Source organism: Labrus bergylta, chromosome 5 (genome assembly GCF_963930695.1).
Source record: "Labrus bergylta chromosome 5, fLabBer1.1, whole genome shotgun sequence".
Lineage (NCBI taxonomy): Eukaryota > Metazoa > Chordata > Actinopteri > Labriformes > Labridae > Labrus > Labrus bergylta.
Genome location: NC_089199.1, coordinates 6,913,289 through 6,984,744, shown reverse-complemented (window position 1 = coordinate 6,984,744; position 71,456 = coordinate 6,913,289). Strand labels below are relative to the sequence as shown.

The following is a 71,456-nucleotide window of genomic DNA, read 5'->3' as shown; positions in this document are numbered from 1 at the left end:
TGTTAAAGTATCATGTTGATAAACTGATCAGAATCAGCTTAATTAGCCAGGTATGCTAACACATACAGGGAATCTGACTTCAAAAACTAAACTGTGCTCTCTCTGTAATATTAGATATTACCAAAAAACAAACAAAGAAAGAAAGACTAATATATACAAGCAGGCAAAGGCAGAATCCTGATTTGGATAAAGCGTAGAGCCAACCTGGGGAAGGAAAAACACACAACAGAGTTGAGTGGTGGACTGCAGTGGTTGTAGCACCGGGATGCTGGTTCTACCATTGAGCCCCCCGGAGATGTCATGGGCTTAAATCGAAGAAACATCAAGGAAGGGGGGTGCCCATTTGAAAACCTGCATAAGCCACTCAACTATTTTTTTACTTTGTGGAAAGGGACAAACTAACAGATTCGCCCTCCAGGTGGACTTGAAACGTGTCTGTGTTTTCTGCTTCAGAAAATCAAAACTTTTAACGGTGGCAACTTTCTAATAATCCTTAAGTGCTGCCATTTCCACTTCATACGATTAGCAGCCTCTTCAGCTATCACTTTACAATTCATTGATTTGCAGCAATAAATTCTATGGATTTCTGTTAGCTTTTGGTGGGAGGGACAAAAGGTCAAGGCTAGGTCACCCTTGAACATTTCATTTGCACTCAATCAATATTAACACAGACAGCGATAGCAATTTGTCCAGTTTGGTTTCACCATGAATAATCCATTAAAAGACACCGTTTCTCATTGGATTACTCAAAGATAAATATGAATCAAAAGCCTATGTCTATGTCAAATACATAAGTGATGGGGGGGATAAAATTCTTAACTTGATTTATGCTGGATTTCTGCTTTCTGTGTGTATCCGACATGTAAACTGACAGCAACCTTTCTGACCCAGACATGGCGGGGTCTCTTTTATTGGCCTCATAAAAGTTGTCGTTTTTCATATTTTCTGAGACAGACACTCTGTAAAAGTACGGTTTATTAAGCACGACTCCAGCTGAATAAAAGTTCTAAATATATAAACCTTTTTAATTGTTTAAAAACTACATGTAGACATTATAAAGCAAACCGCAATCTAGAAAAGAGTTTATAACGACAGAGCATGAATCAAAAATAATTAACCTCAACACGGTGGGTAGGAAGCGCCGTATGCCAGTAACAGCAAGTGCGTAAAGTAAATGACATGTCAGGGTGTGGCTCATGACTGCAGACTGTATTTAAGCCTGTAGACTGAAATTATTTTTGACTTAGATGATTTAGGGTTTTTTTTTCCTGTTTCTTTTACCTTCTTACAGCAGCAGGGAGAAGGAGCACTCGCCCCATGCAATCTAGCTTTCAGTCTGAAACCTGTTTTGAATTGTGAGGCAGCAGGGTTCTGTAATTTGGGACGCCATGGGAAAATATTTGAGATTGTGCCCTTTGGTACAAAAAAAACAAAGTACCTCTTGATACTTGGTATTTTTTACTTTGACTTACTCCAACTCATAGGTACCCAAACTTTTCAGCTCGCGACCCCTAAAACAAGAGCGCCTGAGACAATGGACCCCCACTGTCCCTGGAGGTGGTTAAGGCATATAACTTTGCGCACAGCCAATCATATCACGAAGCATAACGTAAAAGAACAACAGCCTTACACCATACAATTATTTTAGATAGTTATTTATTTTAAGAAAGGCTAGAAGCAGAATACAAGTAATATCCCTGAATAGACTCAGAATCTGGGTGGACGTGTTTCAATTAACGATTTCAACCTTTTTAAACGCTAAATTCTTGAGAAAAGATTTTGCTCAAGTTTGGCTCCAGTGAGAAAACATGTTGTCAGTCGTGCCAACAGCAGGTGAAAACAAGAAGAGACATTATTTTATGCCCTCAGTGTCCTGTTACTTTTGCATTTTAACTTTATCAGAGTTTTATTTTATCCTTTCCTTGTCTGGTATTTCGTCTTGTCTTGTCTTCTCTGCCGATCTTATTACTCTTCATTCCCTTCAACTCACTTCCTTTTGCTGACAGTGATTAAAACCTTTGCTTGAAATCACACAGACATGCACATACAGGTCATGAAAATGAACTCTTGCTTCCTCGAGCCTTGCAGCCATGGGAATCAGGCTCAGCGCAGGCAGAAATGACATCATGCTGTACCCTCACAGGTCAAGTGTTATCCCTTATCTTTATGATAACAGAAGAAGAAAACGACAAAGAACAAAACGCTGATTTGAAGTAGGGGTAATTAATCATGAACTGTTGCAAAGGATTATAATGTAAACGACAATTTATATATAGTATAATAATACAGATCATTTCATAAAATAATCCATAACTTTAACATCACTTTGTTTGTGTTCTTAAAGGAACAGCTGCTGTTCTCTATATGTGCTGTGAGTTATTAAAGGTTCATTGTTCCAAGCTCATTAATCTTATTGTGATTATTGTGATTGTTTATTCAGTTGTGTTGTTATAACAACAAAGCCAGTTGGTACTGTTTTAATGAGGGTTGTGTTCCTCTTTTTTTTAAGTGGATATGTGATTGCATTTGGCAGTACGTTGCTCTGCATGATGATATGATGAGTAAGATGAGATCAAATGAAGAAATAGTCCCTTTTTCATGCTCCATACAAGTGCCACAGGGCAGACGATTTAAGAGCAATTCTAAATACAATGCACGATGAAATTGAATATTTGTGAGATACGTGTTTATAGGGATCACGTCGATGAGAACCGAGTAGAAGTTACAGACATCCTCCCTTCATTTTATACTTACTGACGTAAGAGCTAAATGAACTTCCTCACAGACATGCTCAAAGGTTCTTTTAACGATCTACCGTACGAGTTCTTATGAAACAGAGAGGACTCTGTGAAGTTGTAGAGCTGTGCTTATGATGCCAAAATGTTCAAAATGATTTGTGTCAGTTTGTGTCATCAGTAAAAACAACATGTGCTTTGATTTATCCTGCTGTTTATAATTTAGCTTTCTTTTTCTTTTTTGTATAAAGTTTTGTACTGATGACTTTCCAGAACCCTTTGGTAACAATTTATACAACTTTTTTTTTTTTTTTAAATCAATGCTTGTAGGACACAGACTGTAAATAAACATGGACAAAGCCTGAGTGACCTCACCCAAGGTTACTGAAGGCGGCTTTTGAAGCTTGTCGACAGGGGACGCCGTGCCGGAAATGCTGACTCAACCTATCATCAGGCAAAGAGCTGAGTTATAGATGAGTTATAAAAATAATTCACCCCGTACAGTATGTGCTGATAAAGACTTGAATCAGGTTGTAAACATGTTCATTTCTGCTGCATTGTTTAATGGTTTTGTTTTGTGACTTCCTGGGCTTCTGAAGCGAGCCCTCAAGTGGATCAAGTGGGTCCTGACTGTGGCTCTTTTCCTGCGTGTTGTTCCCCACTCTCCCCACAATAACATTCTTGTATCGTGAAATACTGGAATAGTTACTCCAAAAACTGAGAGCAGATGAGAGAAGAGGGTGAAGACCTCAAAGTGACGAGTTGTCAGAGAAAACCTGCAGCACTAATGAATAAGTGTTATACTCAATACTCAATACTTGTCATCAATGTTAGGGTAAATGACTGACACACAGGGTAGTGAAAACAAGTGTAATTTGTTCAAAATATTTTGATGAACAACTGGGTTATAATTTATTAAAGGCTCTTCCCTCTTCCTTGTTCGTCATGAAAAACCATTACCTGAGGAAAGCCCCTTCACAGAGTATCCTCATCAGTAATGTCGTGTCTCCGTCAACACCAACAACCTCAAGAAATGTTTAAAATACTGAAAAACAAAAGGCGGTGTTGTTGGTGAAACTATTTCACAGCAGCCCATTGAGTCACATGGACAGGACGGAAACACAATACTCTCAACCCGCCCTGTAGTTGTCTTTGTCAGGAAGAGGGACTTTGAAAAAATCCCTTTACTTTCAGGCATTGATCCCAAAGTCTGATGGTTTCTGCTCCGTCGTGGGAACTCGTAAAGCTATGTGTGAACGTATCTGTGTCACCTCTGGGCCTGTGCGCAGGATCTGGAAAAACTGCAGTTGTGTTTTTTTGTGTGTGTGAAGGTTTGGAGGGTTTAAAAAAAAAAAAAAGCAATAAGAACTGTGGAAGTCTCTCAGGAGATCATCCATCATATGAAAGAAGCAGACTGGCTGATGTTTTAGCTTTTATTTTCAATCAGGAGGGAATTATAAATCAGCAGAAGTGAGAACAAGTGTCAATCGTCTGCGCTCAAACACCAGCTGCGTTTCTCAAAGTTTAGTTTTCTTAAGATTGACAGGAGCTTATTTTAGAATAATTACACTTTTGATAACAATTGCCGCTGATGAAAGTGACATCTTTCTAGCACCAGTGTTGACTCACACGCTGTGTAAAACAAGGAGCAGAAATGTAAGCTATTTTCACACAGGTTGACACAGCGGCTGATGTTTCTTTTTACGCATGGGAAAACATAGAGAAGAGTCAGGTGAATACCTGCCCTGAGGACGTTCAATTCCACATATCCGCTGAGAAATTCCTGTAAAAGTTTTGATTCTGTGTGTTACAGTTGGGTGAGAAAGGTGTCAGTGGACTGAAACACTTTCTCACGGTTCACCTGTGAACCCAGAGGCTGGCATGGAGTCTGACAGGCTAACTGTACCTGCTGCTTAAATAAACACCAAATATTCATGGCACTGAACGACAGGTACGGGTGACGGCATTTATCCAGTGTACAAAGTTAATGACTTTCACATTTCTACAGGGAAAGATGATATTGGAAAAAGGACAAAAAGGAAAGTATTAATTCGAATGAAATTAAAGGTGACATTTTTAATATAAGGAGAGCAAAAAGGGAGTAAACAGTGTGGGGAACAAACAACATACACAAAATAATACTATACATAAATGGATGGATATTGATATAAACTTAAGCAAAACAATATTCCCCCACCTCTCCTTGTTGGGGGGGCAAAACAAACAACCAAAGAAGAAAACAAAGGAAGGAGGAGCTGCAAACTACAACACAAGTACATCATTGAGTATCAAAGTTCTCTCAAATATTAAACAGACAAATGCCAGGTAATTTTGTGTAATTATAAAAGTAAAAAAAAAAAAAGAAATCTTCATTTCTGAGAAGCCAGATTTCTTGTAGGAAAGTTTATAAAACCATGAATGAGTCAACAATATCAAACTAGCTGCACAAAAGACCTCTGACTATTGATAAAGGCTCTTACTTCCCTACCCTTTGAACTTCCATAAGAGTTGAAATCACTTTGTAAAAACTGACCCATTGACCGACACATACAGAGGATGGACATATTATGAACAGCTCTACAATTCAATACAATCTTCCTGCATTGTTTCCTGAGTTAGTAACACACAGTCATTATAGAAACCATTATCACAGGTGAGAATGAAACACTTTGTACAACTAACAACTAACAACACAGCAAAAACACAATTACAGACATTCTACCAAGGATGAGTCATCACTTCATTGAGACAAAGGTAGCATTTATAGAAAGATTGTTTTTCACATATTGCATTGCATTGTGCGTGTATTTAAGTTTTCTGGCCCTGTGGGTAACATACAATTATTTGAATTAATTTTTATCAGTAGAGTCTTTTTTTTAAAGACGTATGCTCGGTTACCTGCAGTACAGACTACAGTCCTTTCAGATCATCTCACATGTCTGCACACTTTGTCTGATAGTTTATTCCTACTAATCTGTGCATTTTATGTGGTTTATTGTTTATCTTTTACCTTGTACTTTTTATATCTCATATCAAGAAGTTGTAACTTGACTTGTAGATTGTTAGACTTACATGCATTGATATAATAAACATACTAAGCTGGAAGGTTCTGCACTGTAATATAACGTTCACATGCTTCATGCACCTTCACATGCTGCACAAACATAAGTCACTTCATACAGTATATCAGAGCAGCGAGGCAGCTCCTGCAGGCTGGGGTTTCATCCCGCTGTGGAACCGAGTCTGTCTGAGGCTCTCCGCCTCAAACATCTGTTGTAATTTCTGTCAAATTGAACTTTTATTACCTGGTCATTAAAGCCGCAGCAATGGCAAAACCAGATGGGTTCTTGCTGACCTTACAACTGCTTCTTTTTTATGGTGTTGGTGAAAATTGAACCAAAGGAAGCTGTGTGCTTTATAAAATTAAGGCAATCATTCCCACATTCCTGAGACATGGGGGGCACAGAGGAGGGCGAAGAGGGGGTGCAGAGCAGCTATGAAGGGGAGGCGGTATACATGTGTGCAGATGTATGTGTGGGCATGAATACAGTACATGCACTTCTTCATGGGGAATTGTGGGAAAGGATTGCATCAAATAGGTCGGGTTCTTAAGGCAAAATCTGTGATTATCTATACAATACATCAGTGGGAAAGTAGATGCTTCTAAAATATTCATTCTTAAGGTCTAATTTGATCAGTTTGATGAACAGAAATTAGTGCGATTGTCAGAAAATATACTTATTATTAAGAGATTGGTGTTGATACTCGTTGTGCTTCCCTACAGCGTAAGATGTGATAGTAGTCTTTATAATACCTCAATAATAACCTGGATTAAAGTGTTTATATTAAGTTTACTTTGTCAAATAGAAATCTGTAATATATTAAATGTGAAAAATAAACCCTGCACATGTGTGTGTTCCTGAAGGGCCTCCTCTCCGTACAGCTAGAGGCCAGGGTCAGTTAAATAACACACACAGCATATAAGCTGCTCGGGTGAGAGCTGTCTCACTGGGAGGGAGGGCTGCTCCATCACTGGTCCCAGTGGGGAAGGATGGAGGGATGCTGGGTGTGTTTATTAGAGACAGAGGTACAGATAAATGCCTTTGGAGCAGGGGAATAAGGATTTATCTCCTGGTTTGTCAATGTTTAGGCCTTACTTGTAACGGGAAACATCAACCCTACACATTCCTCAAAGTATTATTTTAACAAAGAATTTATGTTTTTTTACCAAGGGCACAGCTGATCATTGAGTGTTTTCAATGGTATGCCGACCATTGACATTCCCAAATGTTCAAATAGTAAAGCTATGTCACGGCCGGTGAGCAGCACAGGGCTCCCTTTACTGTTAGCGCATGAGACAAAACAATCTCAAAAGTAAACACAGAAATATTTCGACTCAGATTAAGTGTTCTGAGCGATGAAGTAGAGACTCTATTCGATTCAGTTTAAAGTGCTGGATGTAACAAATAATGCCAGACTTTAAACCGGGAGACCAGAATTCAAATCCAGAAGTCACTGTTGAAGAACTATTTCATCCCATACTGTAATTTTTTGTTACCTTGATTTTTCATTGTAAAGAGGTGCATTTTAACCACGTGTTACCAAAGAAGAAAACAGAAGCTACATCATGTGTCTGTTAGAGAGGCTGTGCAGAAGTGCTGGTATTTACTGTGATATCAGATATCGACCCAATACTGACCCAAATATCTGGATCAAGTATCATTGCCCAAAGGCCAGGTGTTGTATTGGTAAAGATATCATGACTGAAAGAAAGAAAAAACAGATCAATGCCTCGCCCCCAATTCACACATCAGCGCTCACCCATTCCCACTGGATCCGTTTCGGGAACGTCAGCGCAGTGGGGTGCACCCATGATCAGCTAAGAGTTATTCTTACATTTGCATAATTAGGGCCGTGGCAGAACTTACCGACACATAAACGTGAGCTATTCAATTCAGTTTATTTAAGAAGGGGACAGTGCAAATTCATAAAACACATGATTATACATGGGTAAAAATGCCAGAAGCTAGCTGTCAGCCAGATGACTTAAACCTTGCCACAACTCCACCTATAAAACTTTACCTGTTTTTAGATTGATTGACAGTTAGGTGGAGACGGTGACTGCCAATGTGTCATGTATGGGCTTTGTCTCTTCAGAAACCAATCAGTTATGTCACTGATCACTGAGAATACTGAAATGTTTTAGACAGTCTATGTTCCTACGTAGAGGACATGTAGCTATTTCCCAAAGTAATAACATGAACAAAAGAAATCAGAATGATAGCAATGATGTGATTTCTTTACTGATGATGCTTACTGTATTTATCATTCATTTAGTGAGTTCTCCTGTTACAGTATTTTTGTGAATGAAAAATGTGAGTGGTATCTAGGAGTTTAGGAGATAAAAGAAGATATGAAGTGGACAGATGTTGAGGATGTCAAGAGAACTTGACAGGTGAAGGTTCATGGTCTTGAAGGTGCAGATGACGCTATTGGGTGGATGGGATGTATAGGCCAAGAGGGGGGCTAAGGTTTATCCTTCAGGGGATGAATGGGAGGGGGTATCTAAACCCAGATGTGGTTATTATTGGGTCCTTGCTTTCTTTCACTTGGCGTCAAGCCCCGCAAAGTATAATATTCCATTTATTTTCTCCTTGTGTTTATATTGTCTCTCCCTCTCTTTTCAAAGTTTTCTCAGCTTCAGCACAGACATTCTTCTCTTTAAGCCATAGCTAAAAAATTACAGCTGACATCTTCCTTCCTTCTCGGCAGATTCAAAGTTTGAAGCAGTATTTTCCTGCACCCTGACTGCAGCAGCCCTGATGACACACCATGTGACAGTGTGTGTTAGCAGAAGCAGCCAGCTGGCAGAGAGGACAAACAGACAGAGAGTGAGCTGAGGACTTCGGAGGAAGAGAGAGACAATGGCAGCTTTTATTTCTCCACTGCACATTCCAGTGTTGAGAGGAGCTGTCCTGCCCGCCTGCTGTTTGAACCTGAGGCGGACTGGTTCACAATGTCTGGGTCACAGCTAATGTCATTGTGTTCCTCTGAACTGTGATGTCACCATGATGGGTTTTTCCATTGTGTCTGTGTATTTTATTTTTCAATTAATACACACATTAAGATCAAATTTCCCCTCAATTGTGTCATCATTATCAGTTGTTTTGGGCAAAGTTAATCACAGGCAAAGTGTAACATGTTCGGTTTGGCAAGAGTCATCGTGACACTCCTGTTTCTCATCAATCATCACGTCAATGCAACTGAGTTCACAAGGTCAAACGTGTTATATCAAAACCACTAATAAAGTTGCTTTTTGTTTATTGCTTTAATTAGTATTTTATTGGATTTTACATGAACATCCAGGCTTTACCCCACCAACCCAAAAAGATTTTGAATTCCCACATTGACCTCATCTATTCTTCTTTACAAGCGATATTAAAAAAGTACATTTGTATGTTTTACAATGGCTGCCATTGCTAACAGCTGCATATTCCAGTGTAGATAGGAAATGAAAAGATCACTACGTCCAGTACACCTCAAATCTCTGGGTGCTTCTTTGTTTGTTTGTGCAGCACTTTATCACTATTCATTTTTCATGTTCATGTCTTTTTTTTTACGTTTCTTGTCAGTGTGTTAAATATTTGCAGTGTATATTGTAGTAAATTCTCCTTTTTCTCTCAGCTTTTCAATGTTTTACTCTCAACATGTTTTTTTTCTTCTGTATAGTATTAACTAAACACAAGAAATTGGACATTGGGATAAAGCAACTTTGTTTGTCGAGACATTTTTGTATATTTTATTAAATATCCATATTGAAATGTTATTATAAAATATACACTGCTTTGATCATTTAGTTTTGTCCATTTCATTCTACATTCAACTTTTTCTAGGGTTCAAAGGCAAAACAAATATTAGAGAACCTTGATCGCTGAATGATTAGAGTTGTTATTTGTGTTTTAACCAGGGACGTGGCCTCTCAACCAGAAGGTCGAGGGTTCGATCCCCAGCTGAGCCACAAGTCCGATGTGTCCTTGGGCGAGACACTTAACCCCACATTGCTCCCGCTGCTTCGGTGGCGGTGTATGAATGGATTAGTGTTGTACTTACTCTCTGATGTACGTCGCTTTGGATAAAATCGTCTGCTAAGTGAATTGTAACCAGTGTCTTTTGTTGCCATACCCTCTTCTCTCATCTTTAATAGGAGAAGAAAATGCCTTAAAATTAACAAATAAAAAGTGAAAAGTATTTATACAAAATATTTCATACAGAAAATATGGCTCATACTATCTTGCCTTGTTTTATCTCCAGCACCATGTACATATCTCTGTATAGACCTTAAAGTAAAAGTAAAAATGTAGTTTTGCATACCACTCCATTGTTTACTTTCCCCTCTAAAATATTCAGAGTTTTCATGAGTCAAGAAAAAGTATTTTTGAGGTGTAACCCTGCTAATAGATGACAAAGTCAGCCTCAACCTTTCACCACTTCTCCAACCTCTGCAACCTTACCTTGTGCATTAACAGCTTGCTGAACCAGCTCTGAACACTGTCACTGAAGCTGTAGCAAAAGATGATCATCATTAACGTTTCGTATTCATTCAGAATGTAGAATCTTCGCAGACTCATTATTGTCATCCCAAACGTTAGATATACAGTAAGTATCTCCCACGGCAGTAGCCTCTACAGACCAGAATGCATTGCTGTTGATACAAGGCACGCTGTGTGATAAGTTTGGGCCATAAATCATTTTCACGACCAGAAATGATCCCTCTTCCTTATTGCTGTCACCATCACTCTTACAGCAGGCGTGTGCCAAATGCAACAGGTTGAGGCACATTGTTCTGGGAATTTTCAAACTATCAGGAAGGTCAGAAATAATAAAGAGACGGGAAAACATTGTTATTTGTTAGGCTGATGACAAAAAGCAAGAAATGACAACATTTCAGGACTAAATATCAACTTGAATTCAACAAAGGGCATTTATAAGAGTATAGGGGAAAAGACCATCTTTACAGAATAATAACAATATTTTATTTGGTTTATCCTCCTTAACAATATACACAAGGTGACTGATTAAAATATGAATGAATAAGGTTGTCACCAGGAATTTAGTTACTTGATCTATCATGCTCCTGTTTCTGTTCTTAACTTGTTTTTATTACCGAGAACTTGGGTTGTAATTCAACTTTTTTGAAAGTCATTTCACTCTTAATGACGTCCCTTTCTTTTTCTTATAAAAGGTCACTGATGCAGACACTTGCCCATGTGGTTAAGTAGCATGACTCTCCCCCAGGTGCCCTCCCGTATCCATGTCTGTGGGTGTCATGACAGTGTCAGCGAGGGCATCCTGTTGTCCCCCCGCTCAGGAGAACCTGTTTCCTCCTCCATCTCTGCTCCCTGCTCGGACACACTCTTCCTCATGTTACTGAATACACAGGGAGACAATGGCACACATCTTTGGCACACATAAAGCACGCACAAACACACATATTCTGATTATATTAAACAAACAGACAGGCAGAGGATGAGACACCTGCATTTCAGAGGAACTTACGATGGTTGCACTCTGTCAGATATTGTTTTTGTTCAGCTCGGCAGGTGTTGTAAAGACGACACAGACACATGACCTGTTTTTGTAACCTTGAAAGATCTTTGACTTGTCCCACATACACAACCAGAAGCAGGTGATACCCTCGAGGCCTCGAGGGTTTAAAACTAGAATATATGACTGAATGTAAAACTAGGAGTGCTGCTTCATAACTTATATTGGACATTTCAAAAGATATATGTTATATTTATAGGTCATGATGGAAAAGGACAACAAAATATCCAGATCTCACTAAAATGATAACATGTCCTCAGCCTCTAATGATTAAAAGAAAATGTTTTTCGAGCTGTATCTTCCACAGTGGTTTGGGGGCTATATAAAGCTCTGATACAAAGGAGATTGGTAAAGTGGTAAAGTAAAATATCCAGTGTTTCGTGGCTGATGATGATGCTGGTTTGTGTACGTACGAGCATGTACCAGGTTACTGGTGGCCATGCGGTATCGCTACTAACGCAGTATTTCTGAAAGTTACATATAGCCCCTTTAAAAGTCATCATTATAGGCATGCTACATAATGATTACCAACTCTGCTTTTAATTCATTATATCTTTTTACTTTATTTTAATACCTGCAAACTTTAAAAATGAATTTGATTGAAATTTTACTTTTGAGTAAGTTATAACATGAAGGGCCCTTGTAAAGCCTTGTTTGCATAACTCATGAATACAGCAAAGTAAAAACAGGCTATGTGCTGTGTACTGTACTGATTCAAACATTTCACCTGCTAAATGAACAAGTTGTATTAAGCCAGAAAGAGAGGATGGAAATAAAGAATCCCCCCCTAATTTCCACACTGTTAAAGATACCTGATAAAACTGTCAATAGCCTGCAGTTGTTTACTACAAACTAACAAATCCTGCTATCTGTAGAGCATACAGAGGGTCCGCTGCTTCTGAGGGTGCAGCTAAATAGTGAGGGTCGTTGTGTAAACAGACGAGGAGAGGAGCCCTTTAACAAACAAAGATTTAAAGCCCAAGATAGAGGACGAAGAAGAAAAAGAAGCAGAGAGGTGGAGGTGGAGATAAGGAGAGCGTGTGTCATACACACACACACACACACACACACACACACGCACACACACACATTCACACTCACACACGTTCTGGCTGTGAGCAGCGCGCGCACTTCTCAGGAGGAGGAGGAGGAGGAGGAGGAACCAGAATTCTTCTCTAGTTTGCTTAACATCACATCCCCACCGCCGGGAAAGCAAACACGCTGTTGAAGTTGCAGAGGAAGAGGAGTGAGTGTCTACACAAAGCTGTCAGCTGTCTGCACTTGGAGCCTCGCGCGTCTTCTACTACTCTTCTCTCACGCGCTCGCACGCTTAAACTCGTGAAAGTCTGCGGAGTCTCCTCGGCATGGAGACGCAACTTCACTGACGGATGGTTGGATTTTCCCTGCAATTTCTTTTTACCGAAAAATGGTAAGTGTGAAATACGAAAGACTTATTTTCACGCACTGTCTTTGATCGTGAATTGTAATATCGCGTGGTATTATTATTGTCAGGAAATGTACTAAACACAATTAATATGCTAACCGATAGTTTAGCTGTCTGTTTAACCTACCAGCAAATAATGGTCATCGCACATCATCTGTTGGTGTTAAATTAATACATTATAAGATCATTTGTATAAACACATCGCATTAAAAATAAATTTAGGTCAGAATTTTTGACACCCTGAAACCTCTTTACACTCCTGTAGAGTTTGTATTAAGTGTCCCGCGAGAAAAAATCACAAGTAGCCAATACTAGGCATATTAAAATAAATAAGAATCTTTTTGTAATATTTATATATGTAGGCCTATATTTTTTATTTCTTCATTTTTGCTCCAACTAAAATCAACCTGCTCCCTTTTAAAGCTAATTTAAAATATGAATCAAAAATATGAATATTTTATTATCTCATGTGTGTGTAACTTGAAAAATTAACTAGGCCTACTCGCAAGCAGATATATATTTATAAAAGTAGCCTATGTATTTCTTAGTTATCCTTAAAGGAAAAAAAATATATTTCTAAGGCCTGAATCAACATCAAACGCTTGTTAAACATGAAATTACCCGTGCAAAATGTTCTTCTTTCTTCCAACTATATAATCATTTTATTAGATAAACACATGATTTTTTTTGTAGGCCCTTTAGCCCTTTAAAAAGATGTTGGGGGAACTGTATGAGGCACCTTCTTTCAGATTGAGCTCCTTTTGTTTTTCTTGGTGCTGCCTGACTCGGTGCAGCGTTTTTGGCTTGCCTTAAGTACAGAAGATTACACCCAAATCACTGACACCCCTCATGCAGCCAAGCAGGGACCCTCATTAACTAAATTAGGGGAGCCTCGCTAAGCATTTTTCAAAGGCTGGCATTCATATTTTTCAAGGACCCCTTCATGGCTCCAGACTGAAATCTCACACACTGTGTTCTTTTGCCAACCTTTTGAATCACCTTTGAGCTATTTCTATCAACTGCTCACATGGAGGTGCAATAATTAATGGGGCCCTTTTGGTTCTTAAAGGAATTGATGGAGGGTAAAGAAATTTGATTCGTAAAGACCTTTAGTGACCTTTCCTGATTTTAAAACGTAACGCCTATAAAATATGAAATTTGTCAGATGAGGAGAAAAGTTTGTTGTGACGTTCAGATTTGAACATTTTATTTTGTATCTTAATAAATGAACAGTGAAGTTTCTTAAATTAAAAATCATTGTTTTTGAAACAAAGTTAACTTAAGCGAAAGGTGTGTGCCATGAATTGGCTCGATAAAGACATCCCTCTTTTCTGAGATTTATAAAATAAAATTGGCGTTCATGCATCTCCTAACCTTTAATATACCTGCAGCATTATTGGCGTTCCTTAATAGGAGTCTTGTTAAATTTCATATAGTCGCTGTATCGGACAGAGGTCTGTGACGGATTGTAAATCTCAGTATATCTCCTTTATGTACCTGTATTTCAATCCCCACAAATAACATCCCTGGGTCTTGCAGAGGTTGGTAAGGTGTCTCAGACCACATACTGCAGGCATGTTTTTGGGGCGTGTTTGATTTAACACTGTGGTTCGTCTCTTAATAACATTAGGCCTCATTTCTGGACTCCCCTGACTCTCCACCGTGGGCCCTCTCAAGTCTCTTTCTCTCTCTCTCTCCTCAGCCTTCAAGGTTCTTATTACCGCCTCTAATAAATTGTGAATAAGCGGCAGCCCCAAAAAGTCCCGGGCTATGTAGAATTCCCCATCCTGTAGCGCAAGGCACCCCTTCTTAAGAAAACACAAATTAATTCCCAAGCCCTTCTGAAGCCAAACGTTTGTGGAATGATAAATATTTTCTTAGGAAGCTCTGCTCGTCCTGACTTATCTTCAGCGATTTCATTTTATTTCTTCACAGCCGCACTGCTCGCCATGTCTTTAAGCTCCTGTGCATCCCTCTCACTATAGCTTTCTCTCCCTCTCTTTGTCATGGGAGTCAGACAGCAGTGCTCACTTGAACTCAGGGTTCATCCAGGGCACCCATGTTAACCCATTTAGTGAAAAAAAAAAAAAATCAATCCACCCCTCGGTCTAAAATGTTTTTTTATTCACAGTTTGACCTGAAGTGAGTTCCTTTAATAATTTGCATGACAAAGTGAAAGTCTCTTAAAGTTGGATGCTGCTTTTTTATGTTATTAAAACACAATCATGGCATTCATTCACACACTGGCTGTGTTTTTGCTTAGCCCACTTATACAGAGCACATATGTCTAAATGTACATGCAGTAATCAGAACCTGCTAATTTGAAGGACAAGATGTTTACATGATGATGTTTCAACATTGTGTGCATTATATTTGTCAAGTGCTCCAAGTAAAGAGTATAGATATACATTTTTTCTGGTTATATTTAAACACTGCAGCATTAAGCCATTGAAGTTATATTAAATAGGAAACAAAATAGAAATTCAATCTGAGTAAATTTGTGAAAATCTAAAAATAAGACTTTTTAATCTCATGGACTTCCTGGTTAAATAAATGTTAGTGAAACACAATTCAACACAACAAATAAAAAAATAGCATATAATTCTATATAATCATTTCATCTATACTGAATTGTATTTTAATAATTCTTGACTGGTGTATTCTTTGCTTTATTGTATTTTTGTTCCGCCACCGTGCACCTAATGTCACCGCCCATTTTTTATTCTTCTTTAGATTTTATGTTAGGTGTCATTGTAGTAAAGTAACACATGAAAAAGTCAACGAGAAAGAAGGAGCAACACTGAACAGCAAAAAAAATAATGTAGTTGTTTTCAGACTCGATGAAATCAGAAATTTCATTTTGTAGGTGAGTTTTAAGTTTCAGCTCATGGAAACTGCTTCTGAACTTTATCCAGTCTGAGAGGAAGGGGACATGAATGAAGCCCGATATGTGCAGCTTTCTGTGTTAAACAGCAGCACGTCTGATCAGATCACAACGGCTCCAGCTAAACACTGTTAAAGTTCAACTGAATTCATGAAAGCAACAATGTGTGTGTGTGTGTGTCTGTGTGTGTCTGTGTGTGTCTGTGTGTGTATGACAATTTGACAAGTAGGGCATTGTCTGTGCTGTGTTACCTCTGCTGTGCGTGTCGATCTGCATGTACATTGAAACAAAGATCAGGATTAAAAAGAGTTGCCACTGAAAGTATTCGTTGATCTGTTGGATCTCTGACAGTTTAAGGTTCGAAAGTTATCCCACTTCCCCCTAAATGTGTCTCCCCCCCCCCCCCCCCCCCCCCGTTCCTCCTCTTTTTAATTCCCCAAAGCTCAAGAGAGCTCCCGGGGAGGCCTTGTGGAAGGATGCGTGTGTGTGTGGAGTGCATGTGTGTGTGTGTGTGTGTGTGTGTGTGTGTGTGTGTGTGTGTGTGTGTGTGTGTGTGTGTGTGTGTGTGTGTAGTGTGGGCTGTCAGCAGACAACAGCTGTCCGTCTCTCCCCTCTCCTTATCTCATCTCGAGAACGGTGAAGACCCACATATCGCAGCCAGCAGTGACCATATTTCATTTTTTCCTGCTTGATAATGACCGTTTGGGTACTTTCCACCGAAAGGAGAATTTAATAATTTGCTGCTGCTCTGGGACTATTTTCTTAAATGTCAACATTTTTCTTCAGCCTCACTTCTCTCCATTGAATATTTCCCTTGATATAATTTCCCCCAGTTTCTATCCTTCTTTTCTAAGTGTTCCTTCATTCTTATGTCTCCAAAAGGCATAAATCACTCTCTTGCTCACTCTGTCTCTGTCTCTCACTCTCTCACACACACACACACACACACACACACACACACACACACACACTGGCTCGCACAGTAAATCTAACAGTAAAGAAGTAATTGGACCTCGGCCCGTCTGTGTCGCCGGTGAGTTTCAGCTACCAGTGAGATCCGTCTGGGCAGCTGTTAGCAACTAGGGCGGCCGCTTTTTTGTATCTCCTGAGGAGACTGATGGAGGGCAAACCTTTTTGTCCTAATGACTAATAAAGCAGCCATCTCAGTGTGTGTGTATGTGTGTGTGTGAATTCATTAGAGAAAGCAGGGGCACTCATGCAGTCAGGCGTGTGTCAGTTCTGAGTGTGCGAGCATGTGTGTGACCACTCTCCCCATCACTGGACCAGATGTTTTTTTTTTTTTTTTATACCTGGGAGCCAGACCACCATCTGACTGGGGTCAGCGCAGTCCTGCAACCCCACAGCCGCTCCTACAGTCTGCAGGGAGGTCTGCCAGCTGTCCCCCACTTTGACCCTCGTCCCGGGGCACTGGTTCTAGGGGAGTCAGTGTCTGGGCCTTCGGGTAGGTGGTCCTTCTTGGAATTAGCTGAGATTATTAGATATATTAAATGTGTCGGGGTTTGGGTGGTGAAATTGGGCGGGGAGGAGCAAAAGAAATAATTCGGAGCGAGTATTGAGGGCAAGCTTGTCGGAGGAAAAACAGGAAAATAAAGGCACTGGCATTGTTGAATAAAGCGGTTGTTGAATTACTGGGGGGGCAGGGGGGCAGAAGGGGGGCTTCTGGCATTAAAGCAGTCTTGTTGCAGGGAGTTAGTCAAGTGGAAAGGAAAGGCCACTGAGTCTGAGAGGTAAAGTTACAGAGTGGAGAGAGAGCCGGCGACAGGTTCCCCGCTGCCAGAGATTAATCAGAGCCTCTCGTTGAATTGAAATGTTTTTTTTTCTTAAAGTTTAATCCTTGGGAGAGTGTTTTGTGACTCTTTAGGGGATGGGTTTCAGTGACAGTGGTGCGTACTTTTAAAACAGGTTGCCCGAGTTGCTTCGTTTTTGGTTGATGATGTAAACATTAAATCTGTAGACGTTAGCGTGCCGGCTGTGTGAAACCTCCCTGAGATGGGTCACTCTGATAGAAAAACCAGTGACAGAAATGTGGAAACATCTGACTCCTGTGTTTTTTCTTTTTTACAGTTTAAGCAAATTACTGTTTAGTCGACATAAAGCAGACAGGCTACTGGTGAGATTAGAATTTTCCCAACAACAAACATTAACCTGTTGCTCTTTTTTTGCTTTGTTTTCTCTGAAGGTGTTCTTTGTCTGTAAACAGAAATAATCTGATAATTGACTTTGACATGGCAGCAACACTGACTTGTTGTGTATCAAGTATAAACAGATTAGCACAAAAAGAAACCCCAATTAGAATAATGCCAAATGCCAATACAGGCAGCGACAGCACACAGGCGAAGTCCTTCAAGTGTTTGAGCCGTGTGATGCTAAAATATGTGGAAACTGAACACATAAACGTACGCTTGGGATGTGTTCCCCTCTTAATGAATTCTCTGAGATTATCACTCCAGCATGCCTGAGCCTCTGTCTCTGCTCAGTTATAATGTCCCAAGGAAAACATCTTTCTCATGCCTTGGTTACACTACTTTTTATGACTTTCACATCGCTCACCAGTATCTTTTATTTTTAGGGAGCACTATAAAGGATTGATTCAAATGGCCCAAACATCTGAATGCTTTGCCAGTGTTTATTTTCTTTTTTGCTTATCATTTGTTTATTGCACGGATCAGCGAGTATCTGTGCAGTCTGTGTGTGGTTAATTTAGCAATTATCAGGCGTGTCAAGACCGAGTTTTCAGCCTCTGAGAGGGCTTAGCCGCTGTTTTATCATCATGTTTTGGTGATGTTACCTGAGTAGGTTTTTTTTTTTTTGCTTTTCTTGTGCTTCTTATACGGAAATAGATGAAGACATTCAACTCTAAAGCTGAGAGTAAAAGTGTCCTATACCTTTTGCTTTTAACTGCAGTCACAGCTGTGTTATTTTGTGCTGAATGCAGTTAAAGAGGGCAGTAGCTGGCAGATGGCACCGATGTTTCGCCGATAGTGTCACACAAACCTAAATACTGGGCCCTTGTTCGTAGTCCTTTATCAGAGAAAAAGAGAGAGGGGTTTTTTTGTGCAGCAACAAATCAACCCCCAACCTTGCCCAGGGCACTTGTCAGACTGTCCAAATTGCGGGCTCCAGGTGGGGTCCCATATGGCACGATTACAGGCCAGCAGGTCACCTCAACAAGCAGCTGATTGAGAACCAAAATGTTTCAATAAAAGGTCAAAGCATCAAAAGGATCACAGCAGATTGTGACCAGAATTCCAAAAGTGTTATCAAGAGTAAGACTGACACAGCAGACATATTGACATTCACACAAACACTGCAAAGAACAGACACAACCCAGTCACTTGATAAAATATGCAAATAACTTACAATGATTGAGATAAGATGCACACACCCTTCACAGGAAATTCAGCCAACCCTGACTAACCATCAACCCGAGGGTCTAATTACACTAAGCTGATGAAAGATAAAGTGATGAGTCAATCCATTGTGGATCCCAAAGTCTGTTAACATTATTCAAAGCAGAAGACAGCTGACCTTTTATGTGACAATCTGTTCGTGATTGTTTTTTTAGATGGTCTGGACTGAATTTTTAATTTCTTTTAATCCAGCTGTGAGTGAACCTGATGACACACAGATGCAAAAGGCATCAGACATGCCAGGTTTTTTTTTTGTGAACTTGTAAGTGATAAACAATAAGTTATTCTTAAGTTTGTTTGTATTTGTTGTGGCTAATATTTTTCAAATGTTCCTCAAGCTAATAAATCAAGATGTTGTCAGTGTTACTAAATGCTGACACATTGAGACTCATGAAAATGCAGTTTGACAGCCACTGTTAGTTTGACAGTTCTGTGATTTTTAGATATAAAGTTTGTGTACATATTTTTGTACCCATAATCTTTACATGCACTTACATCTAACTGCATTGCTTGGCTTGGATTTCTTAGCTTTGATTTGGAGCTCCAAGAATATCACTAGTCTCTGGATAGTTCATGGCCCAAAAAAAAGTGCTTATTAACTGTCGAACAAAACCTGAAATACCTTCCTTAAGTTGTTTTTCATGTCAGAGTTGGAGGAGGGGGGCTGCCTGCATCATAATTTGAGTAACTTCATGAGGCTAAGAAGAACAAAAAATTATTTTATCTTATCCTATCATACGGTATCAAATCATACTGAGTATGATATAATACAATACATAATATAATACATAATAGATATAATACAAAATTAATGAATAGAGTAACTCTATTCCTTAATATTGTATTATATCTTATCTGACCCAAACAATAATTGCCTACCCCTCCTCTTTAGACAGCTGCCTTTTCAATCGTTTGAGTGTATTGCTCTTGGAAACAACTATAAAAAAAACTTTGCCTTCAGATGTGATTCGATAACAGGTTGTACGACCAGCTTTGTTTTTGAACATATCTTGTTCTGAGCATGAGGCCCGCCTGATAATGCAGCTAGTTGGCACATATGAAGTTTCCTCACTGAACAGCTTAGCTAGGCAGCAGGTAAATCTGCATAAACTCTCTGTATTCCTTTAACTGTCTCAAATAGCAGGTCACCTTAAAGCACAATCCTCCATCCTGTGATGTAATCAATCAGCACAAAAGCAAGAACTTGATATCCGTGAAAGAAGCAGTGGTCTTGCAGAACCCTGAGACCCAGGTGAAGCTGGTGGGACTGGCCTTGTGGCCCCTCGGCCCCCCTGCGGCCCCCTGTGGCCCTGCTGGGTTTGTTTTAGCTTTGGTTTCAGCTCTCGGCTCTCCACATCACTGCTGAGCTCCGCTCATCTTCCCTCCGGTGTCCTGCAGTTCCCATGGCCTTGTGCGCCCTCCTTCCAGGCCTCACCCTGAACCAGGAAGTGCCTTTGCTATCACGCAGAATTTTTATGTTTGTGTGTCGGTGCATACGGGACTGTTGCAGGGATGCAGCTGAAGTCAGATGCTCTTAATTTTTGATCCCTGGAAATGAAAAGAAAACCAGCACTTTTCTTATTTTTCCTCTGTGCTGAGGGATCAATGTTACTCTCTGGAGCTTCACAGTCTGCGCGTGATGAAGGTCAGATCAGAGTCTCTAATGGATACAAGGGTCATTTCTGAGGTGGAAGGTCACAAGAAAACACGTGATTTATATTAGAAGTCATATTTCAGATTTTGTGAAAACAAGAACAAAAGTAATAAAATTTAGCTTTAAGTTATTTTTACTTTAAAAAATCTTAACTGGAAAATCTTTATACAAATTGTATACCAGTAGTTTCTACCCTCGTCTTTTTACACCAGTGCACAAGGCTATGGAGACATGAAACACTAAATCACCTCTGCAGTGTCACAGTTACAGTCTGTTTTATTGCAGTTTATTTTACGGTCAGTTGCACAGGTGGAAGTTTTTGTGGCTCCTTAATGGTTAAAGCATTTCTTAAGTATTTAAAATACTGCAGGCTGTCATGGGTGTTTTTGAAACCAGGAGGGCAGCTCCGTCAGCTGGAACTGAAACAACATGGGTCTGTTTTCTTTGCTATTTAGTCTGAAATTCTGCTTGTAATGATGTGAGTACAACAAGAGGGATGCTGTGAGTGTTCTCAGGATTGTTGAAGCTGCTGTTTGTCAGCGGACTTTTCTCAGTTTCTGTCACTTTGGTCTCTTGCTCGGACAGCTTTTACTTTTTTCATCCTCATCTTCATCTCTGCTGCAGTAAAACCTCACTGCCCCTATAATTCATGACTGTCATCTGTCTCTGTCGGCGTGTTGTCAGCGAGGTCAGGGGTCGGGCAGTTAGCTGCAGCTTTGCCAGATTGGAATGGCCCAGAGGCAAAGAGAGAGAGACAGACACACAGTAGAGGCAGAGAGAGAGAGAGACTGTTCAGGGTTGAGAATCATCAGGATTTAATAAACAAGAAAACACAAGCACGTTATTTTTATTGTTTTATGATAGTTTAATGTTTTAAAAAAGACAGAAAATGGGTGCAAATTTGATTGTTGAGCATCTTATTACAAAATGTACTCATTTATATGTCTGTTATATTTTTAATCCAATGCTGCCCCAAGTGAAAGAAAGAGAGCAGGTCCATTAAAATTCAAATGTAGGTTTAACTGGATTATTAGTGATAATTGAGACAGATTATGTCCATAGCCTATAAGGGGACAACTAAAACACTGTCCAAAACATTGCCAAGGTTTTTATGCAATTTAGACATTGTGCAGGAGTGTGCTTGCATTTTTGGGAAATTAAAAACGTGAATACATAAAAAATTGGTGCCTAGAACTCAAATTTTGTTGCTGTGGTTACGGACAGGTATGATACCGTTCATTTTTTACCACCATCGTATTGAAGTTTAAAACTCTGGTATTATTAACACTCTGTTGTACAGTAACTGCTGCACACCCGACTCTGAAAGCCATCCCTGAGTTCATTACTTTTTTTCTACTGTGAATTGTCAGGTTGAAAAAGTAGAAGTCTAATATTTTGATGCATTCTGTAGAATTAAAATGGAAACCAGGTGCAAACTATATCAGAAGTGTGGCTCCTGCCCACATTCATTTGGATTCAATAATAAAGATGAGTTGACTTTAGTTAAAAATGTTTGCTGTCTGTGTTGCTTCAGATTTACTTCTGTGTTTTTCTGAGTTCCTTTTATGAGCAGTCAGACAGACTGACCTCCTCCAGCTTCCTCCTTAGACTAATTCATGTGGCATTGACCTATTGACCTCCAGCTTACTGAGCTAAAACCTCCCTTTCCCTCCCGTCTCTAAGCCCTTTAATCTCTCACTCTTTTATCTTATGTCATTTCTGTTAATGTGGCTGGTAACACAGGTAGACAAAAAACATCTATCAAAGTATGTAATAATTCTTTATAAACGCCAAGTGTGATAATTAAAGCTCTTGTGAGGAGTTTTTATCTGGTTATGGAACAGACTGAAATTTATACAGATGCCTCTTCAGACCTTCATAGTGTAATAAAATCATCAGGATAAAGATTGATTATTCATACTTAGTTATTTCTCTCTGTCACCACTACCAATGGGGTAGGTGTTACAAATTTAATGGATTAAATATCTGATAAATCAATGCATTTATAATAAATCCAATATTGCCTTTGAGCAGCCCTGCATAATGTTTTGCACTATTCCCTGGATCAGACTTTTGCAACCACAGAAATACACTGAGAAACAAAGACAAATAACCTCTTCTTCTTTTTCATTCTCTCCTGTCTCATAAAGCTCTTTTGTCTCATCCTATCACCAGCATATGACCCCAGTCAAACTGAGAGTTGTGAAACCCCTGTGCACTACTATTTTGACTTTTTGGACTATTGCCAGGCATGTTCTGGCTTTTTTTTCTGAGTTTATTTCCTCTACACAGTTGCACACAGTATGCACGACACTGGTGCCAAACAGCAGAGTGAGTCAGCAGTTCCCTATAGAGAAGCATTTTGTTACATTCTCCCTTGAAACTCGTCAAACTCATTTGGCTGTCAGAGACTCTCACAATGTGAGGCTTCACACCAAAACCACATTTATCTTTATCTCTTTTTTTTCTCAGCCCTATTAAACTCTTGAACTGTGTTCATGGAGTAAAAAAACTTGCTCCATCCTCCTCATCCTGCTGCAACAAGGCCCTGAGGCTCGTCTCCATGTGTCAGTCACCTGCATACCTGTGTCCTGATGGTGTGTGTTTGCTATTGTTTCCACAGGAGAGTTGACAGCTAGAGAGGAACCTGACTAACAGCAGTGTGACGGGATAAAGAGGATAAAGCTCTCTTCACAGAGGCAGGTGAGAGAGCAAAAACTACAAAGAAAGTGCTACAGATGAAAGGGACGGGATTTACTGAAATCACCAGGTTCACTGTGGAAGTCAAAAAAGCAGATTAAATGAAACCTAAGATAAACCTAAGCAAAAATGATAAACATGGTTTTGTCCAAATAATTAGTTGACAAATGTAGGTGAATTATTTATAACTCTACATAAAATGTGATTTATAAAATCTGCAATGCGTTTTTTTGTCTTTATAGTTTCTCCTAATGCATTACAAAATTCCCCTGGGATTGTGAAAATATTATTTGCGGATAATTATAAGTGTCATTTAGTATCACATTAACATGTCAGAAGCACCACATTACAACTCGGTTAGGTTAGATGAACATTTCATCCACTTTAATTTAACATTTCCTGATTTGTTTAAACGTTAACTTACCTAGAGACTGTTCTTGTTTCATTTACAGGGCTTTCCATTATCTTTTAAGAACTCTTCGTTCCTACTTCAGGTGAGTGTTAACAACACGTGTCACAACATTTTCAAGTAGATCTGCAGAACTTCTTTCTAATATGTTGTATTTTTTCTCTGAAATTCCTTTCAAATCAAAGCGTTTAATTGATGTTAAATCTTTTCCACCTTAAATGAATTTAATCGTGCATTTTGAGGAACTTTTAATTTTCCACTTTACAATTTTCTATTGTTGTTTGGTGCTTGAAGTTATAAAAAACGGATCCATCTTGTTTGTTGCATTCATTTAATTCCCTTTGGTTTGAGACATATTTGCATGTCCTGTGTCTGTCTGTCTGTCTGTCTGTCTGTCTGTACTGTATGTTCTTCCTCATGCTCACTCCTAAAAAACAGACCAAACAAACATTCTATTGTAACAGATAAAGAGAGGAAGAACGTGTTCAGAAAAGTTTCCTCTTCATTTCTTCTTTATTAGGATCAGCTGACGGGGGATAGGTGTCATGGCTGCGTATGGACAGACTCAGTACAGCCCCACCCTGCAGCCAGCGGGGCCATACACACCCTATACTCACCACACTCAGGGCTACAGCATGCCATCGTACAGTAAGTACACACAAACCCACAGTTTTCATGCAGGGTTAGGGTTATCATCTTAAAGGCCCAACGACTCTTTCATGTGATTGCATACGGGTAAAGCATACAGACAAATTACATCAGATTCTTCAAGCTAGTGTGGCTGAATTTATATCACTCTTATCTTATTTTGGATGCAACAAAATCACAGATCATTAGACAGGATCAGCATTGACTGGAGAAAAATTTAGGCACAAAAGAATAGAATAGAATTACAAAAGATTTTTTTTTTAAATGGCGGCATCTCGGCATGACAGACGTTTTCCAGTGTACACGAGAAGCAAGGAATGTTAGAAAGCCAGATCGAATGTACAAATGTGAAAGTGTCAGGAAACTTTGAGGAAATAAATGAAGACACAGTTAAAACATGATCATCAGAGTAGGCATGATTGCACTGTCACTGGTGAATGTGCTCTTCATGCTTGTAGCTGTAATGTTGCATGTAGCTAAGTTTCATTTGGAGAAATAACTTTTTTTATGTCGCACATCAAGAGCTGAAGTGCTTGGTCATTGTAATTAAACACTCCTAAATAGATATTTACTCTAGTAAAGTGAATTTGGTCAAAATGTTTACACGGTTACAATGCTGCACATTGGCTAGTTTTTTAAGAACAAACAAATGTATATTTTATTTTCTAAACTGTGTCTCTCCATGCTTAGACATAAAAACAGAAGACGGCCTGAGTCACTCTCCCGGACAGACTGGACTACTGGGCTACTCAAACTTCAGCAGCACTCCTCCCAGTCAGAGTCTCTACAGCTACTCACACACACACAGTGAGTCTCAAACACAGTCTCACACACACACACACACACACACACACACACACACACACACACACACACACACACACACACACACACACACACACACACACACACACACACACACACACACAGGAGGGAGCATCTATCGTTGCGCTGCCTTCTTCTTTTACTGCTTCTCTCCTCTTCTCTTTCCTCATCTTTCTCGCTTTTCCTCTCCTCCTCACGGCCACACCTGTTCTCCATTAGCTGCGGTCTGGACTCCTGGCGTCAAAAGTCTCCCCACCCCTCCTCTTTTCTCGGGGTCAGGCCCCCTTACTCCACTCAGACCAACAACACAGCAGGCAAGGCAGCACTTGTGACTGTGACACAAAAAGAGACAAAAACAGAGGGGGAAAGAAATGGAGAGAAAAAAACAAGAACCCAGGGGGAAACAGAAGATGGGTTGAGGGTCTTTGCTGAAAAACAAAAACTGAAGAGGAGGTATGCCTGAGTGTGTGTGCAACTCTCTGCCCACGCATCCCTGTGTGTGTGTGTGTGTGTGTGTGTGTGTGTGTGTGTGTGTGTTTGTGCGTGGGTCTGTGTGAGACTTTAGAGTGTGTGGGTGTGTGTGTGTGTGTGTGTGTGTGTGTGTGTGTATTAGTGCTGTACACATTCCTCAGTCGTCCGGCGCCCAAAGCATGACTCGCTCAGTGCGACTTTATGGCTTTGGAAGCAGCGTGAAATTGACCTTGTGTGTGTGAGGGGAGAGGTTAAGGTGCGTTATACGGAGGGGTGAACAGGTTTAAAGTTGCTGAAGGGGGGAAGACCCTGTTTCCACTGTATGGATGACACAAAGGAAGACAAAACAGGATCAAACAGTAAACAGATGAGGTCTGGACATGTCTTGTTCTCAACGTTGCTTTATACAGTTTTTTCAGTGTAAAGTTTCAGTTTTATAAAATGATGAATAATTGGAATAATACTTTATATCCTCAAAAGGCCCAATTATTTTGATTTTGTAAACATACCATTGGTTTATTCTTTTAAACATTCATCTGTATTATAGGTGTGACTTTATTTCAAGGAACATTTCATGGAATGAAAGTTTGTTGGGTTTGTTAATAAACACATTGCAAAGGTCTGAATTTATAGCAATTCAAAAAAAAGTATCGATGCAAACAAGCACAGTTCCTCACCTAGCATGTGTACATGTTACACTCTCTCACACCATTTTCATGCAGTCGGATGAAACTCAAGCTACTACCTTCAGAGGAATTGATGCAAATTTAGTGGTAAAAAAATAAAATTGTTGATTTACTTAGAATTCCAGCGAAACATGTTGCAAACAGGAAACAGGTCTTTACCCCAAAATAAACTCATTAACTAAGCAAAACTGTCAGTTTCTCTTACAACTTGTAATATTGACTTACAGATCCTGAATTGAAAGGTTCTCGTCCTGTCCTGCACAACTGTTGCTTTGTGAAAAGTTAATAAAAGTTTATTTTATTTAATATTTCTTCAGTTCAAGACATTTGTAAAGCCATGTTTTATTTTTATTTTTTTAAATACATCCTTCATCAAAAACAAGATAATACGTGAGCATGACAGTTAATTCTTGACCTTGGTCTAGTAATTTGACAAATGTCAACTCAATGTCCATTTTGTGATTTTTCCAGGAGTCTAATCCAGAGGAAGTTTGCCCTGATGTTATTGAGATGGTCAAAATGATATCATGTGACCGATCGTTCCTTACCTAGGTCACAGGTAGTGCATAGCAGCCAGATAGTTCCCTTTGCCTCCTCATGCGGGTCCATGTCACTTCCTCTGTGAGAGAATATTCAGATGTCAGACATTATACAAGAATGTAAATATTCATGTGAATATTTTGGATCAAACCTCGTACGAAACACAGATACTTCAATGACTGCTCAGTGAGGACCCGTCTGTTGAACCAACAAACATTTTTTAACAAACTGCAGTTTGAGTTTGAAAGACACTGTTCCTAAACAAAATAAATTTGTTTGAATGTTTTTATGCATAAATCATTAACTACGAACTTCAAACGGTAATAAACTGCCACAACGACCAAATGTTTGTAGGATTTCAGAATGTTTCCATGTCATCCATTATACTGTACACAATACACGATCATGCACACGCAGGCACACACTCCACATAAAACCATCCAAAGACGTATACAGTACAGTACACTGTGTGTACAACTCAAACCAAATGGGGACTATGGGAGCTTTTCGGTGTTTACTGGAGAGACCTCCTGTATTTTTCCTTCGGCCGCTTTGAAGATTGTTGTGTTGTCCGGGGATGTTTCTGTGTGGTTCTTCCAGTGAGTCATTACTCTTCTGTTTGTCATGCACTGTGGAGAAGACAGGGAAAAATGCAGAGCAACAGGGAGCAGTAGCAGCATGATAAAAACAAGGAAAGAAATGATGAAGGAAGACTTCAGAAAGATATATCAGGAGGGTTCATGTTATTTCAGAAAAGAGGGGTCTGTGTTATTGAGTGAAATTTTTTGACAACATTCGGCTTTTTTGCCTTGAGATTTGGTGCTGACATTCATTTTACTTAAAGAGGGAACTGTAATAACTGGATAGCTCTTTACTTTTCATTTAGCAACATCGTTTATTAAAATCAAACCTAACTACACTGTTTATTATGGTGAACTTAACACATGTTGGTGAACATGTTAAACAGTTAATCTACCCATCTTGTTATGTTTGCATGCTAATGTTAGCAGTTAGCTCAAAGCCCACATGGCCTCTTAAAGCTGGTAACATTTTAATTTACACATCACCACATTGTCAGTGGGTCAAAGCCGTATCAAGCCTTAGAAAGCCCTTTGGGAAGCTGTTAGGAATATACAGAACTTTTATGAGAAGATAATCACAATGCACTGTTTTGCCCAGTTGATGTCAAAAGTTCATCTGTTCCTCTTCTATATAATATTTCATTTCCATTTGTAACCTTTCATATATCCAGCCTCCTCTAAAACAGGAACAATAGATCTGAAATAAGAAACACTTTCCTTTGCTGTTGGTGGAAGTGATAATATTGCAAATAATGAATGAGACAGTCACATACCTATGAGACGGTTCAACAGAAAGATGCAGAGTGAGGAAGGGTTTTTTTTTTCTTTGGGTAATATTGCTGGTAGAAATCCGTTCCTGCCTTGGCTTGATTAGACTGATAGATTCCCCAGAGCAGCCTCAGCAGCAGCAGAGGACTTTCCCACCTACATTGTTTTGTCAAACTAAAATCAATCTCCCAGCCCCCGCAGCACTGAGCTGTCACTGAGGAAGGAGTCAAAGTTTTCTGCTCATTACTTCCTCACCACAGTTCCACAGATCAGATCAAGAGTCGCACTTACACGACTTCATGGTTTTTAATTGTTGACCTTTGTCTTTACATCATTCCCCAGGTGGTGGAATTTCATCCGGAATTTTTCAGGGCACACATGCAATCTCCAGTTCAACGCCATTCAACCCTACCCAACAAGTGAGTAATGTAACCACCTCCAACAAGGACTAAAATGCTATTTTCAACTGTTTACATGATGCGACTGCTTCTGTGCTTAAACAATGTTTCTTGCAATACAGCAAACTTGATTTCTTTCATTGCTGTTCAAAATCTATTTTCCTTGACTTTTTAAGTTTAAGTAATTTTCTTGACTCATTTTGAATTGGAAGTGTTCATAATTCAATTACATTAAATAAGGTTTTTGTTTTCATGTTGACAGGAGTTTTCAGCATACTCGAGCTACAGTCAGAGCCAGTACTCCCCGTATTACAACTCACATCACTACAACAGCCCCTATATAACAGGCAGCAACATCAGCCCTGCAGCCATCACTGCTCCGTTAGCCTATCAGCATGCAGAACACTCCGTCATGCTGCCAAATCACAGCCCAGAATCGCACACAGGTAAGAAACAACAAAACCATGTGCTTTTTTCTTTGGGTATCTGTTGTTTATATACTTTAGTTTTAGGTTTTTTTATGTTGCTTTTTTTAACAATTAATTACAATATAATAAAATATTACACTTCACCCTAAGTCTTTCTATACCCTAAACAAAAGCACTCTTAACATTGACTGTATTGTACAGGGCTTTACAAAGGAACGCTATAAAAAGTAAGGGTACCATAAACGCAAAGTGAAAAAAAAAGTGGGCCATGAATTAACCCTTGAGGAACACCGCAACAAAGATAGCTGAATCTACTTGCCAAATACATACATGATATTTTTTCTGCAGACAATTGTTGTTCTAGTTACTAGTTAATACTTATATATTAAAACAAAGTCTCCTTGATTGAAATGTTTGTATTCTAGGAGAGTACCACCCGCCGCCCAGTCCCCCAACCCCAGGTAAAGAGGAGGGGGTCCCGGCACGGAGGGGTTCAGATGGGAAGCTGAGGGGGAGAAAAAGAGTCAGTGACCCTGCTCCACCTCTGGACTCTGATATAGAGGTAAACACACACTCACACTGTCTTTCTGTAAAATATTTGTCTTTCTTTCGCTCCCTCTCTCTCCATCACACTTGCACACACATAAACTTTCATGAGGTTAACATTACATATCTGTTATTTTACTGCAGCGTGTGTTTATCTGGGACCTGGATGAAACCATCATCATTTTCCATTCGCTCCTCACGGGAACCTTCTCCTCACGATTTGGCAAGGTAGGCTGATACCACCCTTCCCTTTGTCTTTTACTGTAAGAGGAAGTACGTGCTGTAGCTCATCACACTGTAACAGTTTGTTGCTCTGTATGTTGGCAAAGAAAAACACCCGTGTAATTACACTCTGGTCAAGTCATCCTTTGTCTCATTGCTTATTTTAATAACAGGCAAAGGTTTTAGAGTCCCCTCCACCTTTGGGTCTCATCTCTGAGCATTTTCACACGCTGACTGTTTTGCCTTCCTGCCCTCTTGTTTCTTTTCATAATGCACCGGGGTTGTTTAGCTACCCTGGCACCCTGCGGCCTGATTGACAGCCAGCGGGACCTTTACATAACAAGACAGGCGGCTGACGAAGGGGCGGACAGCGGTGCGTTTCTTGGTTTTGGCCGGGGATGTGTGTTTTGAATTCTCACGGTCCCCCTGCGGGTTGACACAAGGCTGATGGGAGTTTGAGAGCAGAGTTTCTGATCAGTTCTTGCCCCCCCGGCGGGCCATGCGTAACGTTGTTTCTTTTTCTTTCTTTTCTTGCCACGGAGAGGGGGGTCGAAAAAGAGAAACATGGGAGAAAGAGAAAGAAAAAGAGAGATGGAGTGCAAGAGTGGATGTGTTGAAATGTGACTCATGTGCCAAAAATTCCTGATTCCTCCCACCACCCAAACACCCTGCTGCTGGATCCAGGGAAGCTCAGTTGGATGGACTCTGACATCAAAACTCAGACATGCAGCAGAGGAACTAAATGAGTGACAGCGGAAAAACAGATTAGCAATCCAAAGCATTAAGACAGTTTACAAGCCAGTAACACCCCTTCATCCAAAATTTCCTGCCAACTTATCTTTCTTTGACAAGCATGTTGAACTTTTTTTCTGGCATGAATTATCTCTACTTCACCGTTTTATGTCTACCAGCCAATGAAGCTCTTATCATAAACAAATGTTTGGCGCTATACGTAAAAGCAAGTCCGGGCTCAGCGTGCAGGAAAGACTAATGGGCGTGTTGAAAGACAGTTGTTTTCACCAGAGGTGAACAGAGATCCACATGAGGAGTCACTTCCCTCCCCTGTAACTGCTCTTCCATTATCTCATCTATCATACAGCAGCCCTCTCTGTCCTCTATAGTGTGAGAATTTTCTTTCCCCAAAGCTCTGCCTTTCATATCAAACATTCCCTGTGTAAGAGTAAAGGTGGGAACTGAATGCTTGGGTGCCTTTATTGTCTTTTCCTTGCTTTTTTCATTTTTCTTGAATTCCTCTCTGGGATTATGGGGAAAAGGCTTTTATTTAGTAGTCGTTTTTGAAGGAGGGTGATTACAGATAATTATTTTAATTGTGAGACAAGCAGGACAATCCTTCCTTAAGCCTTTAATGCCGCCTCCTTCCCCCTTTCAATTCATATCTTCCTCTTCTGGCCAGTTTCTCAATCCTTCCCACTCCTCAATTTTTTCTCCTTGTCATCCTCCCACGCTGAACTTTTTCCGCCCTTTGTCCTTAATTACCTTTTCTTTTTACAGACTTTTATTGGGAGGGTGCTATTTTGTACATGTCATCGTTTACCACACATGTGTCATCAAACCCATTCATATCATTTTTTTAAGCCAGAGGACAGATCTGCCTGTCATTTCAGACGCATTAATCTACCATTCACCTTTGGCTGACACCGCTCCTCTTCTCTTGTCTCGCTGGCAAAGACGAGCAAACAGTGCCATCAAAACCATACAGCACACAGACACACACACACACACACACACACACACACACACACACACACACACACAGACACACACCTGCTTTTGTAGTTTTGAACACCACACCCAGTTGCAGTTCGACAGCCAGGCTGCCCACAGATTGTAATTTATGTGTTTTTGCGGGTGAAGATTTATAATTTGCTTATTAAGAAACTGAACCAAAGCTTGTATTATGCAATGCCTGAGTATTGTTTGGGTTTTTTCCATGTGAAAAGAAAATAACAGAAAGAGGCTAGTGGGTGATGATGGAAAGATATAATGTTGAAAAAAGGGGACATTTATTTCTTAAATTGTTGGACTATTTGCCTGCAGAGTCTTTCACTGAGTGGTGAACTCCTCACCATCTTTACTTCACAAAGACTCAGCCTCTCTGGGATACTTTTAGTGTCCAGTCATGTTGCCACTTTACCTCATTAATAGGGAGATTTGATTTCACAACTACTTCTCCAATCTTTTGTTGCCGTCCCAGCTGTTTTTGAAAGGTGTTGCTGGGATCATATTCCAAATGGGCATCTCATTTTCCTAAAATTTGATATGTTGTCTTTATGCTTTTTACAACTAATACGGCTTTTAAATGTTTTACAAATCATCACACACTGTTTCTATCTCCAATTTGCACGGTGTCCCAACTGTTTTAGAAACAGGGTTGTGATTGACAAAGTGACTTCAGGCTGTTGTTTCTTAACTTCTAAACCTGCTGCAGTTATTATCCTCCCTTTCTGATTATTTTTATGGCAATCTGTACAAATGAAAATAAAATAGAAAGCTATTAAATATCAGAAATACTTAAGAATCCCAGGGGGGAATTTGTTGTAAATAACTGTTTATATAGTGAAATCCATCACAATGACAAACAGTAACTACATCATAGAGGGTGTGTTAGTTATGTAATTAATAACTACACATTTAAACCCTAACCTTGATCGATATCCACTAAACCGAATCATTAAGTGATGGTGCTCAAACACTTCCATACTGAAAGCTTTTTTCCAACATTATCCGTGTCAACGTTGCTTGTCAGCAAGAAGCTTGTGGCCACACACCAAGTCACCATATTTGACAAGTTTGGAGTGAAGTCGATATACTTATACAGAGTCCAAAGTACACATTGAAATAATGAAATGGCTTACGCTGATATTATTAGCAGTACATTTTGTAAAGACTCTTATTATCCACAGAAGAAACCCCAATGATTATGGCGATACCCACTAATCATTGCAATAACATGGAAATACATGAGATAAATGAATACATCGATTTTATTGAATTATATACCTCGTCGTTTTTTTACCAAGATTCAACCGTTAATAACATCAATTGAGTTGAATGATGCTGTGAATAATTGAATGAAAGAGAAAAACAATTAAGTGGAGAGAGTTGGGTGAAACTGTCTGTCTCGTTCAGACATCTCCAGAATAACAAAGCTCAAAAGGAGGCTCGTGAAGGTTAGAATCAACAGAGACTTTGATTGACAGATAAATATTCACACTTGCCTCTCCCTGAAACCTGTGTCAGCCCAGAGATGATGAGTTTGCAGAGATAGTGAATGAAAGGCAGACAAGCAGGCGGCTGCACTGACATGACGAGATTAATTACAGCAGCAAGAATGTGAAATAATAACGTTTAACTAATTATTTTATAAAAATACCAAACCTCTTAAACCATCAGTCTGCACATAAGCCTGTGAGTCAATTCTTTAATAAATGAATTACAGTACTAAGGGTGCAACTCCTGAAGTGGTCCAGGATTTGTCTTCTTGACATCATTCTTATGAATGAGGTCAAAAACAAGCTGAGGTTTACTGTTTCAGGTTCTGTTTGATTTAGAGATAAAAGTCTTTACTGAGCCTGAGGGGAAATGTGTGACTGCAGCATATATACACAACACATGCCTCAGGACAAAAACATGTCATCCACACTGAGACACACATTTGATGAATAGGAAGTTAAATGTGTTGAAGGATTCATTTGTTGTAATTTATGTTAAAGAAGCCTTCAAGAGGAGCATCGGATAGCCCGGTGGTTATTGTATGTTTGCGCACCCAATGTGCAGAGGCTGTGGTCCTCGTCACAGCAGCCGTGGGTTCAGATCCGACATCAGCCCTTTGCTGCATGTCGTTTCTCCTCCCAGCGTTTCCTCTCTCTTCAGCTGTCCAATCCCATACAGGCAAACATGGCCCGAAAATATCTTTAAAAAACGAGAAACCATAAAGAACATTTCTAATGTGGTCCAAAAAAATCAGTAAAGTTAAAAGTACAACTATGGTTTTTTTAAGCAATATATTAACTATCGTGTTTATTTTTTTATGTGTGTGTGTTTACCAGGACTCCTCTAAAGCAGTGTCTCTTGGTTTGTGGATGGAGGAGATGATCTTTAATTTGGCCGACTCTAGACTCTTCTTCAATGACCTGGAGGTGAGTGTAGAAAATGTATTTTTTTTCCCTCTTTAACTCATATCCTACTGTAGGAATTAAGCCTGACCTCACAAAGAAATCTTACTACTTGATTTTCCCCTTGAAGCATTTTTCCCATGTTTCTTTGCAATAATTGTGGAAATACTAACTGAAAAGAGGCTGCAGTGAGAACATATCAAATGGTACATATTGGCATATTCTTGAGCTGAAAACCTTCCCGGTAACAGCCGAGCAACAGGACTGACATTTTGGAGCTGTTTTTTTTTTTTTTAACCTGGCATTAGGCACAGTGGCAGTCATTGTAGAAATCCCCTCACATAAATGCATTTTCTATTTGCTCTGACTACAGCATTTTCCTAACAATTTGCTCTCCTCAGATGAGCAATAACATTTGAAGAAGGAGTTAGGCTGCTGGCAAAAGTGCTCTTACAGTAGGCTTCCTGCTACCCTAAACTGTTAACATAGACATAGATGCAATGGCTAAAAAGAATGACTCAAGAAGAACTCCCTTAAAAAGCCGTTTTACTACCTGCTAGTGACTGAAAAGTCCCCCAGCCCGCATTCCTCAACAGTGTTCTGACAAATAAAAAAAGAGATTAGAGAGGGACGTGGAGAGAGAACAAGAACACATTGTCCCGTAATTATAGGTGTGTGTCTGAGTATCGGAGAGGAAAATTAGTCAAATGGGAGGAGGAACAGTTGAGAGGAGGGAAAGGAGCCAACAAAGCCATTTGCAAACCCGCTCCTTATCCCCTCTTTTGTTGTCATGGCTCAGTAAATCTCTAAAGCAGTCGGCCACAGAGGGCTGACAACGGCTGTTAAGTCTCGAGGTACAATTATGTTGTCTTTCCCATGTCAGCACATACGAGCAAATGAGTGGCTGTGAGTGCTGCTCCTGCTGTCATAATTGTAATTCCATCAGACGGCTGCATAATTGTCATTTTTATGGCTGCTTAATCAAAGTCAAAGCTTTAAGTTGACATTCTGCTGTTTAAATGTGGCATATGGTAAATTCTGTAACTTTTTTCTTATTAATTATAGAAAAGGAACAATAACTTCTTACAAGCTTCGAGATTCAGTACATTTTTTAGCAGAGTTCACTTTAGACATAAACAATCGTTCAGCTGCTTTTTTCAAAAAGGTGAAGGAAAACTTGTTCACACTTTAATCCCAAATTGATTATATTACTGCAAATTCTCTTTTCAAAGATCTCTAAAAACAATCCATTGGGTGCATAATTTCAGAACTCTGCTGTCAAATTTTTAACTAGAACAAGAAAAAGGGATACCCTATCAGTTTGAGCTGATTTGAACTGTCTCTCGGTGTCTTTCATGCTTGATTTAAATGTTCTCTTACTTGTTTGCAAAGCTCTTAATGGTTTAGGACCGGCCAACACAAGTAAATCTTTGTCTGCCTTTTATAATCCATCGCTGTGTTTTGGCTCTTCTGCAGCTGGTTTTCTAAATGCAAATTATATAATTACTAAATAAAAATCTGCAGTTCAGTCGTTTTTGAACATGCACCAATACTCTGCAACAATTAACCTCTATTAACTGCAAATGTTCCTTTGTTTTATATTTTAATCTTTCCTTTTTTGTGTTTTTTATCCTAAACAATTTTAAACCTTAGTGACTCCAACATACTACCTTTTTATCATCATATATTTGATTGCTTTGTTTTCATACACACTATTTGCTTCTTGTATTTTGTCTTATTATGCCTATTAGTCTTATTATAATTCTATATGTGGATCTAAAGGGGTTTTGTATATTGTGTGGTCAGTTGTAGCGGCTCTGTGGGGGCGGATGGCACCTGAGTGGGAGGAGGGTTAAAGCCCAGGAGAGTTGAGTTATGTGGAGATGGAGGGAAGATGAGGTAGCGTCTCCATCTGGCTCAAGACGACTGAAAGAGGATAGGAGACCCTGTCTGTCCCAGGTCACCGCGTGACAACTGCGAGTTATACTATCACTCTGCTTTCCCACATGTGTGTACATGGTCATATGTGTAGATTGACTTGATGCTTGACTCTGGTTTAAGACCCAAAAAGAGGAGATTTTCTTTAGGAGAAAGTTTATATTAGATGTGCTTGTGTTTTTTAACTTTGCCCAGCTCCTTGTTTTAGTTTTACAAATCCAGTCTTTGTTTTCAAGTCTCTTATTTAACTTCATATCACTTCAGGTGTTTTGTCTGTAGCTGCGTTTTTCAGCTTCATTGAGGTTTTTCTCCCTGTAGCTGTGTTGGTTCGATGCATTTTATACCAATAAAGAAACAAAAGAGGAACAACTTGCACACAGTTATGCTTGTCAAAAACAATAGGCCTTTCTTCGGACCCACAATAAAAAAATGCAGATTTACTCCTGGGTATAGCTCAGTCTCATCTGTGGCGCCTCACTGTCCTATATCCTGACACCTTATTTCCTCCTCCTTGACTTTTATATAAGCTTTTTTTTTTCTATAGCCGCTATCAATCCTGCAGGCTCCCCTAAAGATCAGCAACCTGCCTGTGCAGCACTCCACTCTGAAATATATCTCTTAATATATCCGCTCTCTGTTTCATTTCCCAGGAATGTGACCAGGTTCATATTGATGACGTGGCATCAGACGACAACGGGCAGGACCTGAGGTAAAGCTTCTCCTGTGTTGCTGTGCTTAGAGACAGATTGTGCTGTGTGGCTTATGAACCAGACTTGCCCTCTGGGTTTTTTAGTGCACAGGAGGAAGAGAGACGAGGAGCGTGTGGGTTTCTCTGCGTCTGTGTGTGTTCATGCATGCAAGCATGTGCATGTCTTTTATTTCCCCTTGACTTCCACAGCAGTATAATATGTCACAGGATTATCCAACGCTTTCATTTCTCATCAAAATTTCTCTTTATCATTCCCTCTGTCTCCCTTGGTCCAGACATTTTATTATTGCATAAACTGGTTGAAGCACTTTTGGGTTCTTTCAGGAGTGATTTGAGAAAGAGCCAGACTGTACTGTTTTGAAGTATTTATTTGATTAAACTTGGCCTTTTTAGATATTTACCCATGTCTCTCTGCTGTATATACTGTATGATCTCTTACTGACAAAGTTTTAATCACCGCTGAAAGTCAGTGTCAAGGTTTTTCAATTTGAAATCCCTTCTTGTCCATGAAATGTTTGTGGTAGCACTGGCAAAAGCCCCTACATTTGATGAATGGTTTAAGCAAAGTCCTCTTGTTCTCGACCCAAATGGTTTGAATAAATTCCTAGAGCTACAAACTGTATCCATGAATGCAGTTAAAGCGATACTTCGAGCGTCCCCTCTGAAACACAGATGATACTGTAAGAAGAAGCCCTGGAAAAAATGCAGCTCATGTCTATATGATGTATATCCTGACTGTTTCCTGTATTGTGATCCTGCAGCACTTACAACTTCGGCTCGGACGGCTTCCAGAGCCCAGCGGGGGCAGGCTCTCTGTGCCTGGGGTCGGGGGTCCATGGAGGGGTGGACTGGATGAGGAAACTGGCTTTTAGATATCGCAGAGTCAAGGAGATCTACAACACGTACAAGAATAATGTTGGAGGTAAGATCCGCTCTCGTTTCATGTAGACAGCTGTGTAAGTTATATTGTCTGAGGTTTGCTAAATGTTCTCTCTGCCTTAATAGCTAAATAATTGAGTAAATAATGAGACAAAATGATCATGATTTATCATTATGGACACATGCAGATTAGCACTCCAGCTATTTATCCATCAGTCCATTTAAAGGAAATTATTCAGCAACTATCTGGATAATTTATAACTAGTTTCAGCATTAAACATACACTAGCGTCCTAAATGTAAAGATGTGTGTTTAAATGGAGAATATTTTAGACATTTTAGACAGAAAACTAAACCATCAATTAAATTAAATGATCACTAGTTGCAACCCTGGTGCAAGTATTGCTCTTATTAACCCCTGCTAGACCACAATCTAACAGTCCTGGTCAGTCCTGGTCAGGGGTCCCCTAAGGGGGATAAAGGGGAAAGTCATACCCTTCCCCATGAGGCCCTTACCTAACGACAGGTCTCTATTCTAGCGTCCAAAGCCTCATTCATTTGCCAGGGATTTATCCTCAGCTTTTGCTTTAGCATGTTATATAAGCTTCATCAGAGAAGTGCATCCACTTTGTTATCAGCATATCTTTAATACAAGGTTTATTACTGACATTTTTAAGGTTTTGGCTTGGCAGCAGACAGTCTTGCCTTCAAAATGAGATCTCTGTAGATGAGACCTTTATGTTTGAACAATGAAGGATCAAGGATTTTACCAAAAGTGATGCTGAATCTTGTGTTTGTCCCTGATGGGCAGGTTTACTGGGCAGCCCAAAGAGAGAGGAGTGGTTACAGCTGAGGAGGGAGATGGAGGTGCTGACTGACCTGTGGCTCACTCAGGCACTTAAAGCTCTGGCTCTCATCAACTCCAGGTGTGTTCATCCTACCGTGGCTTAATTTAAAAATAACTATTAGCTGTAAAAGATTGGTTTTTTTTATTTTTCATTTTGTCAATGTCTATCTATGAGTTGAAAGAATCTTAGCTCAATGTGTCTTCTGAGCTGTCGTGACTTAACTGCAATAAACACGTTTGTGTCCTGTTGCAGGCCGAACTGCGTGAACGTGTTGGTAACCACCACACAGCTCATCCCTGCACTGTCCAAAGTGTTACTGTACGGTCTGGGCTCAGCGTTCCCCATAGAGAACATTTACAGCGCCACAAAGACAGGTGGGGAAAATAAAGACACAACACTTCAGAAAGAAAATGACAATCTTTCTCTGTTTCTGTAGCCAATACAATAAATAAACTTCTATAAAACCTTTCTTCATGAGTTATTATTTATTCTTCTAAGCATTGTTGTCTCTCTTTTATAGGCAAGGAGAGCTGTTTTGAGCGAGTCTCTCAGCGGTTTGGTCGGAGAGCAGTGTATGTGGTGATAGGAGACGGAGCAGAAGAAGAGGCTGTGGCCAAGAAGGTACAACTCAATCTCATAATTTAGTGCTCTGTGTTTCAAAAATTGGCCTCAACTAATGAGTTAACTTAAAGACATGTTCAATGTCAAAGCTTCTGTGTCTGAGGTTTTCATTTATTTATTTTTTAAATGTTGTTTTTCCTGGATTTGGCAGTTCAGCAAATCCTCCTTGTGCATTATAAGCCAACATGTTATCTAACACATATACTTTGTCAAATACTACAATCCCCCTTCAAACCACAGCCCATATTTCACATCTGCAGTGCATCCACAGGAGCACTACAAGCTGCTAAAGAATGTTGTGTTAGGTGTGCATGTTTTACATCAAAACTGTGTTTGACTTTGATTTGATTTTTTGTTTTCTCAGAAGAACATGCCGTTCTGGAGAGTTTCCTGTCGGGCCGATCTGGAGGCTTTGAGCCATGCACTGGAGCTGGATTACCTCTAGAGGGCGCCAGCTGTCTCCTTTTGCTCTTCCAACCCAGAAACGCGAGAAGCTTCTGAACTCATGAGTGCAGCTCTTAGACGAGTGTGCACCAGAAGAGACTGATTCAGAGCCAGAATTGCTTCTTCTTTTTTTAAAGAGGTTTGGTGATTTCTTATGAGCACCCAGGTGGATATTTTGACGCTAAAAGCCAAAAGAACTGAGAGGATTTCAAAGCAAGGCTGCATTCAGGACGCGGAAACATGGAGCCAAAAGGACCGAAATAAGAGACCAAAGTCACACAAAGGACCAAAACTTCACAACTAACTCCAAGGAACTATGGCTTTTACTGTTTATTTTTAAAATGAATTTCTGCTTTTAAATTCAGTCCACCTCATCTTTTTGAAATGCGTTCCACTTTTTATGCAAGAGAAGTGATGCACTGATTTGTCTATTGAACACAGAGAGTGCTTGATCTGCATGAATGGACAAACTCAAATTGTTGTTTGATTGTTCTGCCTTGTTTATTTTGATATTTTATGAGACTTAAATCATATTCCACTCAGAGATTAGTATGTTAAAGAATTAATTAGAAGCAAGATTTTAAGAAATGCTGTTACGTGTAATAGATCAGTTAGATTAATCTCGAGACAAATGCCAGATAACTTTCTCCTTTTTAAAATAGTCTGATGTTCTTCACCATGAAAATGTGATCTATTTATTATCAGTTTAATTCACAGCACCAAACACAGTTTAAAAGCTCCCTGCATTAAAAAAAAAAAATAATAATCTCTTTTAAAAGACTGAAAGTATGTTCTTGTAAGAATGCTTCAATCAAAGCTTGTGTCGATGATGGTTTGTTACAGGCTGGAGCTCGAATCCTTCCTTTAGATTCCTGTTTGTAAATGTTGTCATGTTTCCACATCTCCTTCTGTCCCTCCTTAATTTCTCTAATAACCTGTAAAATAGATGAACTGGTCGTGCATGTGCCCGATCACACTGCCTGTCGGCTCAGCTTTGATTTGTATATAATGCTTTATTGTCCCTTTGTTTTGACAGACAGTTAAGATAGATTAATAAAGATAAATTAATTGCATTGTGGGAGAAATGTGTCGAGATTCATTTGATTTCACAGCACTACTTCTCCAAGAGGCGCATGAAACCAACTAACAAAAAATATGGAATGATTTCTTGTGAAATACATTCAGTTATCAAGAGGTTTCAAACTAAAGTGATCTTTTTTGAGGAAATGTCTCCCTCCTCAGGGCAGGAAAGGAACTGCAACAATATAAAATCACATATACGCACATAAAAAATAACTTTAAAAACAATTTGTTTAACATTTTATTTATTATTTTTCAAACACATTAAAAAAGTGCAATAGTCTTAAAAGTATTTTGCTGCAGCTTTTGAATTTCAAGTAAAACTCCAGATAATGTGGTACAATGTGATAAAACAGCTCAAACACATAAATAGCAAAATAAATAGGAACACAAATAAACGTAATTTACATTCACATTAGTGTTGATACAGCAGTACTAACATAAAGGGGTTAGCAGTGATCCGTGTCCTGGCTGCAGTTCTAAGACTTTTTACGTTTTGACAATGTGCTGTATAAAAAAAAACGAATTCTGAGACAAGATAACAACAATATCAGAAATGTATAGTAATGTTTCCCAAATGTGACCCCTTGAGTCAAATAAAAGGCACAGAAACATGATGAAATACAGCTTCAGGCTCTGTTGACAGTAATCATCTTGAAGCCTCTGATGGTGGAGTTCATGTTTGTGAGCGACAGACTCGCCTGCAGCATCTTTGTTCCCCCCATGGTGGGGACGAAGGTGATACTCTGCTTCACTCCTCCGCCTGGAATGAGAGGGGGCATCCTGCAGGAGGACACAAAAAAAGATACAAGAGTTAAAAAATTAAAGACAGAACTACATTAAGTTTTGCTTATATATAAGGTTTTTATATATGGTTTAAACTTAGGGACCATTTAAGTTTGATACTGTTAGTCTAATGTTGTTGCAGCGGCCATCTTTAATGCTTGAAACTGGCCCCCCTTTTTTTAAAGATGCACGAGACCAATTTAGTTTATTACAGTCAAGATAAAAGAATTCCCTGTGAATGTCTTAACTTAGCACACATTTAAACGTGATCCTTTTGTGAACTGATTTGCATGCAGCGGGGGAACATTCTGTTATAGCCGCGCCTTCTTGAACACTCAACAAGAACATAAATAGAACAATACAAGTGTAACATTCCTCAATAAAGACATACTTTACTGCCGTGTAACGCACACTGACACTCCTTCAATGACTGAATTCCTTCGCTCATTCAATGTGCAGCTATTACTGATTTGCATGAATCACTGGGCGTCTGACACATGAAACATCCAACTTGGTACAGTAAAAAAAAAAAGACAACAGACGAGTGTTGTTACCTGAACTGAAGTTTTCCCTGGAGCAGCCTGGCCCCGACCACAGTCAGTACTCCACTCACAGGGTGAGAAAACGGGTTAGTGAAGGTCACTGTGGCAGTCTGCTTTTTGTGTGGCGTGATGGCGTCCTCATCGGCAATCTGAAAGAGAAAAAAAGGTGAAGGGAAATTACACCTCAGATTCATTTAACTGTAAATACTTTCTGTACCTTTCCCAAAACTATTCTGCTCCCGTGATTTGGAAAATTAAACAAAAACAGAGATGCACTTCTGAACTGGAAAGGCGGTTTGGTTTTCATGCTTACAAGTCTGCCACACTATTTCTTCAGTTTGAGACACCAGCATGGTTAATATCTTTATTATTACTTCTGTCATCTCTTCTTCTGCTTTGGTTCTGGTCTCCTTGGCTCAATAGATTGTTGATGCATTTCTGTTACTTTGCTGGTTGTCTGTATTCTCAGTTTCAACCTCAACTTCATTGATATAATTTAGGAGAAAAAAGGGCCTGGACTAGATATGTTTTTAACTTCATCCTACACTTGTATTAAATGGAGAGTGGTGAAAAAAGTGTTTACAGATTGCATGATGTTCATGCTGTTCGTTTATTTTATTCTATTTTCATCATGCTTGAAATATATGAATACAAATTCAAATATCAAATATGATGTCGCTTGTGAGCCAGGTTTGGTCTCCTATTTTAAGCATGACACAATCATCAAAGAAATTGCATTATCACTAAAACATATTGATGCTGCACCATCACATCTTCCTGCAGCTTTGTGAGTCATTTTAGAAATCTGGTATTTATAAACGGGTACTGATATTACTGCTGGGTGAAAGGGAATATCTCTTCAATCTTACATCACAAATGGAAAAAGTCAAATATCTAATACTTTAAGTCTTTTTAATCCAGTCCAAACCAAAGGGACTTTGCCAATAAACATATCAGTGAGTAATGTTCAGAATCTGTTAAGTGTTGTAAAGTACCTGGATGTTGAGCTGTGGACTGACAATGTTGAACTCCTCTGAGGCCAGGACTAGCTCGCGGCTGCCCATGTCCTCCAGGACCACAGCCAGGTTCACGAGGTCGTCTCCCACCACGTCCTCATACTCGGCTGGGAGGATCTGCTGGTGGAGAACTTTTTCTGGAAAAGGAGTAAAAAAGGACTGATATGTAACCAACAACAGTGATTTAAAAGTGAACATTTAGGTCAGGGGGATAGGTGTAAAGTGAATTTACCTTCCATGGGGGCCAGTTGAATGGCACCGTGGGTTTCCCAGAAGGTGTCTAAGGGGCTGTTATTGTACTCTTTAGCCTGGGCGTTCAGATGAACCTTCATCATTTTGACGGCGTTCGTCTTGTTGATGATTCTCACCATGAAGCGGACGGGCTCTCCTGCAACAGGAGCTTTTTCCAGGTTCAGGAATACAAGCATGCCTGTTAAAAAAAAAACATTTGAATGAGATTTAAAGTGTCTTCAAACAGAAACTGAGTGTAATAGATGTATTCAGATATTAGAATTACCTTTACTGAAAGTTGAGTCGCCTGAACTTGAGGAACTTCTTGATGAAAGTGTTGAAGTTGGACCTAAATTGAGAAAATTGAAAGACAAATATGAGCTCAAGAAACATGATGCCACTTTAAATCCAAGTGTTGACATTTACAGATGAATTCTCTGTTTGTTTTTTTGCTCCTACTTTTGACATGTTTGTAGTCTCCTGTGATGTTCTGGTGTCTTGAGTAGCCGATAGCCTTGGTGCAGATAAAGGCCCCCACCTTCTCTGTGTTTTTGCTGAATCCGAGAACCTGATCCCCTCTCAGGACGGTCATGTGGATGTCGGCATTCACTTCAGCGTACACAAACGGCACGTCAAATGGCAGGTCTATACACCGATCTTTGATTGCTTTGACGGGGGCGGGGCCACAGCAGTACACTCCTGGGAAAAAAGAGAGAAAAGAAGTTTATTGAAGTTTTAAAAAAAAACAAGCACAGAGATGACTAAAGGAGAGATGATTCTTCTCACACACCTCCACTCCTCTCCTGGGGGGTTGGGTCCAGAACCTGCCATCCATTCATTCCTGGTGCAAGATCCTGGCGGGTCATCCAGCACTCCACCCAGACATGGAAGTTCCTGTTGAGAAGAAACCAAATAAGACATTGGAGGAAAATCAAATGTGATAATACGATACGATAAAAGAAAATGTCTTGAAACGTTTTCGAGGGGGGCATTTAAAAAGCTAAAATCTGATGATTCCCTTTCAAAAAACGGATTGAAAATATCAATCACCACGTACCAGATGCTGTCTTTGCTGAGCTTCAACTTCTGCCCTTGTTCAGAGTAGAACTCCTCAATCACCAGGTTGTCATTTGTGTCGTGAGCAGAGTTGAAGTTTGTGACGACGCGGCAAGGAATGCCCAGAACTCTCATGACTGATAGATATAAAAGACAGAAACAGAGGTGTTTACAAACTGTTAATATCTGAACATTGCATCTCATCTGTGATCAGAACTGATAAAACATATTAAGTAATACTTGAGGTTAAAGTCTGGTTTTTGAAGATTGTACAAAAAGTACAGTGTGTGACGAGTGTTTTGTTCATACTGTCTTATGAAAAAAGTTTGATAATGATGTTTTTATTCACCTGTGCACATGACAGCTGCAAACACCCAGCACTGTCCATACTTGACTGGGCTGTAACCCGACTCAGCCCACTGTCTCAGGATGTCCCCACTCCCAGTCCACATGGAGGGATTCACCCCATCTTTAAAGTTACCGGCCCACTTTCCTTTCAGAACACCACGATCGTCTTCACTGTTGATCTGAGCATTTAAAAAAAAGAAAAGAAAAATGTCATCTTTGAGTTCACATAAGATCATAAAAAAACAGGCAGTGTCACTTCACACATCCCCTGTGGTGATTCTGATCCACCCTGGCATCTTAATAGCGACTTCTTTTCACTGTGAGACTGTAACAATTACAGTGATCCGTCAGGTAACTGTGTACTCTGTGTTCAGACTTTGACAGGAGGCGTGTTTTAATCTTTTCAATGTGCAGAGCAAACTGTTCATTTCAAGCCACAGCATGTTTTTAATAAGCAGCGATGCTCATGTTGCCATGTGGAGTAAACAAAAACACAAGCCAAACTGAACACTGAGAGGTAGTGATTTATACCGCTGTTGTTTACCACTGTGATGTGTTTTTTTTATGATTCTGTTCTGAATGTGCTCATTCTCACCATGGCAGACACGACCCGGCTGATGTAGACCGGCTTGTTTCGGTTCAGGTAGTCCCTTCTTCTGTTCCTTTGGTGCTGAGGGCTGACTTGGAGCAGATTCAGGCACGTCTCCAGAACACCAGGCTCATACTTTAGAAAGAGAGAAAGAAAGAGAGGAGAGAAATGAATTCACAATCGTGATGTTCAAGGAATATTTATGGATTCATGTATGAGTCATTTTTCTCTCATAATGCTGCTTTTTTTTCTGTTTTGTTTCTCAGGGTCTTGTAAGTCCAGGTGGGCTGGGCACTTCTTTTGACATTGAAATAAAACTGAGGCCCCCGAAAACTCAGGTAAAAAAAAAAAAAAAAAAGCCATTCCCAAGGTTAACAGATCTGTGTGCAGAGATTTTCAAACTGTTGGCCCATTTTCCTAACTGTGGTTTCCTAGTATTATTAATAATCTGTGGGTACAATTTAGAAACCATGCACGTGGATTTGTAAACAGTGGGAAATAGCTTTTTATAAGTTTCTTACCTGAGCCTTGCAGGGCTCCGTACCATTCTATACAACAGCTCTACAATGATTACATTAAAGAGACTGAATAAAGCAAGAGTACATTTTTTTTCACATTTTCATACCTGATCAAAGGACCATGGTCTCGATACAAGGTTCATAGGCGTCCCCATAAACAGCAACCCTGAGTCGTTCAGGACGTACTCCTCTCTCTGGTCCTCAAAGGGAATGTACACAGAGTCCTCTGCAAGAAACACCAAACATTGAGTTCATCCAACTTGTTTGCATACAAATACGTTTCCCTGTATTAAACATAAATACTTATTTATAAGACTTCAGCTGCCATACTCGTTTCTATTTTGTCCTTTTTTTTGAGAGATGATGCAAGACATTTGCTCTGATGAATCCTTACATCACAGGTATGACTCATTAAGAAAGAAACAGAGCACATCACCACTGTTACTGTAGCAGAAAGACTCCCATAAAAGGTGATAACTGAATGCAGAGCATCATCATGATCTCATTCAGTGACACAAACCATATCCATGAGTATATTTCTGACTGGTAAGCTCACTAAAAATGTTGACCTAAATGTTTACATTAACTTTAGCTGTCAGAGCAATACAAACGGTCTCGTCCTTACCTCGACACCAGGGATTGCAGAGCAGGTTGAATTTGCCAAACACACGTCTCCCCCGTTTGCCCTCAGTGAACACATACAGCTGGAATCTGTAGCAGCCCACTGAGGCGGAGGCAGGAGAGGAGATGAAGATGGAGGGGTTCATGAGGTCCAGGCCCTCTGGGTCCATGTAGGCTTTCCAATGAGAGGAAGAAACCTTTTTGGAGAAGGTGACGGGCATCATCACATACAGCCGCCCTGAGGAGAAGGAAACAGAAAGACAGTTAGGCAAAGGAACTTCAATTTTAATTATAGCTTATAAAACTTGACGCTTTCTATACAAGGACTAACTACCTAGCATAACTTTGATCCTAATGGAGTCGGTCTTGGAGTTGAAGGGTCGGCCCTCCAGCTGCAGGCTGATTCTGAACGGGGCTCCTCTCCGCACCACCAGGGCTTTGGAGCTGCTGAAGTCCTCCGTCCTGTGTTTCCCCAGGTTCTCAGATTTTTCCAGGTTGACATTTTTAATACTTAAGTCTGCAAGAAAAAGTAAATATGAATCACATAACTGGAGGAAGAAAACGAATGAATAGGAAACCTAAATCTTTGGAAAATAAAGGAGAACTAAATTGAGTTTCAGTGACGAAACAAAAAGAAATAAAAAAAGAGCTCACCTTCCATCTGTTCGTGTTTCTTTGTGCTGTGTCTTAATGTCCCTTCTGTCGTCCTCTCCAGCTATTTAAACCTTTGCTCCACCCTCTGAAAGAAGGTGGTGGTGTGAAAGTGAACTGGTTTTCTTCGATGGTTAACAAGGCCTTGAAAGCATGCACCACCTCAGGACAAACCCCTCCTCTTTGTTCCTGGTGTTCAGTGTCGTGCGTAAAGAACAAAAATGGCTCTGCATGAGTAATCAGACTCACCCAGGTAAACAGAAGAACAACTGTAGAGGACTACGTTAATCTGGTGAGTGGAAACTCTTGCAACATGTCAGCATGTTGGACATGTTTGCATCATAAATCAATCAATCAATCAATCAATCTTAGTTTGTATAGCCCCAATTCATAACAATTGCTATAGGAACAAGCAGGAGTATATTTCACTATTTTGAGACAGCAAAACTTAATAATTTATATACAACATATATTATAACATTTTCTTTGTTCTTCTGTGTCACTATTAGTGGATCATTAGTTCAGCATGGCAACATAAATCTGCCCTTTTGATTTTGTAAAAACTGATATATCATTTAAGTTGGTTGCAAAACTGTAGCAGGAAATAAAAGTGATAAAAGCTTTTGTTTGACACTCAGCTCAACCATGTTAGACGTTCACCACTGCCTTCGACTTGGTTTGAAATTAAGTTATTAAGTTCCTGTGTTTTGATTTTAACTTTCATTTTTTTCTATTCACCAATCAGTGGCATCATTTGTTTGTTTGTTTTACATGTCTTCAATGACTTCCAATTAACTAATTTAATTTTTTAAATGTTCTAATTTGCTTATTCAGGCATCAAACTTGTTTTTTCTCAACAGATTTTTTGACTTGGTCTGTTGTCATTGATGTTTCAATAAAGCACAGTAAATAATTAATTGAATTGAATTTTCAGAGAATGAAGACTGTTTGCTGTTTTGCATCATAAAAGAAGTCTTCCAAAGAAAAAGGCATGATTGATTCAGATTATAGGTCACGTTTTTGGCAAAGTACTGTATGAGCTGAGAGACGCAAGCAAAAACACAACACAACACAAAAACACGCCCATTGGCTAATGTCCCTGAATGTGAGGTTGATGTGTGCAGACACCGATCATTTTTTCATGTGCAAAGTTGTGCATCATAGACACGGCAACCAGCAGGAGTAGTCTCATTAATCTTTAGCAAAAGTAAACCCGATTACCTTTTTCTGGTTTATGTTTATCTAAAAAGCTCACAAACTTTTACTGTAGAGTTCATGTTTATACCATGTACTGTTCTACCACTACAATAATGGGTATATAATGGGCTAACTTTGTTTTGGTTTAAATTACAATTTGTCTTTGGTCACCAAGTCACGTTCTTGGCAAGAAGTGGTACTTCATGAGGTGTCAGTTAAAATATGCAAATAAAATGGACCACAAGAACGCCCTGAAATTGATGTTGACGCTCTGAGACACGTCATTTTTCCCTAGACTAGAGTCTGGTAGTCCACGTGCAAAGTTGTGCATCATTGATATGATAACTAATAGGAGCTGTGTAATCCTTTTAGGGAGCTCTTGAATTCAGATATTTCAGAGATTTCAGCTTCAAACATTTTTAGACACAAATGGCATCCTTGACGTGTTCTCATCTGGTTGTAAAGCACTGAAACTGCACTTTTAAAGGTTTTATGACCTTTTATTAATTGTAGATTCTGGGGAATCAGTTTTAGATATCATAGCTGCTTTCAGTGCAGTGGACCAAAACATTTTAATTTCTTATCTGAAGAATGGAACCACTCTGGTCTCACTCTCAGAAGTTTTCTGGCTGCCTTTGTAATTTCACATCCTCCCCAGCCACTATCTCATGTTAAGTCCCCCAAGGCTCCATTCTTGGGCCTGTTTTATTCTCCATTTACATGCTTCTTGGATCTAGTTGTTATAATGGATAGTGATTTTTTAAATGGACAGAAACATACACTTCAATTAAGGGTAGATTTTATAGTTTGGACATTGTTTTGGTTGAATACCAAACTGTCACGTTTTTGGCAAGATGTGGTACTTAATTATGCATCATTCAAAACATGCAGAAAAAAAGCACAGTGAGCACGCCCTTCACCAAACCTACTACAGCCAGTTAATCACGGCAAGGAGTGGGGCAACTGAACAGGTTTGTATATCAGATGGTCGCATTTTTTGAGAATGAACATCGACTGTGTCACACCAGGAGCGGTTAGAACATGAAGCAGTCTGTCTCGTGTCACTAAATCACTGGGTTGCATGTCGTACTTTGCAGCACATTTTAAAGAATGGCCCCTTGCGTCATTGCTGAGCTTGTCCCGGTATGGTATCTTCTCACTATTACTATTATTGGATGCACAGCCATGGATTTCTGTTCAGACATTTATCATAGAATTTGCCAAAGATAACCATTTCTCGGTGACACGTTACTCCAAACACTGGTAAAATATATGGTAAGCGTAAGGGTGCATAAGGGTTAAGAGATGAATGGGAGAGGGTTTAGGGTAAGGGTCCTGGGAGGAAAGCATAGGGTCAAGGTTGAGGGATGAAGTGATGATAATACAAACTCAACAACAAACTAAAATTGCAGAATCCAAATCAGAATTTAAACTACATACTGGTGTCAGGGAGAACTTTAAAATAACATAACATACGTAGTATATGTTTACACAATGTTGTAGCATCTTTCAGTTTGGATAGATATTATGTAAACGATGATTAACCTTACACGCCTGATTGAAGTAGTATTTCCCTAATCCCTCATTTAGTGTTATATAATAAAGGTACACCTGTGGCGTTTAAACAAACATAAATTAGTAATTCACAAAAACTTCCAACATGTATATCTGGTATTTCTTGTGCAGGTGCAGGATTCCAGGGGTTTAAAGGGATACTTCACCCGTTGAAACATGACTCTGTATTGACATTGGGTCATATATGTAGTAGAAATGTGAAATAAATTTTGAAGTTGGTGCCTTCTTGGCCGAGAAAAGGTAGAAATTGTCTTTTTGGCTCGTGGATGAGAGACACCAAATCCCAGAATGTACAGCACGGCAGGCCACTCCCACTAAGGTCATGTTTACGGACATATTTACTACAGTCTATGACTTCAACACATAAGGCCGTTTACACAACTGATTCTGAGATTTCTTCCAGAAGGAATTAGCATTTTGAAAATTCCTGTCAGAAAACAGACTCTATGTCTGTGTCCATATGCAAACAGTGAGCGCACCGACACTACCAGTCCGCCCCAGCTCGAGCCGGCCCCGGCTCCTCGTCCTCACAGCCGCGGACAGGCAGGCGGCCAGCAATATAGCAATATAGCCCCGAGACGGTTGCTGCCGAAAGGCCGGTTTTGTTTCTCGGACAAAACACAAGACCGGCCTGTCGCAGCAGACGTCTCGCTAATATGCTATATTTATATTTTTTCACCATTATCAGCTTTCTCCATAGAGCCTGTTAGCATAGCTTCCAAGCAATATGGCGGACGTTAAGTTTTGATTCTGGGAGTGAGTTCCCACCCACTGATCTGTGATTGTTCTGTAGCTTCAGTGGTCGAAAATATGAGGACCTAGCGTTGTAGTTTCACCCTGCTAACCACAACAGCTTCCAGTGACGCAAAAATCGTAATTTTGCGTCATTGGAAGCTCCTTTTCAGACTCAGAAATACAAAGATTTCCCATCTCAGGGGAAAATGAGGGAGGGATGCACGACAATTCAAAAATACTACCAGGTTTCTAATGATACAAAGCTTAATGCAAATGAGTAAAGTATCCCTTTAAGGGGAAAGTCTTACGTTATTAGTCACAAACACATGAAAGGAAAGCTCAACTCTAACAGAACTGGGACTCCTACATTTCATTAAGATCTTCTTGTAATCTTTATTCTGTTTGATAGAAAGGTGCTACATTTGAACATCACTGTTTCTAATAAAAAATAAAACAGCTGCCATTATTCTAAACAGTCGTTAAAGTTTTAATTCATTTTAAATTACATACAAGGAGCCTATAGGAAGTTGCAAATGTTTTTAACCAGTTGACAATGATGGTGCTGATATTGATATCTTTGTGTCTCTGTAACAGCAGGTTCACAAGAGGAAACAGCATTTGGGCTTAATGTGGATACATTGTTATTTTTTCTGTTAGTTGCTTATGGTAACATACTCCTGGAATTTAAATCAGACAATGTCACAATCACTCAAAGATCAACAGGAATCATACTAGACACAGACACTGCTTTTTACAGCTGTAAGCTCAGACCACTTAGTCGTGTGCTCCTGAACAAACAATATATTAAACATTTAACAAATACATTTGAAACTTCATTCTAGTGGCAATAATTACAAACGGCAACAATCAATATTGGAATAATTAAAAATGATGCATTATTGTGTTGTGGAGAGCTGGTCCATACAGAAAAGAACAAAAGCTTCATTTCTGAGCGGCAGTTCTTGGCTTATTATAAACAAGGAAGTCCGAGATGTCGTGCCACACATTGCTGTCATGGTAGAGGTAGTTCATTGAGGACTGCAGAGACGGCTGGAGTGTGTGTGGGTAATATTCAAACAGCCACAAGACGATGCCCCACACCAACGTGGCAAAGAGTGGGAAAGGGTCGTGTTTAGGCTGGGGGATGAGACCTTTCTCTACAGCCAGGCGAGACAAGGCGAACAGGATTCGAGACAGCAGGTACATGTTGATCTGGAGGAGGGATAGAGAGTTTATATTAAGACATTTTACTGAGCATTTACATGTTGAGAAGAGCCATCATTACTACATGGAATTTTTGAACAACAGGCTCATCGTACCTGACTATTGATGTTGTTGTTGTCTCCAAAAACCAACCATCCTCCGATACAGGCTGCCAGAAAGGAGTGAGACTGCAAAGTCTTTCCCTGGACCTTCTCCTGCAAGGCTTGCAGCCCTTTGTACGTGAACACAAAGTAAGCCAGGTTGCGGGAGTGGGTGTATGTAGCCTTCAAAATGGCTTTGAGCTTGTCCTTCAAACTATGAAACAAGATTTAAAAAAAAACCATGTTCAGATAACAAAGGCATGTGTTGTTCATAGCATGGTGCTGTCTCTTAAAAACTGAAATAAAGGCCCAGCTCTTACCTGCCACTTCTGAATAGAAATGTCATGACAAGGGCATGTGGTGCTCTGATTTTTGCCCCATATCTGAGAAATAAAAACACAGTAATGTTAAAGCTGCCTGGAAACACAGCTGGGCTACAACACAGGGTCAAACATCCACAGTGGTTTTCAGACCTTCTGCCAACATCAATATTTGCCATGAATAAAGTAACCTCAGTGCTTCCTTGCAGCTAGAGGTAACTACCACTGTAAAAAACTAACTTAGAGCTGATAAGTAAATGTCGTAGTTTAGCTACCTAGATACACTTTATAAAAGAACATTTTAACTCACACCGCGCCATTTCTGAATCCCTTCAATACTGCCAGTGCCGCTTTATACTTCTCCTGCTGTAGTAGATTATTTACAGTATACAGTAGAGTTTTTATTAGATCGGGACCTGCCATGACTTTCAATAGAGTCGACAGGACATGAAATATTGTCGCACACGCATTCCAGTATCGTGTGTCACAGCCAAACCTCTCCGTAGGGCTACATTGTAACTCAGGTTCCTATGTAATTTCACTGCGGCGCACAGAAAACTTCTTCTTTTTTTTTTATTAAGCTTTTAAGAGTTGTGTTTCATTCGTATGCAAAATGAAAAAAAATGTTGTTAAGATGAAACTGGGCGAATCTTTTGTTACTTTTGTATAATTTGCTGTAACATGCCAGACTTTGATGCGTAATTATGGATGTATTACGCATAAGCTGTAAATATGAAGATATGACATGAGTCATAAACAGCAGGTCTGTCTATTGACTTTTACATAAAGGCGGGAGGGTGTATGACATTATGTCTCACAGAAAGAGTTAAGAAAGATTTAATAACATGTGAAACTACTGTATTGAAGCAAACTGAGCAATAGCCTTGAAATATCACCTTGTTGATACTGAACTTTGTATATATTCCTTATTGTCCTCACTATGTAGTGTAGTTATTTCTTTATATCTTATTTACATTCCTTATTTTATTTATTTCACGATTGTAAATTACTATATTTCTACTTCTTGTGTGTTAGAGCAACTGTAATGGCCGAATTTACCCCTGGGATTGATAAAGTATTTCTGATTCTGATGTCATGTGAAAATGTTCAAAACCAGTCATTGGTTATAAACAGTATCATACGTTTAACACATCTGACCATTTTTTAAATACAATCTTTATTGTAATGTAAAAAAAAGTACATTTCCCTGTACTGTTGTAGGGGTTATCATCGCGATCTGTCAGCAATCCCTTCTTTCAATGATGATTAAAAGTAGTGACTGCATTATGACATTTCAATTTCCACAGACTTACCTGCCCAAACAATAGATTTACTTGTTTTTTATATATATATATAAAGAGAACAATCTGCAAAACGTCTTTGCCTTTTGTATATCTAGAAGAAATAATCAAACAGAAGTAACAAATGATGTGCTGTAAATTGTAAAAAAGTGTTAAATAAACTTGCAGTGGTAATGAATTAACAACTCTCAGGTTTTCTGCAGGAGCCCAGTGTCTTAATCATTTTATTGTAGTTGTTTTATTCCTCAATCAATCCTGTCCATTGTTTGTTACATGAAACCCATCCTCCAAATAAATAGTCTTCAACCGCTGACTTTGCCTGATTAAAAAAGTTAGAGCCTCAAAAAAAAACAAAAAAAACAGTGATAACACTATCAACATGATTTACAATTCAATCAATACAAGAAAACAAAACACCATTTTGCATATTTCTATACATTTTAATTGCTCCATGATCTGGAACACATCAGTGATTAAAACAGTGAAGTGGTTTATTCAACACGTTTGGAGTGTAGAGGTGCTATACTACAAGTTCGTATCTGTTTACATATAAACAGGGTTTCTTTTTCTAAAATCTTACAATGATCTTTTCACTAGTATGTGTGTGTATTGAATTACTGTGAGTACAGGAAAATGTGGAGGATTGTGAAACATCTTATCTGTTCATAAAATGAGCAGTAACTGGTATTTACTGAGAGTAAACACACCATCGTCTCAACGTGGAGCTCGGACCATTGAGGAGACAAACCAGTATTTTTGTTTAATGTCGAACTAGCATTGAAATTCGATAAAGGGAACTCGCTCAAACGTAATTTAAAATTGCAGTTTTCAATGACCTCAGATGCACATTGAAAATATACCACATAATTTACACCACATTGCCGAACCTCAGACTAAAGGGCTCAACACCTGGACAGCTACTACTCATTAAAAGTATTTTCGTTTGTTGACTTTGGTAGATAGGTCCCCTTGTGTTTTTCTTGAAGTCATACTCTACCTGATATTTAAATGAAGCTTAAGAGATAATGTGAGTACAGCTATTTCTGGAGGGGGGGAGGAGAGATCCACAAGTACTGTACAAATCCAGAAACCTATCACCCTATAAAACTAGGGTCATTTTCTATAACATGAATTGAAATCCTTACTATAAAATTAAAAGGGGTCCAATGTTTTGATGAACTAAGTGAATATGGATATGAAACACAGGTCCTACTTTTTAAAGAGTATTTACACAAACTTCATTAGTAACTTAACACATCATTAACAGTTAGGATTTTATATCTTCAGAATTGATCTAGCATAATACTAACTCCTTGTCATCCAGAAATGGCTACCATTCAGTGGGAACAGCCAATTGTTTTTCAACACATCATTTTTTTTTTCTTCTCTCGATTACATAACACATCCTGATGCTCCCACTTCATTAGTAACAAGCCATAAATCCATCCATGTTCCATCAGGCTGACATTTAGAACAGCATAGACCTTTTTTGAGAAGGCAAAGTTCATCGAATCAAAACCAGACCAGTTGCATTTTTATACACTTTTAAAAGCACAACGTTTAGAATTTTAAATAATTAGTAAATGCTCAATCAATGACATAATCAATGACATTACAAAAATGATCAAACAAATCACTGTTTCGGCTCTATCATAGGCAAAAATGTTTTCTACAAAACTATTGCACATAAAAAATACAACCTCTCTTAAGAACAATCACATCCGTCTAACCGCTCGCTTCATTATGTGCAAAGTTCAACATTGTCAACTCATTATAAAATTAAGAAATCAACCTGTCAAAATAAGAATATATTTAATTAGAATGATCATATTTATCAAAGTTATTAAAGAAACTATATATGTGCTACACGAGTCAGTCATCTGTTTGAAAAAAGGAAAAAGAAAATCGTCTATTCTTGAAACCAAGGAAAACTAAAGTTGAGTCTGACCCCAACAACATATTTGTGCCAAGTTGTAGCTTAACATATGAACCTTTTAAATGTTTTCTTAAAATGCACAAATCTGTGTTCTCTTCTGAAATAATCATTCTAGTGCAAAGACCTGACAAGGCAGTTCCTAAGAAGTTACTACTGCACAGAGTCACGTGTAGAAACTGCACTTATGCAACGTACAGCGAGTGCAGACACGACAGGGTGAGAAAGGCGTCCCCTTTGGCCTCCAAAGCCTGATAGTGGGCTTAGCAGGGCTGAGTAATGAGGGTGGGGACTGGTCACACATGTGAGGAGTGAAACAGGATGAGGAGGATTCACATGTCTTTGTGGAATAAATGAATTTATAACGAAACAGCTTAGGAAAAGTTGTAACTGTTTTTGACAGTGTACGTCCATCTACCAGCTTATAAGCAGCTCCTGGCTGAAAGGAAAATCTGGTGAAAGGTGCTTTAGTGTGAAATGGATATCACTCCTCCATCCCATCCTGCAGCTCCTGCTTGAGTTCTGTTACTCCTGCCCAAAACCTTCTGTCTCCTCAATGGCGAACATGAGCTTCTCCTTCAGCTGCTCATAGCTCTTGTAAGGAGGGAGGTCCAGACGATTAAAGCTGCAAGGAGGAAAAAGAAGAAACTAGGTGACCCTTCAAAGTAGAATAGATTTGATTTTATGTGTAATGTGGGACATTTTTAAATTGAATCCCTTGATAGAAAGATAAACTAACTCAAGATGAGCTTATTTATTCTAACACTTTGGTTCTTAATTAGTGAAATATACAAAATTCTGACTTCAAGGAAGAATGTGCAACATTTTACACACAAAGCAGAAAGCAAGTATATCCTCTTTTAATGTCTCTCTGAGTCAAGACTTTCTACAATGAGTGAGAAGTTCGAGTCCCGCCAGCTGTGTTGTTGTCAGAGATCCGTCTTTACACATAACATGTTTACATGGACTTGCGTATAAATCTGTTTTCGTCAAGGACTAGAGAAAAGAAGAATAACATATCCTACTCACTGCTTATTTGGATGTCATGTAAGTGTGCTTAGATCACGGTCATTCTGTGTCAATGTGAAGCTTTGAGTTAACTAAAGTGAGCTAACATTAGCTTGCTAACAACAATGCAGGCCACGGGTGATTGCAGCTGGAGCAGAGGACGATTTTGTCCACTGCTTGCCCTTAATGGTGCTTAATTATGATGCATTCTGATAACTCCTTCGTGCGAACGTGAGTGGAGAGGGGTTGGAGGTGTGTCGCTGGAGGAGAGCGGAGGCTTCAGAATAGCGGAGGTGTTGCCAAAGAGCAGTTTGTTTTGGTCTCATGCTGGTGCTCAAGAGCAAAATCTACTGGATCAAAAAGTTGTACATTCTTTCTTTAAATGTGTAATTGCACACACACACACACACACACACACACACACACACACACACACACACACACACACACACACACACACACACACACACACACACACACACACACACACACACACACACACACACACACACACACACACACACACACACACACACACACACACACACACACACACACACACACACACACACACACACACACACACACACACACACACACACACACACACACACACACACACACACACACACACACTCCTCCTGTTTCACATATTTTATTCCTGAGGGTGTTATGAAGCACAACATAATATACACATGTGGTAACCTGCAGCAGCAACCTGTAATTTGTCCACATAAAGAAATGTTTGTCTTACTTAAAACCTCTGCTGCTTTGTTCCTAGTGTTTACTGAAACTAAGAACCCCCCTGCATGCAACACAAAGTGCTTCCAGCTTCGACAAGAATGAGCATGTTCTATGCGACTGAATGGTAATGTAAAGGGTTATGTAAGACATTTCTCCAGGTGTGTAGCATGGATGGAGAATATCCTTAAAAGGGCTGAAAAATGATCATCTAGGCAGAGATTGTTTTTATAAAAAATTATGTTTTATATGAAAGTGTTTTACTGCGGTCGAAGCCGAATCGAACTGCTGCACTTTTTCTACATGCTGCTGCATGAATGAATCTGCTGTATAAACATTTTTTAATCCGAATTACTTAATCAACAATAACAATGTTTTCCCACACAGTATTATATAACGTCAAAGGCCAAATAAAGACTAACAATCAAGAAATGCTGGTGACTGGTTAAATTAGAAATGACTAACAGGGTTTGGTAATGAAAGTTAAATCCTGCTTGAACTGGGACCTGCCATCTAGTCAAATACCTGAGGCCTGAGACTTCCATGAGAGCAGGGTTACAAAAACTGGTCTTACCATGTGTGGCTTCGTGGAAGCCAGTTCTCTTTTCCCACTTTCTCAATGCAGAATTTTTGGGGGCCGTTGCTTCCTGTATGAACCAATAGGAAGCATAAAGACAATTTAATCTCAAAGTTATTTCATACGTGGATTACAGTGCAAGTGTCTGTTTCTCGTACCCATCAGGTCAGCGAAGCCACCCACAGGAAGACGACAAGTCCCTGTGACAAACTGCAGCAGTCTCATCCTCTTCTCGTTGTCCATCTCCTTCGCAAACTGTCAAAAGAAGACCCTGTTAGAAGGACTTAGCAAACCGATTTAATAATGTGAAGTATTCTCAAATTCACACATCTCTTTTTTTGCACTACAAAAGTGTTTACACTCTGTCTCTGAAGCATCAGCACTAGGTCAACCAATAAAGTAAGGTCACTAGTTACAAGCGCCAATAAAAATGTAATCATGACACTTAACACAAACTATAGAGCTGGATTAATACACCATGACAAATACAGCAGGGGGAGTAGTGATAGATTAGAAATCGTGCTTTTTTTCCCACAGTTTGACTAACAGGACAGTCTGAGATCTGCAGCTGTACTTAACCGACCTGCCAGAACCAGAGGATCTGTTTGCTACTTCGGGCATAATGCCTGTAGATCGTGTTTCTCTGCCAGTCCACCAGGTCAATCTCCTGCATCCCACACAGCATCACCTACAGGCAACAGAGGGGACAATATATTTTATTTTGTATAAAAAAACAAAACAAATCTGCCCTGACCAATCCAGACCTTTTGGAAGAACTAACACTGCCTCCAAGTATGAAAGATTCATGTAATTGTAAAACTTGTACAGAATATGTTTCATTGATTCGGTACCTCTAGCTCCTTAGCATCAAAGTACTGAAGGTATTGCTGGGGCAAAACTTCATTGAAGCCTTCAAAGAATGCTTGAGTCTGCTCCTCCACACCTCTGGAGAGCCTCCACTCTGCCACCAATCTGCACACAAAGATATTAAATGAAATGAAATTAATGAAAATACTGACTGAAATGTACTTGTAGAAGCATTCAATTGTCAAATTTGAAGTAAATGCATTTATTCTCCTTTAAATGCCCCGCCTCTCCTGCTCAAAAATTGAGGAAATGAGGAAACTATTTTAATGTTGTCACAGTCTGTATAAAGGAAAATATCGATTTCTTATTAGCCAAGTGGCCTGGGCCAGACTATCACTGTGTCATGCAGAGATAAACAGGAATGTAGCAGTGGTTGTTTAAGACAGATGCTGGATGACAAGCAGCAGAGATTTCAGTCGTACCTGATGTATTCCTCTTTATTTTCTTCAGTCACTTGGAGGTTCCCGCCGTCTGGTTTCAGCTCGTGGGTGGTGACCTCCCCGAGAATCTCCTTGTCAACTGAGAAGAACATCTCCAGACCACACTCTTCTATGTTATTATCCCTGCAGAAAGCCAGAAAGTCATTATCACCATTATGCATGGTTAAAAGAAAGATAGTGGAACATTAGGGCACTGCACAGGTTGTTCCCCATATTTATTTAGCATATCAATCAATTGTTACGTACCAAACAGGTTGGTGATTAGATAAAAATAAAAAGTGATTATCTCTCAAAAAGATTCACTCTTTTCTTTTACATTTATTTCAACCTTTGTCCATGGTTTCATTTCTTTGTCAACAGAATTAAGCATGCTTATTGTACCAAGTAATTTGCATTGGCAAACAAGAAATACTAAAAAAGAGACAGAACAGTCAGCAAACTAAATCTCCTTCAAGTTTCCTTTATCTGGGTAAGAGCGGCGTACAAAACAACGGACGCGTTTCAGCACTAGGCATTCATCAGCGTCTCTTTTTTAGTCTTGTTGCGCTCGTGCAGCTGATAATTTATTTGTTGTCGAGTGGGCTCCTTTTTTGCTGTTTTTAAACAACAAATACTCTATAAATAACAAAAAAAAACAGAAATACAATAAATCAATTTCTTGCCTTTCTATTTGCCATATGTACGCTTTCCAACCAATCAGTGAGTGACCCTGTCCATTAAGCTTCGCCCCCTACTACTTCATACATTAGAGTTTGTATCATCAAACCTACTTGATCCAGATGAGTGAGTTGTAAAACTCTGGATCTATGGACTCGAGGTCTTTGAGAGCCAGAGGTTTGTTTAGGATACGCTTGTAGAAGGGGAGGGAGAATCCAGTGTCGATGAATTTGCCATGAAACAAGGCCTAGAAGGACAAAGACAAATATGGAGTTAGGTGAACAAACGTGTTAAAACCACAGCCATCTATCAGCAGAACAGACAACATGTAAAACTATAAGATGATTCACAATGTTTAGAGAATAAACCGCTCAACAGCTACGGTTATAGGATTTTCTATGAACCTACATGTAAAATAAGGATTTTTTATTTTTTTATTTGAGACCTGATCCTGAGTTTTAGATTATAAAGATGACTGAACGCGATATTGTAAGATTTGCACATGATAAACTTTGTGCAGTTTGCCACACACACATGATTCATCCTGTTAACAAAGGAAGTCACGCCATCACCTTGATTCCAAAGAACTGACGCCACATTAAGTAATAGTGTTGTCAAATGATTTAGATACCATGGCAATGAAGCGTCCTATGAACTTGAAGTACTTGAGGTGATCAGGGTTGATGTAGGAGGCTGGGTTGATCTGCAGACAATAGTTGTCCTTGCCAGCGTACTCAAACAAGCAGTACATGGGGTTCAGCACTTCATGGGAGAGCAAGAAGAACCATTCTCTGGAAATTGAATCACAAAGAGACATCAAAACAACAATGAAGAAAAAGTAATCATTCCAGTTGAGGAACAGGTTTTGTGTTTTTTGAGGCATCGTAAAAAAACAACAACCATCAAATAAGAACTAAACACACCTCATACCTACTGTACGTCTGCAAAAACATGCAAATGTGCAAAATTAAATCATTTGAAATTACCTGGCCACACCTCCATAGTCCAAGCCTTCCTCCCCAGGGAATATTATCCACAGTCTCCGCCGCAGATCTTGCGGGTGGAAGCTCATGATCTTTCAATGCAGAAATAATTATTAGAACAGTCACACACCCCAAACACTAACAACAATGAAGACAATGAAGTGAAACAGAGGGATAACAAAACAGACAATGTATTATTAATGATAATAATAACCTGTTGGAATGAGTCCTCAAACAAGGTTTTCCTGGAGACGTTGATCTTAATGTGCTGAGGCATCGACAATTGCTGAGAGGAAGAAAAACAAACATTATTTAAATGTGAATCAAGTGGAATACTTTGTAGTGCAGTTAACACTTTTATTTTTCAACATTCAAGTACTTGAGACATGAGTGCCCACATTGAGGCAGCTTATGATAAAGAAAGGTCCGACACATCACCTTGTAGAGTTTATGACATACCTGACACCAGAACCTGAAGTATTGCACTTTGGCTTTAAAGTCCCTGACATACGTAATCTGAGGCCCGTTCTCACTGTGGAAAAGACAAAAAAGGAAATAATGCTCAATGTCCATTTATCAGTTAAAATCATGCTACTGATCAGGATCTCCAGTCCAACAACCGATAAATCATTCTGAAATTATACTCATCTTGAAATATCATGCAATTAAAAACTGGACTGACTAATGATTTTAAAAGGGGCTGATTCCAGGAACAAAGCAATTCTACTCAGAGACCAGCTGGTGACCAAGTTTCAGTTTTCCAAAAAAACACAGAAACATTGACATTTTAAACAAGAACTCACAGTGAAGATTTCCCTGTGCGAGGATCAATGTAGGTTGTGGTTCGCCTGTTGTGGTCTACAAAATATGGAATACCGTCCACAGTGAACCTCATCTCCCAACCCTCTGGCAGGGGCTTGTCATTTAACAGCCTGAGCAAAGGAAATCCAAATGAACAGAAAGCAAAAAGGTTAACAAAATAAAAAATTAAAATTAAGGACTTCATTTACAAAAGACTTAAGAGAGTATAAGGAACATAAATGATCTTAATAAAACAGCACACGATACTTCTGCATCGCTCAGATTAATACAAGATTGGCGGATCTGAGAGTTTATTTTCTGACATCAGAAATATCTTATAGGCGCAATATGTAACTGCATCAAATGTTACTGAGGTCCAAATTCAAAACATTTGAGAGAGCTGTTTCCCCCCGCCCCTCCTCCATAGAATCAATGTGCATGCGTGTTGCCATGTCGCAGAGAAGCTTCACTTTTTCAGTGTTTAATCACCTCTGTGTCAGTCTGTAAACATTTCTGGGTTCTAACCTCTCTAATGTTGAGGTAATGCTTTTAAGATATCTTACATATTGCTCCTAAAAGGCTGATGGAAATGTTCAAGGTATTTTATTTTTTTTAAATTAAAAAAATGGTTTTATCTCTTGTCTTATAGAAATGTGCCATCTCATTCATATGAATTTTATGCGTTAAGAAGAGAATGTCCTCCACACTGACTCCTGACATTAACTAGTGAAAGTAACAGTTTCATCAGATGATCAGTTGCACACACAACTTCCTCATCATAAGCAGTTTATTTATGATTCATAGCACACAGAGTTTAACCTATCAATCATTTGGATTTGAGTTACATTACACTTCCTACTTTCTCTAAATTCACTTCCTCTCTACTGTTAACATGTATGTGTCCTGTCATTATCCAACTGTAGGTTACTTATACTCATAGAGTTCATGAGTAGAGAGGAATCAATTATTAATACAAGAAAATAGAAAAGCCTGTTTAAGCATACAAGGAGGGCTAAACGTGTCTCGCGCTATTCTATACTGAAAGGTTTTAGTAAACCTGGAGCTGAGCAGGATCCTTACACGTTAGCGCCTCTTACAGACCTTCAAATGTAATTACAACCAATTCTGTAAGAGTCCTTTATTCTTAATAGAGATAACCAGGCACACACTCACCCTTGCGTCCTGGGGTCTTCCCACTGTGTTGTCCGAGTCGAATGATGAACAAAATATACTCTGCCATTTGTGTCTGTTCTCTTCTCTGACATTAAGAAAGAAAAAGAGTCCATTTCATTTCATGCATTAAAACTGAAATCAAAATCATAGTCCGAGATTACAAATTGAAAGTGTTTTTCTATAGTATCAGTAAATTATATTTACCCCAGCCGTGAGGTAAAGGTCCCAGCGGGTCAAACTCTTTATTAGCTGTGGCCGCCAACTGGTCCTGGAGCTGAGGAAGAGAGAGAGAGGGACAAATATTGATTGAGTTTTAAGCACTGCCTTTGTGTACAACTTGTTGGAGCACAAATCTCTAGTAAAGTTGAGGCAAGTGTAAACATACAGATATCATTTTTATCTCTGTTCTGACTCAAAACATGTAATCCATAGATAACCATCATCAAAAGGCAGCATAGATGTAACTTGTTCATAAAGAGTAAGAGTTAGTAAAGAATGAAAAATGCTTCATTTGCTGTAGAAGAATCCTTAATGTGGATATTCCTTATTCAATCATAGATATATTTGTGATAAGAAATAGTCATTCAAAGGGAAGTATTGTAATTGGTTGAATAGTGTTGGGATGGGAATTTAAGTAAACAGAAAAAGAAAAAAGAAAAAGAAGAAATGCACTAAACATACTACATACTGTACAGCTACAGCAGAGACTGCTCTTACCCCATATATGAATCTCTGGTTGAACTGCTGCATGGCTCCCTGCAGCTGGCTACGCTGGTTTTGCCACTCCTCATAGTTACGCACAGACTCCTGCGTGGGGCGTTGCCATGTCGTAGTCCTGGTTATGTGGTCGACATAGTACACCCTTCCCATGGGGTCCACCCTTCGCTCCCACCTGTAGTAAAGGGCGAGAAAAGAGAAGGCAGTGCTTTGATGTTAAAATTTGTTCTTGTACTTATACACATCATTGCCATCAAATTTAAGAACAAAACATCATGAAGGAAAGAGTGCAGCTCCTCTGTTGAAGTGGTGGTCTGAGGTATATTTTTATGGTATTATAATTGCACATTCTTTCAGAGCAGGGCAAGAAGCATGGTGACTTAAATAATGTAAAAGATGAAGGGATTTGGTACCCTGTAGGAAGGGGCTCAGGCCTGTCCCAGGTTGTCCTTTTCTCAATATGATCCACATAGTACACACGTCCGTTTTGGTCCACTCTCTGCTCCCACCTAAAGTAACGATATGATGATACAGATGAGTGAGCGAAGCAAAAGCAAAGAAAAACAGGATTGAGATGAAGAGCAAATGTTTTCTACACAATAAACACATTTTTACCAAAGCTGCAGGCCAATATGCCTAATAAACACAACATGCAAAACAAAGTATAGTGCCTTGCTCTTTACCCTGGTGGTAAGGGGCCGTTGCTCATTGGTGTGATTCTGGGGGTTGTGGCCAGGGCTGCTGTGGTGGAGGTCTCTGGTGGTTTTGGACCACTTGCTGTCTGTGAAGAACCTGCAGTAGCTGCTCCTCCTGCACCTGAATCATCCTGCTGATTTGAACATCCACTAGCCGACGCCTGAGAGGAGCCATCTGAAGCTGGACCTTCACTAAGCTCACTTGGAGAGGAACTGCTAGAAGAGGCTGGAGAGAGGAGAGGTTAGAAAGACGGGGATTAGAAAGCATTTAAATCTGCAGAGTTCTCCAACACATGTAAGGTATGTAGCATGTAAATGAATGTAACATTGCAACGCCCTTGATGTCACTCTTGTGCTTTTCCTACTTGGTGAGGCTGCAGGTCTGCGAGGAGTAGCCGGAGGAGGTCGAGCTGGTCTGGGAGGACGCGAGGCGCTGGAGCCCCCTGGAGATCGGGAAGGTGAACCATTTACAGCATGACCGTTGGGTACAATCACCCACTCCTCTGAGTCACTAGAGGGGGAAGTGTCTCTACTTGACCTGGGGATAAAAACATTTACCTTAGTTCATCTAAAGGTATGCAAGAAAACACAAAAATGTTGGCTTATCAAATCCATAACAAAAGAGTTAAACAAAGAGACATGTGTAGGCCTATAAAGAAAAGTTTACTAAACCTGTTGCCAGTGTCTCCATTTTGTCTGGCATTCCCGTTGGGAACAGAAGCTAGAAGACAGAGACAAGGAGGACAGTGAAATCAACTTTGAAAATAATATTGGATGTTGCTGCATATTTCACATATTTTGACCTCTCTTACAAAAGCTGACTTTTACATTAATTTCAATATGTATACATCAGTACTTATCAGTCATTCAAATAGTCTTAAATGCGTCCATCCACTTCTTTAAAACCTGAATTGTTTGAATGCCAACCACTGCAGAACTCTATAAACCAGCCCACAATAAATACATGATAAAGCTGGCTAACAACAATGTCTGGGACCCCTACCACACTCTGAACAGTGAATATGCAGTATTACCATAAAACCTTAGATGCAGCGTCATGTGTTTTAATAAGGTCAGACTGAAGCACTCTTTTGTACATTAGTCAACTCTAAAGTTTAGGATGGAGCTGATTACCAGATCTAAAGTATGTTGAAGGCCTCTGAATATTTGTTTGGTGTTTGAAATGTTGTCAAATGTTGACAATGTTGTGTTGTCGTGTCTTTTAGTTCTATATTTAAACCAGTCTGCAAATTTCAGACTTTGACAAAAATCCTATTAATCAATCAAAAAAAACAAAAGTATCTGTCCGGCTCTAAGAAAACACTGATTACAAACTCCAAGATTTTTAGAGTTGGATTCAGTACATCTGTCCATCATTTAGTGTCTCACACTGATGCTGTGGTTGACCTTGTATTGGGGTACAGTACTGTTTCTTACCCTGTTCTCTCTCAGCCGTTGCGAAGGTTTCCGGGTCTACCTGCATGCCGTCGAGACAGACTGATAGGTCACCTACAATATCCTGGGCGTCTCTCTCAGAGCACAGCTGTAGTGTCTTCACCACCTCAGATACTGAAGAGGACACAGAGGATAATATTTAACCGAGGCTGAATGACAACAAATCCCACTAATCACAAAAAAAATAGCCACACGTAACCATCACATCAAATTGAAAATAGATGATTCTAAAGCTGCACTGGGGAAGTTTGATTTACACTTAAGGTACTTACATTCAACAATGAAAAGTCTGACATTAAATTAAACAACATTTTCCTTCAAGACCCCCCCCCCCCCTTTCTAGTCATTCAAAATAACCTCTATCTCAAGTTTGTTGGGTGCAGTTTTTAGCCCAGCTTGTAGGAGTTGGGGCCCTGGAGATGTCTGTGTCAGTCACTCTATCAGCTCAGTCACATGAGGTGTAAAAACCACCATGGTCTCAAGAGCGGCGTGCAAAGTTTAGAGAGCAGCTGCATAGAACATTTCATGTCACATGCTACTTTACTGTTGCTGACCAGGGGATGAGGGGAGGCATTGTATTAGGCTGAAAAAAAAAAATCATACTACGAGCAAGCAGAAGGTCATACGCTTAGGTGAGGCATGTGTCCCAGAAGGAGAAAAACAAACAAGAACAGCGCTTTACAATGTTTAGGCTTATTAAAGCCCAATAAAACATTCTCATAACAAACACAGGCAGACATGTATTCATGAAAAGAAAGTGTGTCCAGTGTTTGCTGTGTGTTCAACATCTGCAAAGCATCATATTCTGCCTACAGGCAAAGACACAGAAGGAGAATAATGAGCAGAAGATCACAAGGGATTCAACTTTTTATATTTGTTGTAAATAAATAAGCTGTCTTCTGAATACCTTTCATTAGTTTGTGGGAATCAACTCGTAGAGCATGAAAATATGAACTTCAGAGTTCAAATGGAAAACAACAGTGTAGATGTGTGTGAAGGTTATTTGTCATCGAGGTCATAGTGGTGCTAATTCTAATCCAAAGACAGTGTAAAGAAAGTTTACCGATTAGCCTTGAACTTTACAAGTCCATAGTTTCAAACGCCGTTCAATGGAAAAGTAAGTCTCAAGTTTGGGATTTAATAAAAATTTTTGCCTGTTATCTTAAAATAATGGATTACCACCAAGGTGAAAGAAAGTAGGATGAACTCACATTTCAAGTCGTTAGCCTTTAGAGTCTCATTGATCTCCAGTGTGGCCATTCCCAACAGGATGTCTGCTTTAAGTGTTTGATGACTCCAAACACGGAAGATCAGCTTGCTAACAGGAGTCACAATCCTGCAGAGAAGATAGAAAACGACGAAATAAGTAAACAACAAAGAAAATTATGACGTGTTACCATCACTTATACTGAAATCATCTGAAGCAGACAAAGCAGCTGAGAAAATAAGATGAGTATTTCTGTGTTTTTGAAAGTTTCAGATATTTCAGTTGGGGGAAGTTCTACTTTATAAGGCTCTCAATTCTTCTTTTTACATGTGTGTTATTTATGTTTCCTACTTGATTCGATAATTAAATTCATCAAAAGCATTTCAAGTTACTTTAAAAAGGCAGACAAAGTATGATTTTCATTTTCTTTAATAGATTTATAACAAAAAGAATCCCTCTTGATTATCTCTCATGATCCACTAATGTGTGTGTGGCTGTGTCTGTATCTGCACAGGCCCTGCCATCTGTCTGTACTTTCTTATTTATCTTGGCCTGGTTCATTCTGGCAACACTTGGGGCACTAGTGTGTTACCCCCATTGAGCAGGTAGACACTCAAAATAAACATAGCCAACTGGTTATATTGTTGTTAGCCTTTCTCTTTATAAGGGGCCAAAGCAGGGTGGTGCAGATATGTTGACATGTGCAGTAGAACACAATGGCACTGAAAGTATTTGGAAATTATGAATAAATACATTCTCTCTGAAACACTGCTTGGTTCTCACTAACACGGCTCCTTCACTTCACTCATTCCCAACCTTGCTATGCCACCACTGCTGCCCTTCCTCTCAATTGTTCAAGACAAGACTTGTAGAATAAGGGATGGTTCAAGTAGACGTTTTTTAAATTCCATGCAACCTCACATTTTAAGACACAGTGCTCATATTTTAGGCTACAGAGCTTTTCTTATTAAGAATCCCAGTGGTGTGTTACTGGGTCTACCAGTTACTCATGAATACATACAAGGGAATTGTTTATAAGAATCAGAATCCGCTGAACGGGCCAAGTATGTTTTCACATATACTCCAGTTTTATGTCACTCTCAAAGTGCAAACAGGATTATTTTGAGTAACATAGAAAAGTACATGTACTGTATCAAAAAAAAAAGGTCAACATAGATTCACAAAGATAGAAAAAAAAACAAATCTATTACGTACTTAAAAGTTAACGTATAAATAGTTATAAAGAAACAAAAAGTTTAACGGCAAAACAGCAGTAATAAAGAAGGTGTTGTTTTCATGGCCTTTGCAAAACACATCTGCTATTCCCATTATTTTATTCAAAAATATCCTTTAAATCATCATCTTTCTCATGTTGACAGAATCAACACATGTCTTTCCCAGTTCAGTAACTTAATGCAGCAGACGTTCTGACACATCTACACTGTGGACAACAAACATAGCCTTATACTAACAACAAGCAACAAAGTTATAGATGTGTCAACACCAACAATGTTTAATGTTCGCTGACAACATTTATATCATCCACAAGTACTTCAATCAATACCTGTTCTGATGTTTGTTTAACTGCTTCTTCCTCTTTGACAAACACAACGGTCATACTCACACTGTGAGAGCCTGCTTCCATTTGGGACTGTGTGTGTTGTTGCACTTTTCAGTCCTCTTTGACTGACCGTCCACGGCTACCTCAACGTAAGGACTGGGACCAAACCAGTTCTTTTTGTTCTCCTTCAGCTTGGCTGAAAGCACTAAAAAAAGAAAGAGAGGAAACGTTGTGTAGCTCTCAGTATATTTGCTGAAAGTTTATCAGAAACAGCATGGGGTAAAGCTGCAACAACTTGACGATACCATAAACTTAACGCATAAACCACCACATCCTGTGGCTACACAGTTATAAGCACAACTGCAACAAACACTTTCTGCATCATGATGACACAAAGTCTGTAGTTCCCTAAGCCCAAAGTCAAACATTTATATGCTTTATTAATATATCAAACTTGTAACATAGTTTTGATAGAATATCTAAAAATATTGCACCAATAACTTACCAGTAACTTGAAGTTGGGCTTTCATGGTTCATCCATAACACTGCAGCCTTGTTTGGCTGCACTGAAGGACCTGCAACCAGTGACGTCAGATGTAAACAGAGGACACTCTATTCAATTAACCTACTTACAAAGTGATTAGGCTATTAGGTTGCTTCAGTCACTGGCAAATAAAACTTTGCTTTGCACATAAATACACGTATGGATTGAGGAGGCTCTCTATGCATGAGGGTTCCAGGTATCAGGATATACCAAAATAAAAACAATTGTTGTCATGTTAACTCTAACATGCATCCTTGTATTTCAGACTCTTGAGCAAAAGGCTTGATATTTCAGGGAAAATTCCTCAATGGTATTGATTTACTTGTATGCATTAAATTAGATTTTAGATTCACATAATGTGCATTGTGTTGCCTGATGGAGTCTAACAAAGTGTTGTACAGAAATAACTTTTGACAAGAAGACATTTAAACTTTAGCCTGAGTTGCATATATCATATATCAAACTGTATTGTGGGCTCATGTTTTTTTTGTATGGGTGGGATATGTATGTATATATGTGTTGTGTTGTGTGTTTGTATGTATGCTGGCTGCTGGAACACCTACATTTCCCTGCTGGGATGATTAAAGTATATCTTATCTTATCTTATCCACTGTAGTGATGCACTAAAGTTGATTTCATACAGAGAAGGTGGGCAGAGAACTGCATACAACGCGTATTACCAAGTGGCTTAATTTAACCTTAGCTATTTCAAGGTGCCAGCTTTCATAAGAGGAAATCCCATCCTCAACTTTGCCAAGTTAAGTATCTCTAAACCTACTTTGCTAATCTATCCTATGGCGAGGCAGGATGATAGTTATAGACAGGGGAGATGCGTGTCTACTCTTTGTTACTGGCGGATGTGAGTTAACCTAAAGAGGCGACGTGTTGTCTGTCAACTAAAACATGAAGGCAGCTAAAGTGTGGCTCAAAGTTAGCTTCACAGCTTTACCTGTACTTGTTAGCATGAAGGTTAGCCAGCATCTGTTGACAACTTCCAACACCAGCCTCACGTAGAGAAAGGGTTTTCAATGTGACAATACTCTGATGTAATAATGCCTGGTGTGTAAATGCTGATGGGAATTACTAAAACAAGGTGAGAAGTTACCACTGCCAGGGGCAACTTTACTCGCCTACGTAATGTAACACCGTGGGATTAGCTAACCATGCATTAACTATCGCTGGTGATGCTAACACAGCCCGGCTAACTCGACCAGCTTCAGTCGTTCAGCGGGATCAACCGGACGATATAACTGAGGAAACCACTACGTGTCCTTACCTGACAGTGGCACACGACAAAAGGGCAACACAGACTTCAGTTTCGGATATTCCTATGTTGTTGACAGGTAGATGCAAGCCATCAGAAACAGACCCGTGTTCCGCTAGCCAGAACGAGACCAGCGTTTCCGGTAAAGGTTTTCAGAATAAAATAAGGAAGACAACAAACCCTTCAATCTTGAGTAATCAATTTTGCACTAAACGTATATAGACCTACTCTATAACCAGATAAGATAAATCAAATGATGGGGCTCTAATAAAACACAAGTAGAAGAATTACATAATATGGCATTATTCTCTGCACAATCCAAGTTCCTTACTTGTATTAGTGTGAGAGAAAATCCTGAACTATAGATAGATAGATAGATAGATGGATGGATGGATGGGTAGGTAGGTAGGTAGATAGATAGATAGATAGGTAGGTAGGTAAGTAGGTAGATAGGTAGGTAGGTAGGTAGGTAGATAGATAGGTAGGTAGGTAAGTAGGTAGATAGGTAGGTAGGTAGGTAGGTAGATAGATAGGTAGGTAGGTAAGTAGGTAGATAGGTAGGTAGGTAGATAGATAGATAGGTAGGTAGATAGATAGATAGATAGGTAGATAGATGGATGGATGGGTAGGTAGGTAGGTAGGTAGATAGGTAGATAGATAGATAGATAGATAGATACTTTATTGATCCCGAGGGAAATTCAAAGCATCCAGTAGCAGGTTACAAAGACGTACATAACATGAAACATTTGTTACAAATTAACCATAAAACCAACCCCCCCCCCCCCCCCCCATACATATATATTAACCCGAAACCCCTAGATGAAACAAACTTAAACTGTGCAATTAAAAAATAGACTTATACAAGAAATGTACATAAACATATAATCTACTACCTTTTTTTTTAAGATAAGAAAAACATGTTCATATATATAAATAGTATCTGTTCATGCTGAGTAAGTTTTTCAAGATTTTGAAAGAGAAGGCTAAACAAAGAAGTTAATTAACATTAAAACAAACAGGCATGCACAAAAGATTGGAAGAAAAAAAAAAGAATAAAAGTTTGAAAATAGACCAAAAATCTAAACTGCCAGACATCACAAATTATGTCAATATCTCAGACACATTAAACCTTTGCAGTTGTCTTTTCTTTCAAATAGTCCAAAAATGAACCAGAGTCCTTCAAACATGTAGTGTTCAATTCAGACATCAGAAACCATATCCAATCCATTTGGGCTATAAGAAACCTTCATTGAGCCATTTCTGAAAGCAGGGAGGGCTGGTTTATTCTTTTAGAGCAAAAAGATGCAAATTAAAGGTCAGGTTCAGAGACTTTCCTGAGGACTCAAGAAAACATGTCAGATATCTTTAATCAGAAATCGTGCAAAGCAGGATAGAGCCATAAAAGGTGTGTCAGT

General features: G+C 39.4%; 4 protein-coding genes across 5 annotated transcripts; 1 reads left to right on the top strand and 3 right to left on the bottom strand.

Moving 5' to 3' along the window:
* Positions 1-12,527: 12,527 nt before the first annotated feature.
* eya2 (EYA transcriptional coactivator and phosphatase 2) lies at positions 12,528-40,652 on the top strand. Of its 2 annotated transcripts, none has more exons than XM_065954654.1 (16): positions 12,528-12,768; positions 23,376-23,451; positions 23,905-23,946; positions 24,382-24,509; positions 25,200-25,316; positions 28,723-28,799; positions 29,041-29,224; positions 29,632-29,768; positions 29,897-29,980; positions 34,045-34,134; positions 36,699-36,757; positions 37,519-37,679; positions 38,447-38,561; positions 38,736-38,857; positions 39,004-39,104; positions 39,469-40,652. In XM_065954654.1, exons 4-16 carry the CDS (start codon positions 24,407-24,409, stop codon positions 39,547-39,549), a joined length of 1,431 nt encoding a protein of 476 aa, XP_065810726.1. In that variant the 5' UTR covers positions 12,528-12,768; positions 23,376-23,451; positions 23,905-23,946; positions 24,382-24,406; the 3' UTR covers positions 39,550-40,652. The 2 variants fall into 2 exon arrangements, with proteins under 2 accessions (XP_065810726.1, XP_020484987.1); XM_020629331.3 differs by having other exon boundaries at positions 23,376-23,455.
* Positions 40,653-40,856: 204 nt separating this feature from the next.
* Positions 40,857-47,114, bottom strand: tgm5l (transglutaminase 5, like). Its single transcript, XM_065954653.1, has 14 exons — positions 46,990-47,114; positions 46,670-46,852; positions 46,340-46,573; positions 45,822-45,940; positions 45,203-45,331; positions 44,609-44,786; positions 44,261-44,396; positions 43,994-44,097; positions 43,663-43,902; positions 43,490-43,552; positions 43,205-43,402; positions 42,952-43,109; positions 41,969-42,105; positions 40,857-41,411 (listed from the first exon to the last, which is right to left on the bottom strand). The coding sequence occupies exons 1-14, from the start codon at positions 46,994-46,996 to the stop codon at positions 41,258-41,260; spliced, it is 2,040 nt and encodes a 679-aa protein (XP_065810725.1). The 5' UTR covers positions 46,997-47,114; the 3' UTR covers positions 40,857-41,257.
* A 3,747-nt stretch (positions 47,115-50,861) lies between these two features.
* pxmp4 (peroxisomal membrane protein 4) lies at positions 50,862-52,596 on the bottom strand. The gene is made up of 4 exons (XM_020629414.3): positions 52,428-52,596; positions 52,118-52,180; positions 51,813-52,011; positions 50,862-51,705 (listed from the first exon to the last, which is right to left on the bottom strand). The coding sequence occupies exons 1-4, from the start codon at positions 52,538-52,540 to the stop codon at positions 51,436-51,438; spliced, it is 645 nt and encodes a 214-aa protein (XP_020485070.1). The 5' UTR covers positions 52,541-52,596; the 3' UTR covers positions 50,862-51,435.
* A 1,028-nt stretch (positions 52,597-53,624) lies between these two features.
* Positions 53,625-70,207, bottom strand: itcha (itchy E3 ubiquitin protein ligase a). The gene is made up of 24 exons (XM_020629373.3): positions 70,054-70,207; positions 68,739-68,808; positions 68,297-68,438; positions 66,677-66,801; positions 65,448-65,579; positions 64,683-64,731; positions 64,376-64,548; positions 63,999-64,236; positions 63,729-63,824; positions 63,316-63,490; positions 62,803-62,872; positions 62,599-62,683; positions 61,428-61,556; positions 61,084-61,156; positions 60,839-60,910; positions 60,628-60,716; positions 60,273-60,432; positions 59,755-59,888; positions 58,967-59,107; positions 58,529-58,649; positions 58,261-58,365; positions 57,836-57,932; positions 57,675-57,747; positions 53,625-55,976 (listed from the first exon to the last, which is right to left on the bottom strand). Exons 2-24 carry the CDS (start codon positions 68,761-68,763, stop codon positions 55,877-55,879), a joined length of 2,604 nt encoding a protein of 867 aa, XP_020485029.1. The 5' UTR covers positions 68,764-68,808; positions 70,054-70,207; the 3' UTR covers positions 53,625-55,876.
* Between the last annotated feature and the right edge of the window lie 1,249 nt (positions 70,208-71,456).

Excerpts from the sequence above, each read along its gene's own strand:
- eya2 (XM_065954654.1), top strand. The coding sequence starts at position 24,407 with ATGGCTGCGTATGGACAGACTCAGTACAGCCCCACCCTGCAGCCAGCG. Across the intron at positions 24,510-25,199 it reads CTACAGCATGCCATCGTACA|ACATAAAAACAGAAGACGGC; the intron begins GTAAGTACACAC and ends CTCCATGCTTAG. Across the intron at positions 28,800-29,040 it reads CATTCAACCCTACCCAACAA|GAGTTTTCAGCATACTCGAG; the intron begins GTGAGTAATGTA and ends TCATGTTGACAG.
- tgm5l (XM_065954653.1), bottom strand. Across the intron at positions 45,941-46,339 it reads CTGCAATCCCTGGTGTCGAG|AGGACTCTGTGTACATTCCC; the intron begins GTAAGGACGAGA and ends TGTTTCTTGCAG. Across the intron at positions 43,110-43,204 it reads TCAACTGGCCCCCATGGAAG|AAAAAGTTCTCCACCAGCAG; the intron begins GTAAATTCACTT and ends CTCCTTTTCCAG.
- pxmp4 (XM_020629414.3), bottom strand. The coding sequence starts at position 52,540 with ATGGCAGGTCCCGATCTAATAAAAACTCTACTGTATACTGTAAATAAT. Across the intron at positions 52,181-52,427 it reads GGATTCAGAAATGGCGCGGT|ATATGGGGCAAAAATCAGAG; the intron begins GTGAGTTAAAAT and ends TTTATTTCTCAG. Across the intron at positions 51,706-51,812 it reads ACAACAACATCAATAGTCAG|ATCAACATGTACCTGCTGTC; the intron begins GTACGATGAGCC and ends TCCCTCCTCCAG.
- itcha (XM_020629373.3), bottom strand. The coding sequence starts at position 68,763 with ATGAAAGCCCAACTTCAAGTTACTG. Across the intron at positions 64,732-65,447 it reads AACGGCTGAGAGAGAACAGG|CTTCTGTTCCCAACGGGAAT; the intron begins GTAAGAAACAGT and ends TCTGTCTTCTAG. Across the intron at positions 63,825-63,998 it reads AACGGCCCCTTACCACCAGG|GTGGGAGCAGAGAGTGGACC; the intron begins GTAAAGAGCAAG and ends TCGTTACTTTAG.